The sequence below is a fragment of the Phyllobates terribilis genome, unplaced genomic scaffold (genome assembly GCF_046119375.1).
Source record: "Phyllobates terribilis strain yellow unplaced genomic scaffold, ASM4611937v1 Scaffold_2__4_contigs__length_985480577, whole genome shotgun sequence".
Taxonomy (NCBI): domain Eukaryota; kingdom Metazoa; phylum Chordata; class Amphibia; order Anura; family Dendrobatidae; genus Phyllobates; species Phyllobates terribilis.
Window position 1 is genome coordinate 533,930,171 of NW_027362762.1, and position 58,345 is coordinate 533,988,515.

General features: G+C 45.7%; 2 protein-coding genes across 3 annotated transcripts; one reads left to right on the forward strand and one right to left on the reverse strand.

Moving 5' to 3' along the window:
* Positions 1-13,632: 13,632 nt before the first annotated feature.
* PIGV (phosphatidylinositol glycan anchor biosynthesis class V) lies at positions 13,633-16,295 on the forward strand. Of its 2 annotated transcripts, XM_073666167.1 has the most exons (4): positions 13,633-13,877; positions 14,218-14,333; positions 14,413-15,504; positions 15,855-16,295. In XM_073666167.1, the coding sequence occupies exons 2-4, from the start codon at positions 14,226-14,228 to the stop codon at positions 16,095-16,097; spliced, it is 1,443 nt and encodes a 480-aa protein (XP_073522268.1). In that variant the 5' UTR covers positions 13,633-13,877; positions 14,218-14,225; the 3' UTR covers positions 16,098-16,295. The 2 variants fall into 2 exon arrangements, with proteins under 2 accessions (XP_073522268.1, XP_073522269.1); XM_073666168.1 differs by lacking the exon at positions 13,633-13,877 and having other exon boundaries at positions 13,914-14,333.
* A 5,334-nt stretch (positions 16,296-21,629) lies between these two features.
* Positions 21,630-40,772, reverse strand: GPN2 (GPN-loop GTPase 2). Its single transcript, XM_073670616.1, has 5 exons — positions 40,293-40,772; positions 39,510-39,666; positions 28,550-28,710; positions 23,926-24,050; positions 21,630-22,310 (listed from the first exon to the last, which is right to left on the reverse strand). The coding sequence occupies exons 1-5, from the start codon at positions 40,713-40,715 to the stop codon at positions 22,238-22,240; spliced, it is 939 nt and encodes a 312-aa protein (XP_073526717.1). The 5' UTR covers positions 40,716-40,772; the 3' UTR covers positions 21,630-22,237.
* Positions 40,773-58,345: the final 17,573 nt, after the last annotated feature.

Below are 58,345 nucleotides of genomic sequence, written 5' to 3' on the forward strand. Positions count from 1 at the left end.
AATCATTATCTCAGTAAATTAGAATAGTTTATAACAACAGCTTAAAAAATGTTTTTAAAATCTGAAATGTTGGCCTACTGAAATGTATGTTCAGTAAATGCACTCAATACTTGGTCGGGGCTCCTTTTGCATCAATTACTGCATCAATGCGGCGTGGCATGGAGGCGATCAGCCTGTGGCACTGCTGAGGTGTTATGGAAACCCAGGTTGCTTTGATAGCAGCCTTCAGCTCGTCTGCATTGTTGGGTCTGGTGTCTCTCATCTTCCTCTTGACAATACCCCATAGATTCTCTATGAGGTTAAGGTCAGGAGAGTTTGCTGGCCAATCAAGCACAGTGATACTGTTGTTTGTAAACCAGGTATTGTATTTTTAGCAGTGTGGACAGGTGCCAAGTCCTGCTGGAGAATAAAATTTCCATTTCCAAAAAGCTTGTCGGCAGAGGGAAGCATGAAGTGCTCTAAAATTTCCTGGTAGATGACTGCGCTGACTTTGGTCTTGATAAAACACAGTGAACCTACACCAGCAGATGACCTGGCTCCCCAAACCGTCGATTGTGGAAACTTCATACTAGACCTCAAGAAGCTTGGATTGTGTGCCTCTCCACTCTTCCTCCAGACTCTGGGACCTTGATTTCCAAATGAAAATTGGAACTCTGGGACCTTGTGGAATATGTCAATGACTACCTTCTGGACATCTGTCAAGTCAGCAGTCTTCCTCATGATTGTGGAGCCTACTGAAACAGACTAAGGGACCTTTTATAAACGCTTAGGAAGCCTTCGCAGGTGTTTTTTGTTAATTATTTTAATTTATTGAGAATGACTTGTGTTTTCATTGGCTTTCATCAACATTAACAGAAATAAACACTTGAAACAGATCACTCTGTAATGACGCTCTATAATATGAGTTTAACTTTTTGTATTGAAGAACTGAAATAAATTAACTTTTTGATGATATTCTAATATAGTGAGATGCACCTGTATATAAAACATTCACATTTATTTAGGGCAAATTGGTTCACACACAGGTTGGTTGCTTTTTTTTAATGGTAGTGTGGCATCTACTGTAATTGCTAATAAATAGCAATGGAAAAATGTCCATGGAATTTTTTTCTAATACAATGTTTTGCATCCGTCCAGAGAAGAGAGCAAATGACTGGAGCCTTATCACAGTTTCCTGCACTGCGAGTGGACTGGAACTGTGTACTGCTAGGAGAAAAGAAATAAGTGTAAAGGTAAGGTAGCTCTGTTTGTGAGACACCAGAGAGAAAAGTTATGTCATAAGGGGGCTACCCATGTGAGAACTTACATCTGCTGTGAGGCAGTGAGAGGGATCATATGCGAGGGACAGTATGTGTCTCCTAGGATGTGCATAGAGGCATATTGAACTCGCTGGCGTGCATTGCTATCACAGACACTGCTGTGATTGCAGTGTAGAATAAAAGTAAGTTTAGACTTGGGCAAGCTATGTTGCGAAGTTGGATTTAAGAAAACCTGGCATGGGCTTTTATTCTTGGAGTGGACTACAGGTTCGCAGTGGGGTGGTCCACCCCGGGTCTTACAAGTGTCTCATGGCCACAGATTCCTTTTTAAAAACCTGTAGCAAAGGTTTGGGTGTATCAGTGTTGGGATTGCTAGTGTAGTGCCCCTACGGGTCCAGTTGCCACAGAGGTACTGCATCTCATTCAGAGGTGTGGTACCCCACTCTCAGGTAAGGAGGGAGCACTACCGTGGATCCACCCATCTACATCCAACACTACAACACTCCAGACCAGCAGGTGAGGCAAGATGCACTTGGTCCCTGCTGAGCCCTGTCCCTGGCTGGAAGGGGGGGAACCAGAAGAGAGGGGACCATGCAGTGGGTGTGGGTGGAGGAAGAAGTTCAGGGAAGCACTGAAGTGGGAGTATAAAAGGAAGGTAGAAAGTTCTAGAAGAGGCCAGTCTCCTGTTCCAGTGCTTGGAGCAGGTCAGTTCTGCTCAGGAGAGCAGTGCAGAAGGGCTCAGTGAGGAGAGAGTGAGGAGAGAAGACAGGAGCAGGGACGAGGGCTCCAGAGAGACAGAAGGGATCCCAGGGGCACGGCGAGTGCAGGATGCCACCCGTGCGCCCGAATTCATGCTGATGTGGAGGGATCAGGCCACAGTAGGGGACCGGCCCCAGCCTAGTGGAGTACTTTAGAGCTCAGCTAGCAAAGCGGAGGTTGCAGCATTTCAGGTGACCACACTTCACACTTAATCGCCGAAAAGGTGGCCATATAGGGCCAAGGGGACAGTCTGGACGTCGCCTGACAAGGCCCGCGGCCACTGGCTTGGGACACTGGGTGTGAGGTGCAGGGCAGGAGGGCGAGAGCCAGCGCATTGAGACGACCTGGAGAGGTACATAAGAAAAGGGTCCTATTCAAGTGCTCCTGAGATACCTGAGTTTTCTGGATCACTTCCCCGGAGGACACAGGACGACATGGACGGTTACACACCGGTAACTGTAATTTGGAGAACTTAAAAACTGTGAGTAAAACCTGAAGACTGCACCCCCTGTGTCCTTGGCTAATTACTGTGTCACCTGCCCTGCACTACAATGCACCGACAACATCTACCTCATAAACTCATCTACACTGCCCTGGGGCCTGTGTAGAGCTGAACCAACTCTGCCGGGTCACCATCAGCCCTAATGGACCTGCGCCACAGCGGCGGCCCCACCTAGCCATATATCACGGGTGGCGTCACAAACATTATCCCAAAAACTTTATTCCCCTTACTTTTTGGGTCACTGCCACCGTGAATGCCCCGAAAAGGACTGGCCCGGTTACCGAGTACCCCACGGCCCCAGGGGGGGGCGCGTAAACTTGGCTTCACAAACAGGATGAACCGACCTGTTACCACGGGTCCCATGCGCCTATAGACTGTTTTTAATACTGAATGTGGCACCCGCCCCAGAAGAACGGGCGCCATTATGTGTGTGCTAAAGGACGAAAAGAAGCCTCCCATCGTGGGCCGGATTCCGGAATGGCGCCAAAAGCGGAGCCCACCCCATGCACCTGCGGCCATATACCTAGACTTGTCCATCAGCCTGGGGGCGAAGCCCCCTGGTGTGGCCGACAGCAAGCTGCAGTAGAACCGCCCCAGAAAGGGGAGAGGAAAATAAAAACCTTGGCGACAGGGCGGGGCCACAGGCAGTGGAGTCAGAACACACCCGGCAGGCGCCCTGGAAGGAGGTAAACACCAGACTCCAGCCCGTGACTTGCAGCCAACAGATTCACTCCTTAACCTGGAGGGGGTCCTGGGCAAGCTACCCCTAGAGGATATGGGGTTCCTGCGCGCCGAGGTACAGGCGCTGGGCCGGCGGATGGAGGAAGCCCAGCAGGCCGCTGTCGCGCAATGGAAAGATGAGCTGCTGTTAACCTGGCAGCGGTCCACGCTTGGTCCTACCACCAGCACCCCAGCCCCGGCGGAGCCTGTCCTGAACCCGGAAGCGCCGCGCAGTACCGAAGCAGCCGCAAGAGCATGTAATGACAACACCCCTGCCCCGGGCGCCGACACCCTCCTAGGCCCCCTTGAGGAACCACCTGCCCCTACACTCGGCTGGGGGTACGGGCGTGCCACATGGGACTGGTCTGCGAAGGTTGAGGATCAGCAGAGTGCCCCTTTACTGCCCACGCCAGCGCCCCCGTTTGCCTGCAAAGGAGAAGGAGAGGAGTTTAGGTGGGACAACCCGAAGGGCGACCTTATGGGACTCCCGCGGGAGACCCAAACAGAGGCCCTCAGGATGGAGGAGTACTGCCAGCGGGAGCTCCGAAAACTGGCAGCGGAGCGGCGGGAGCATCAGGAGCGGTGGAAGGCGATGGAGGCCCGTAACATGCAGGCTAAAACTCGGGCCCGCAAAGTCAAGCCTGCCAAACCTAGTCCCTGCGCCGAGGGAACCGTGGTCAAGTTTGACCAGGAAGGAGGATGGGGCTTCATTCGGGAGCCTCAACTAGCCACGGATCTCATTGTGAACTGGCGAGATGTGGAGTCCCACCTACAACAGGGACACCCAGGATGGGATCTTTACCCTGGCGACAGGGTCACTTATGCCCGGCACCGCGGAGAACGGGGGTGGTAAGCCCTACATGTTCATAGGGTGGTGGAGGAGGAGAGCGTACCCCTGCCGTCAGAGGCTGATGACCCGGCTGGGCCATCCAGTGGTGGACCAATGTTCCCCAGGAGGGAGCACCACTACTAAACTGGACTAATTAAAAGTTAAGATCTGTAAATAGTTACCCGGAAGGGTATTAGCATAATCCTTGTGTGGAAAGTTTTGTGTGAAAAAAAAAAAAAAAAGTGTTCAAAAAACGTTTCTTTTTATAGTTACCCGGTTAAGAAAAAGACTTATAGGTTGTGGACAGTGAGCAGCCAAAAACTTTAATTGTAAAAAGTTATCACTTCTTAAGGTGCTTCTTGTTGGTTTTATTAGGCTATGTGTGCAAGATGCAGAAATGCTCCGGATTTTTTCCTGAGCGTTTCTGCATCTCCCTGGCAGAAAAAACGCATACATGCGTTTTTCCTGCCAGGGACAAGCGGATGTGACGCGTTCTTCACATGCATTTCCGCATGCGGGTTGTCAAGCGCTTTCCAAGCGATTTTAGCATCACTTGGAAAGTGCTTGACAACTTGGTCACACTATATAAATCCATGCAAACGGCATGGATTTATATAGTGTGACCGAAAGAATGTTAAAAAATAAATATTATACTTACCTTCTGATGGCCCCCGGAGTCTTTATTCAATGCGTCCTGGCTTGCCGGCAGCTCACGGTACACTGAAGGACCTGCTGACGTCAGCGGCGCGTGACCCGTCACATGACTAAATGACGTCAGCGCAGGTCCTTCAGTCCGCCGCGATCTCCGGCAAGCCAAGACAAGCACACCGGGGGCCATCAGAAGGTAAGTATAATGTTTATTTTTTATTTAATTCATTTTTTTACAGGTACTATGGTACCCAGGTCCGGAGGAGAGTCTCCTCCTCTCCAGACCCGGGTACCATCCGCACATTGAAAAGCATGGAATGCGCATCTACATATACAGTGATGCGGATTCCATGAGTTCCAATGCAAGTCAATGGCGGCGAAAACGCAGTGCTTCCGCAAAATAATTGGTAGTGCTGCGTTTTTTCCCGCAATGATAATCCGCAGCAGAAATTTCCGCAGCATGTGCACAGCACATGCGGATTATCATTGGGGAACATGGCAGGCCTTCTACCAAGCATTTTTTAAGCGTTTCTGCAGTGGAATTGCCGCTGTGGAAACGCTTAAAAAATGCATTGTGGGCACACAGCCTTAGACTACTGAACTAAAACCTGTTTGGCGTGGCCCAAGAAATGGTCCAATGAGTGCATCAGCTATGCCCTGCAGCCACGCCCAGGGCCTACATTGGGGATTTGTGGTGGACGGGTCCCCCCCACTTTGCACTTACACCAATGAGATGGACACCCTGATCGGGATCTCACTACCGCCTACTGAACTTGTTGACAGAATGTTATTAAAAATAGTTTTATCTTGTTTTATATACTGATAGTAATATGAAACGTTCAAGAAAAGTGCCTCCCATAAAGGGAAGAAAAGTTATATATTTGTTGTTCTTCTATGTGATTCATCCTAAAATTTTGCATCATGTCTTAAAATACCTGTATTTTTACTCTGTTCCAGCCCACGGATGTACTGTGTTTAACGGGGAGGGGGGAATGTGGCGCCCCTGCGGGTCCAGTTGCCACAGAGGTACTGCATCTCATCCAGAGGTGTGGTTCCCCACTCCCCACTCTCAGGTAAGGAGGGAGCACTACCCGGGATCCACCCACCTACATCCAACACTAGTCATGCCCAAAAGTATTGAGAATGAGACAAATAGTAATTTTTCCAAAGTTTACTGCTTCATTTTTTGTAATGGCAATTTGCATATACTCCTGAATGTTAAAGAGTGATCAGCTTAACAGCAATTACTGTACTTGCAAAGTCAATATTTGCCCAGAAAATGAACTTTAACCCCCAAAACACATTTCAACATCATTGCAGTCCTGCCTTAAAAGGAGCAACTAACATCGTTTTAGTGATTGATCCATTAACACAGGTGTGGGTGTTGATGAGGACAGGGCTGGCGACCAATCAGTCATGATTAAGTAAGAATGACATCACTGGACACTTTAAAAGGAGGCTGGTTCTTGGTATCATTGTTTCTCTTCAGTTAACCATGGTTATCTCTAAAGAAACACGTGCAGCCATCATTGCACTGCACAAAAATGGCCTAACAGGGAAGAGTATCGCAGCTACAAAGATTGCACCTCAGTCAACAATCTATCGCATCATCAAGAACTTCAAGGAGAGAGCTTCCATTGTTGTCAAAAGGCTCCAGGGCGCCCAAGAAAGACCAGCAAGCGCCAGGACTGTATCTTAAAACTGTTTCAGCTGCGGGATCGGACTACCAGCAGTGCCGAGCTTGCTCAGGAATGGCAGCAGGCTGGTGTGAGTGCTTCTGCACGCACTGTGAGGTGGAGACTCTTTGAGCAAGGGCTGGTTTCAAGGAGGGCAGCAAAGAAGCCACTTCTCTCCAGAAAAAACATCAGGGACCGACTGATATTCTGCAAAAGGTACAGGGAGTGGACTGCTGAGGACTGGGGCAAAGTCATTTTCTCCGATGAATCCCCTTTTCGATTGTTTGGGACATCTGGAAAACAGCTTATTCGGAGAAGAAGAGGTGAGCGCTACCACCAGTCTTGTCTCATGCAAACTGTAAAGCATCCTGAAACCATTCATGTGTGGGGTTGCTTCTCAGCCAAGGGAATCGGCTCACTCACAGTCTTGCCTAAAAACACAGCCATGAATAAAGAATGGTACCAGAATGTCCTCCAAGAGCAACTTCTCCCAACAGTCCAAGAGCAGTTTGGCGCCCAACAATGCCTTTTCCAGCATGATGGAGCACCTTGCCATAAAGCAAAGGTGATAACAAAATGGCTCATGGAACAAAACATAGAGATTTTGGGTCCATGGCCTGGAAACTCCCCAGATCTTAATCCCATTGAGAACTTGTGGTCAATCATCAAGAGACAGGTGGACAAACAAAAACCAACAAATTCTGGCAAAATGCAAGCATTGATTATGCAAGAATGGACTGCTATCAGTCAGGATTTGGTCCAAAAGTTGATTGAGAGCATGCCAGGGAGAATTACAGAGGTCTTGAAGAAGAAGGGGCAACACTGCAAATATTGACTTGCTGCATTAACTCATTCTAACTGTCGATATAACCTATTGGTACTCATAATATGATTGCAATTATATTTCTGTATGTGATATAAACATCAGACAAACACTAATAAAAACCAGAGGCCAGCAGATCATGTGAAAATATAATTTTGGTGTCATTCTCAAAACTTTTGGCCATGACTGCACCCCACTCCAGACCAGCAGGCGGGGCAAGATGCACTTGGTCACTCCTGAGCCCTGTCTCTGGCTGGAAGGGGGGGAACCATGTAGTGGGTGTGGGTGGAGGAAGAAGTTCAGGGGAGCACTGAAGTGGGAGTATAAAAGGAACGTAGAAAGTTCTAAAAGAGGCCAGTCTCCTGTTCCAGTGCTTGGAGCAGGAGGTCAGTTCTGCTCAGGAGAGCAGTGCAGAAGGGCCCAGTGAGGAGAGAGTGAGGAGAGAAGACAGGAGCAGGGAGGAGGGCTCCAGAGAGACAGAAGGGATCCCAGGGGCACGGCGAGTGCAGGATGCCACCCGTGCGCCCGAATTCACGCTGACGTGGAGGGATCAGGCCGCAGTAGGGGACCGGTCCCAGCCTAGTGGAGTACTTTAGAGCTCAGCTAGCAAACCGGAGGTTGCAGCATTTCAAGTGACCACACTTCACACCCACTGGCTTGGGACACTGGGTGTGAGGCGCAGGGCAGGAGGGCGAGAGCTAGCGCAGTGAGACAACCTGGAGAGGTACATAAGAAAGGGTCCCATTCAAGTGCTCCTGAGATACCTGAGAGTTTGCTGGATCACTTCCCCGGAGGACACAGGACGACATGGATGGTTACACACTGGTACCTGTAACTTGGAGAACTTAAGAACTGTGAGTAAAACCTGAAGACTGCACCCCACTGTGTCCTTGGCTAATTACTGTGTCACCTGCCCTGCCCTGCACTACACTACACTGCACCGACAACATCTACCTCATAAACTCATCTACACTGCCCTGGGGCTTAGCTCTGCCTGTGGAGAGCTGAACCAACTCTGCTGCGTCACCATCAGCCCTAGAGGACCTGCACCGCACCGGCGGCCGCACCTAGCTGCATACCATGGGTGGCGTCACGAACATTATCCCAAAAACTTTATTCCCCTTACTTTTCCTTTATTTGACCGCCTGGGGCCACGATCCGGGTCACTGCCACTGTGAATATCCCGAAAAGGACCGGCCCGGCTACCAAGTACTCCACGACCCCAGGGGGTGCGTCACTAGCAGCATAGCAGGAAGCTCTGCAAGCTTGTGTGAAGCGGAACACAGGCCTGTGAAGGCAACATATCTGAGGCACCCTAAGTGACACAGTGTGGCCGCCTCCCACGGCAACAGGTTTACACAGACTGTATGAATATCCCGGCTGCGATCTGGTGGACAGCTTTTGCTTTTTGAGTTGAGTGTTTGCCAAATAAAGCCGTTTAAGTTGGACTTTCCTTGGGTCACTGCCTCATTACCGCACAGTGTGAACACCGCTGCACTACAATATGGTGGTGAATGCAGGCAATGTGAATTGAGGGATACCCCAACGCCACATTTCAGCCCAGGCCCGCAGGCAAAATGGAGGAACTGCTAAGGCAATTGGTCCTCACTCAGCGGCAACAGCAGGAGCAGTTCCGGCAGCAGCAGCAGCAGCACACTAATGAACTGATTGTGCAGCAGATTGCGGCTCTGCGAGAGACGCCACCATCACTGACCCCGGAACGTCGTGAGGCCTGGGACAAGGTCCGTTCCACACCGAGCCCAGTGGGCTGAAGTGGTGGCTCCACTCCTGATGGGTGACGCACAGAAGGCCTATTTGGTCCTCAGTCGGGAGGATGCCCAGGACTATGGGAAGCTGAAAGGTGAGATTCTTGCAAGACTGGAGGTTAATACCTATGTGAGAGCCCAACGGGTGTTTTCATGGACCTTTGTTGAGGCCCGACTCGCCAGGTCTCAGGCATATGACTTGCTGCAGCTAGTTAAAAGGTGGCTCCAGCCTGAGACCTTGCCTCCGTCCCAGATGGTAGAGAGGGTGGTGGTCGACCGGCTTGTGAGAACTCTGCTTGCCACTATACAGCGTTGGGTGGGGCAAAGGGACTTGGGCACTCTAGATCATGTGGTTGGCCTGATCGAGTGGTCCTTTTATATTACTGGATCAATAAAGCAATTATTTTAAGATGTGAGTGCTGGCTATAGTTTGGACTGTAACTCCTAGAGTGCTAGGGATCTGACTGCTGGGACCTGCATCGATTGATAGACTTAGGGCATAGACCAGGGGTCTCAAACACGCGGCCCCTCCGGCAGCTTCTTGCGGCCCGCATGCACAGACCCTGTAACGATCGCGGCTCTCTCCAGCAGCTGCCGACATCAGTGCTGTAGTCCAGTGTATTGCCGCAGAGACCGGCTCTCTGCACAGCAATACCAGTGTCAGCAACCGGCCTATCAGAGGCCAGCAGTTGACATCTGCGTCCCAGCGCAGCGGCGTATGACGTCACGGCCATGCGCAGATGTCAGTTGCTGGCCTCTGATAGGCCGGCGGCTGACACTGGTATTGCTGTGCAGAGAGCCGGTCTCTGCGCGGCAATACACTGGACTACAGCGCTGATGTCGGCGGCTGCTGGAGAGAGCCGCGATCGTTACGGGGTCAGTGCCTGCAGGCCACAGGTGCATAAAGGACGCCAAGGGAACGGAGGACAGGTGAGAATCTTTTTTTTTTTTTTTTTCTCTGTCATGTGAAATACAGCACAGAGGGGCACTGTGCACAGTATGGGGGGACGGGGACCCTGACTGCAGTATGGGGGGAACCTGGATGGGGGACATGTCTGCAAGATAAGGACCAGGATGGGGGACCATGTCTGTAATATGGGGGACCTGGATGGGGGACCATGTCTGTAATATTGGGGACCTGGATGGGGGACCATGTCAGTAATATATGGGGGACCATGTTTGCAATATGAGGGACCATGTCTGCAATATGGGGCACCATGTCTGCAATATGGGGGACCTGGATGGGGGACCATGTCTGCAATATGGGGAACCTGGATGGGAGACCATGTCTGCAATATGGGGGACCTGGATGGGGGACCATGTCTGCAATATGGGGTACCATGTCTATAATATGGGGGACCTGGATGGGGGACCATGTCTGCAATATGGGGGACCTGGATGGGGGACCATGTCTGCAATATGGGGGACCATGTCTGCAATATGGAGGACCTGGATGGGAGACCATGTCTGCATTATGGGGAACCTGGATGGGAGACCATGTCTGCAATATGGGGGACCTGGATGGGAGACCATATCTGTAATATGGGGGACCTGGATGGGGGACCATGTCTGTAATATGGGGGACGTGGATGGGGGACCATGTCTGCAATATGAGGGACCATGTCTGTAATATGGGGGACCTGGATGGGGGACCATGTCTGCAATACGAGGGACCATGTCTGCAATATGGGGGACATGGATGGGGTACCATGTCTGTAATATGGGGGACCTGGATGGGGGACCATGTCTGCAATATGAGGGACCATGTCTGCAATATGGGGGACATGGATGGGGGACCATGTCTGTAATATGGGGGACCTGGATGGGGGACCATGTCTGCAATATGAGGGACCATGTCTGTAATATGGGGGACCTGGATGGGGGACCATGTCTGCAATATGAGGGACCATGTCTGCAATATGGGGGACCTGGATGGGGGACCATGTCTGCAATATGGGGTACCATGTCTATAATATGGGGGACCTGGATGGGGGACCATGTCTGCAATATGGGGGACCTGGATGGGGGACCATGTCTGCAATATGGGGGACCATGTCTGCAATATCGAGGACCTGGATGGGAGACCATGTCTGCATTATGGGGAACCTGGATGGGAGACCATGTCTGCAATATGGGGGACCTGGATGGGAGACCATGTCTGCAATATGGGGGACCTGGATGGGAGACCATGTCTGCAATATGGGGGACCTGGATGGGGGACCATGTCTGTAATATGGGGGACGTGGATGGGGGACCATGTCTGCAATATGAGGGACCATGTCTGTAATATGGGGGACCTGGATGGGGGACCATGTCTGCAATACGAGGGACCATGTCTGCAATATGGGGGACATGGATGGGGGACCATGTCTGTAATATGGGGGACCTGGATGGGGGACCATGTCTGCAATATGAGGAGCCATGTCTGTAATATGGGGGACCTGGATGGGGGACCATGTCTGCAATATGGGGGACATGGATGGGGGACCATGTCTGCAATATGGGGGACCATGTCGGCAATATGGGGAACCTGGATGGGAGACCATGTCTGCAATATGGGGGACCTGGATGGGAGACCATGTCTGCAATATGGGGGACCTGGAGGGGAGACCATGTCTGCAATATGGGGGACCTGGAGGGGAGACCATGTCTGCAATATGGGGGACCTGGATGGGGGACCATGTCTGCAATATGGGGGACCATGTCTGCAATATGGGGGACCATGTCTGCAATATGGGAGACCATGTCGGCAATATGGGGAACCTGGATGGGAGACCATGTCTGCAAGATGAGGACCAGTTCAAAAAGTGTATAGAAAATAAAATGGTATCACTAAAAATGTCACTTTGTCATGCAAATAATGCGGCCCCCAAAATTAAATGTTTTTCCGTGTGCAGCCCATATGCCCAGCTGAGTTTGAGACCCCTGGCATAGACACACTGCCGTATAACTCGTGCGATGCTAGCATCGCACTGAACTAACTGGCCAGCACCTCTCCTGACCTGAGTGTGATGTATTTCTATGCAGCTGTCAAACTCAGGTCAGGCGAGCCGACGGTCAGTACGAGGTTTATGATGTGATCCTTGCACGAGAAATACGGCCGTCTGTCTCTGCCCTTAGAATGTAGCAGCAGAGCACATGTGACCACTCCCCCATTCATTCCCTATGGAGCTTCTGAGTGCTGCACTCAGCTTTTTCTAGGAGCCCCATAGAGAATGAATGGGGCAGTGCTTGTCCAGACAACATTCCACTATGTTTTGTAACTGGGATAGAAAATTACCCATCCTACCTACTGCTCAGTGGGGTTCACATTGTTTGGACACCCACCAATCAGGGTATTTTCTCTGCAAAGTCCCTTTTAAAGCGCATCTGTCAGCAGGTTGGGCTCAGTAAACCACGTACACTGTCAGGTCGGCGACATTACACTGATTAAAATGATACCTTGGTTGATGAAATCCATAATAATAATAATTTTTATTTTTTATAGCGCCAACATATTCTGCAGCACTTTACAATTTTAGGGGGGACTTATACAAACAATACAGCATAAGCATTTCTCAAATCAAAAGGAGAGAGGGCCCTGCTCACAAGCTTACAGTCTATGAGGAAATGGGGGAGACACAAAAGGTAAAATGTACATATATTGTATAATGCAGCCTTGATATACTAAATAGGATAAATAATACATGGACTGGTCGCCAGCCAGTATGTGTGCACAGTCCTGACCGAGGCTATTAAGTACATGAATGGTGTGAACCTGAAATTGAAAAAAAATTTAATATGGGGGAAAACTGGGACGGACAAATAGTGTTGGGGGCGATACACTGTCCTGTGGTTCTTGTGTATTCTTTACTTTCAGTTTGTAGATAAGGATATGCTCGTGCTTCGGGGCGGCCTGTGGGGGGCGCTCTATCTGGTGCTCTGCTTACATATTCATCTGTATGCTCTTATGACAGCTCACTATGCCTTCACTGACCTGCCTCCTATTTTCCATAATGCATATACTATGTGGGGTTAGGAAAAAAAATCTACATCCAGCAAAATGGCGCCCGCGCAGTAGCAGCTGTCGCTTGCTGATGGATGCTACTGCGCTGGGGTTAAAAAATGTTTTTCCTAACCCCACATAATGCATATACTATGTAAAATAGGAGGCAATCAGTGTACGATCATTGAGCTGTTGTAAGAAGATATAGCTGAATATGCAGACATGATTCCTCCTGAAACGCGTTGGTTGGGTTTGATAGATTTTCCATGGTGGCCATTGCACTCAAGCGATTTTTACCGTTGGAACAATAAATATGCTTTTTTAATTTTTCAATAGATTTATAAAGTTAACTTTTTCCCATCGCTGGAGAATTTTCCTTCTTGAACATACGTCCTGGACTGGGACGGCTCCGCGCGGGGACCCTAACGTGCTAGTGCTAACTTTCCCATACCCACACTCCCTCTGTTGTCTGGCATTTAGGTGGGTACAAGCTGGCACTAATGACACTTGTACAGCCGGCAGGAAGAGGTCAGGGTCCCGGTATTTAGTGGGACTAGTCGTCCTCAGAGCAAGCAGCTAGTCCCTGTTCCCATGCAGCAGATTAGTGTCACTCCTAATGGCCTCCCTCCACCCTCTGCTCTCGCCCCTCCCACCCTAATCGCCTCTTGTAAAGCCACGCTTTCTGCACTGTTCAGAGACCGGTCTGTGATGCCGGCGGGCGGATGTGACGTACCGGGAAGTACGCTACACCGCGGGTGAGGCTCGGTAATGTGCCATGTAGCAGCACAGCCCTAAAGAAGCGGCAGCTGGGTCTCTTTTGTTTCGGCCGGGACTACATTGATATTCCTACTCTCTGAGTAAAGGGTTTTCCGCTCATATGTCTGGAGCTCCCTCCAGTGGTGATCAGACGGTAAGGACGCAGCATCCCAGCCGCAGACGCATTGCTGTGACGTCACCCCGCCAGAGCCTGCGCAGTGTAGAAAGCGCTCTGCCCACTCTTTTCCATAAGGCGGCTTTGTACCACCATCATTCTGTACTGTGTGACATTATCGCAAACACATGTGAACGGACTGCAATAACAGTAGTCTCCAGAAAGGAGCAGTGCTAGGTCATGCCTGTGTGATGGGCGGGAACCAGCATTTAGGACCCCCATTGATCCTAAACATGAAGGGCGCACATGGCTGGCTTAGCAGGATTAATAAGGCGATGGCAGTGTGATCCCTGAATACCCTGACTGTTTCCGTCCATAGGTCCTGTCATGGGGTGGCCCTGGAGCAGGCGCACTATGTGGTGGAGCCAGGACCCTTTCTTCCAGGAGGTTCTGCGCTTCTCTCTGTGGTGTCGGGGCCTAACGTTTCTAATGCAGGCGAGTAGATTTAGGGAGTGGGCTTGATGGCATAGAAGTGGCAGAAGCCGAATTCTAAATGCTTGTTTTTCTTCACAAGGTGGCGTTCAATCTCCTGCTGCCCGATCACAACGCTGACGCCTTTTCTCCACCAAGACTCGGACGTAGTTCTCTGGCTGACCGCGTGGTAGAACTGTTTTGTGCTGGTCTGGGACGATGGGATGCAGAACACTTCCTGTTTATAGCGGAGCATGGCTATGTGTATGAGCACAATATGGCTTTCTTCCCGCTCCTTCCACTGATTATCGGAGGCCTAGCCCGAGGACCACTTCTGCCACTAGCGGGGCTGCTGCGACTGCGGAGCCGGTTGCTGATTTCTTCTGCCTTTCTAACCTGTGCATGTTCTACCCTGGCAGCAGTGTCGTTGTACCTACTTGGCTGTGTGACTTTGCAGTCCCGTCGTTCAGCGTTCCTTGCTGCACTTCTTTTTTGTATGAGCCCAGTTTCCATCTTCATGACTACTACCTACTCGGAAAGTCTCTATGCACTGGCTACATTTACTGGGCTGTGGCAACTGCACAAGTCACGGACTTTCTGTGCCTCTGCTTTCCTCTCTTTTGCCACTGCTGCTCGTTCCAATGGCCTGGTTAATGCAGGCTTCTTGATACATTCCACAGTAAAGGCAGTGGTACAGAGGAAAGGGAATTGCAGGCAGTTGATGAAGACAGGATATGGCATTATTTTAGTTATTTTACCTTTTGTGCTGTTCCAAGGTTTTTGTTATGTCAAATCTTGCCTTGAATCCAATGGAAATGACCAAATACCTCAAGCACTAGTAACACTAGCGATGGAAAAGGGATACCGCATGCACAAGAAGTCAGTTCCTGCCTGGTGCTCATTTAGGCTTCCGCTAGCATATTCACATATACAAAGTGAATATTGGGATGTTGGATTGTTTCGATACTTCAAGCTCCAGCAGCTGCCCAACTTCCTGCTGGCTCTACCTGTTCTAATTCTGAGTGTATCTACAATATTGCAATATACATCGTCCAATCTGGAGCTATGCAGAACACTGGGCCTGTGCAAAGTGCAGGGTAAACCTGCAAGTGGTTTCTGTGGGCCTCAAGTGTTTGTCTATGTGACACATCTTGCAGTATTAACAGGGTTTGGCTTCCTGTGTATGCATGTGCAGGTAAATGTGCCCATAATAATCTATGAAATATTAATGACATATGGTTACATTAATACTATACAGAAATATCTACAGATTTTAGTCCTAAAGCTGTCCAACATGAAATCTGTATGAGATGGAGAAAAATGGGTCCAGATAATCTTCTAGTTTCACCATATTATAACCAATCTCAAGTGGTTACTGATGAACGTAACCTCGATGGGTATCCACAGAGCTAAGCAACATGGAGTTGTTTGGTAGATTAGTATATGGATACTATTTATATCCTGTACTCATTAAATGAAATTAGAGAATGTAATGGTAGAACAAGGTGATGATGGTAATGTATGTTTTTTATTTTGTATTTTCAGGTGCTAACGAGGCTCCTATTTTCATCTTGCCCTGTGCTATATTGGTTCTGTTCACATATGCTGCACAAGAATGAACCATGGATTTGGGGTCTCAAGAAAAGTAAAACTATCTCCAACCCAGTCCTTCAATTACTTTTGGGCTGGACTTCACTTCAACGAAGGACAAAAATTATTCTTGGTTATTTCTTGGGGTACTGGGTGATTGGAACAGCCTTACATGTGAACTTCCTCCCTTGGACATAATGGGCACAGTTTGGGAACGGGGGTTTGGAATATTTTATTACACGGACAATGAACTAATAAAGGAGTATATCTTTGTGCTAAATTATCACTGTGTGGCTTTAGCTGTGCTTGGCTACAACTGTCACAAATACAATTCACTTTATTATGGTAAATCCAGATCTGGGTTTATGGGCTCAATAAAACCGCTTTTAAACGTGAGCGCTGCTTCTTTAGTCCAGTGAGTAACAATGAATGATGTCCCCAGTTCCATGATGCAGTATGTTTGGAGAGATCCACAGTACTACAGATAAGTTTTAGGCAGGTGTGGGAAAAGTGTTGCAAAGTAAGAATGCTTTCAAAAGAAGAAATGTTAATAGTTTGAATTTTGAGTGATAAAGTGAAAAAAAAAAGAATCAATTTTTCTAGATACAATTGCATAACTCACAGGGAGGTTTTTGCAAATATCTTGGAAAACTAGGCAGAGAGAGATCTGTAGATCGAGGCTTAAACAGATCCTTTTTTTGTCTTCATGTAATCCCAGACTCCATGTTGAGATCAGGGCTCTGTAGGGGTCATATAACTTCCAGGACTCCTTGTTCTTCTTTACGCAGAAGATGGTTCTTAACAACATTGACTCTACATTTATTCTGCAGTAGCACAATGACCCCAATCATAGCCTACGATTGTATGTTCGCATGTCCAGTAATAATCCATTAGAACAGATCCAGCAGCAACCCAAAGATATGCAGACAAAAAAAACAACCCTTTCAACTTGATCCGGTTTTTTCAACATTGATTTCTATGCAAAACGGATCGTTAAATAGCCATCTGGTTTTCTCCCGTTTGAAACTGATCCAGTAAGCAAAAAACATCCTTTTCAAACAAATGAGAAATGGATGGCTAATTAATGGATCCGTGTTCCATAGACTTCAATGTTAAAGGGATCCAGTAGAATTTTTTTTTTTTTGACGAAGTTGTCTCCACAACTTTTTTTGTCAACGGATTGATGCTGGATCCGTTCTAATGAATGACTACTGAACATGTAAACATAGCCTTAGTGAACCAATTGGGTGTATTACATGATTAATATGTATCTGCCCGTATTTCTCAGCATTGAGGACACCATGAAATGGGCAAAGTTGAGGACAGCAGATGCAGTGGTCAGCCAAGGAAAGCTAGTTCAGCAGATTAAAGACCCCTTCCCTTTGAAATCGTAAGAAGTCTAGCAATGCAACCAGCTTAGAACTGGCAGCAACCAGCAGAACCCAGCTACACCTATTTAGTGTTAGAAGTTTGACCAGAAGTGGTTTTCTTGGAAGAATTGCGGCCAAAAAACATACCTTCGACATGGAAACAAGGGCAAGTGTCTCAACTACACTGCTCAAAAAAAAATAAAGGGAATACTAAAATACCACATCCTAGAATCACTGAATGAAATATTGCAGTTGCAAATCTTTATTCATTACAGTGGAATATGTTGAGAACAATAAAACAATTTTGATCTACATTGATCATTTTTAATATCCCATGGAGGTCTGGATTTGGAATGATACTCCAAATCAAAGTGTAAGATCAAATTACAGGCTGATCCAACTTCGGTGGAAATGCCTCAAGACAAGGAAATGATGCTCAGTGTGTGTGGCCTGTATGACCTCCCTACAATGCCTGGGCATGCTTCTGATGAGGCGGTGGATGTTCTCCTGAGGAATCTCCAGACCTGGATTAAAGCATCACTCAACTGCTGGACAGTCTTTGGTGAAATGTGGTGTTGGTGGATGGAATGAGACATGATGTCCCAGATGCTTTCGATTGGCTTTAGGCCTGGGGAACGGGTAGACCAGTCCAAATCATCAATGCCTTCATCATGCAGGAACTACTGACATACTTCAGCCACATGAGGCCTAGCATTGTCATGCATCAGAAGAAACCCAGGGCCCACTGCACCTGCATATGGTCTCACAATGGGTCTGAGGATCTCATCCCGGTATCTAATGTCAGTCAGGCTACCTCTGCTAGCACATGGAGGGCTGTGCGGCCCTCCAAAGAAATGCCCCACACCATTACTGACACACTGCCAAACTGGTCATGCTGGAGGATGTTGCAGGCAGCAGAACGTTCTCCACGGTGTCTCCAGACTTTGTCACATGTGCTCAGTCTGAACCTGCTCTCATTAGTGAAGAGCACAGGGCGCTAATGTCGAATCTGCCAATCTTGGTGTTTTCTGGCAAATGCCAATCGTCCTGCACGTTGTTGGGCTGTAAGCACAACACCCACTTGAGGATGTTGGGCCCTCATACCACCCTCAAGGAGTCTGTTTCTGACAGTTTGAGCAGACACATGTAATGACGCATGGCGGTCATTACATCTTCAATAAATGACCAAGTTTACATCGATATTTTGGACAGTTTTTTTATACTATCAATAGGAAGGATGTTTGGGGATGATGACATCATCTTTCAAGATGATAATGCGTCCTGCCATAGAGCAAAAACTGTGAAAACATTCCTTGAAAGAAGACACATAAGGTCAATTTCATGGCCTGTAAATAGTCCGGATCTCAATCTAATTGAAGATCTTTGGTGGAAGTTGAAGAAAATGGTCCACGACAAGGCTCCAACCTGCAAAGCTGATCTGGCAACAGCAATCAGAGAAAGTTGGAGTCAGATTGATGAAGAGTACTGTTTGTCACTCATTAAGTCCATGCCTCAGAGACTGCAAGCTGTTATTAAAGCCAGAGGTGGTGCAACAAAATTCTAGTGATGTATTGGAGTGTTCTTTTGTGTTTTTCATGATTCCATAATTTTTTCCACTGAATTGAGTGATGCCATAATTTTTTTCCCTCTGCTTGGTCTAAAAAAAAATTACCCTTACTGAGTACCACATTTTTAATCTTGATTTCTTTTAGTGTTTCTTAAAGCCCTAAAGTTGCCATTTGAAATGACTTTAGTTTTGTGCCATGTCTGTGATCTGCTTTTTTTCAACAACTAAATGAACATCCACCAAGCCCGGTGATTCCATAATTTTTGTCAGGGGTTGTACTGTATATACAGAAATCTAGAAACTGACATGTAGAAAAATGGCAACAGGTTCATAGACTCCAACCTTGATTCTGCAGCAGGACAATAACCCCAAATATACAGCCAATATCGTCCAAGGGAACCTGTTATGTCCCTTTTGTGTTTTAAACTGCCCCAGTGTGTTGTTAGTGATGCAATGTGCATCACTAACATTGTTTTCTCGAAGAAAAGCGTCCAGTATACTTTATATCATTAGTAGAGTGAATCACATACCTTTAGTTTGTCGTAGGGGTAGCGCTTTTTACCGGTTCAGTCACGGTCAGTCATAGTCCTGTTCAAAATTATTCACGCCCACAACACTGATTCTTTTCACATGTGTGCATGCTCCACGGCGGTGAGCAGGAAGACAGTGGCGCGCATAGCATGCATGCATGCTCACAAACTATCATGTGGCCACTGACTCACGGAGGTTCCCGAGCATGCGCAAATGTGAAAAGAAGCGGATGATGTACACCCAGATTCAGTGCGCATGCCCGGGGAGTTGATGGACAGTGTGCAAGCACAGGATTTCTATGACATCAGGCCAGTCACAGCAAGCAATTACAATGCGGTGGGCGTGAATAATTTTAAACAGGACAGTGACTGAACCGGTGAAAAGCACCACCCAAATGACTGAAATTAAAGGTATGTGATGAAATCTACTAATGCTTTAAAGTGCTTTTACACATATCTACTGGAAGCTTTTTTTTTTGAGAAAATGTTAGTAATGTACAAGGCATCACTAACAACACACTGGGGGGCAGTTTAAAACACAAACGGACAAGGCTGGTTCCCTTTAAGAACTATCTTGAGTGCAAAGAATAACAAGCAGTCATGGAAGTGATATGACCCCCACAGAGCCCTGATCTCAACATCATAGAGTCTGTGTGGGATTACAGGAAGAGCGAGAAGGTTTTTCATAAACGTACATCCACATTTTGTAGACTTGTGGTTAGTTCTACAAGAGGTTTGGAACAAACCTCCCTGCTGAGTTCCTTCAAGAACTGTACAAGTGTATAGAGGAGAACTGATGCTGGTGGTCATGCTAAATAAGGATTTGATTTAGATTTCTCTTTTCTTCATTGATAAAAATAAACTATTAACAGCATTTTCAAAAATAGAAGTGTTAACTTGAAGCATTTTATTTTTTCCCTACCGCTGCCTAAAACTTTGGAACAGTACTATATGCATGTGTGTATAAACATATAAATAAAATTCCCCACAATTCGCTGTTCACTAGACTTATTTCTATTTGTAAGAAAGCATAATTAAAGTAGTACTTCAGTGATCGTCTCCATCTTTTAACAAATAGTAACGTGTATGCAGAGTTTATTGCAATACTCCACCCGTCTTGTATTTGGCAGTTTCCAGCATCACATCACTGCATTTATAATCTGCTGAAGCAGTGGCTGTTGTGTGGAGCGCAGAGGTCACTTTCTCAACAAGACTAGATTCATATTAAACTCGTACTTTAAAAATTAATCAGATTTTACGTGCCAGCAAATACATGACGTGTGAACCTACTCTAATTTTTTTTTTTTTTTTTTTTTTTATGCTGAGGTTTTGCGACGTCATTCAAAATCTGCACAGCAACAAACTGCTGCTTTAGTTTATGATAATGCAATGTGGCAAATCTGATGTTTCAGCTTGAGAAACCAGACTCCATAGGTGATATATGGTACATCTGACAATATTCAGTACTAGGCCTTGTTAAGATGGCCATATTTACCAAGTTGGACTTAAAATCATGATGCTGGTACAGTAATATGTTAGTAATGAAGAGTCCAAGTGGAAAAGAGATTCTGAAGCAGACACAGAACAACTTTATAAGGGGCTGGATACCAGGTATTTCAGGATCAGTTATCCAGTGCCAGGCATTCAAAAAGTCTGCCAGTATGTGTTTGCGATGAATAAAAAAAATGCCATATGGATTGCATACAAATGAAAATCAGACGATTGGTGGGTTGCGGCGGCGGAGCTGGGCACACACAGTAGCCGCTGCTGCAGCTACCACTTGTGCCCGCTGCTAAAGGAAAATGAATATTCACTCTTCTCCACACCCATGGGAGTGGAGAGGGGTGAATATTAATTTCTTTAATAGCAAGTGCAGTGTCAGCAGCACCGCAGCTACTGCTGCAGCTCAGTGATCCTCTGTGCCCACTGCTAAAGAGAATACATATTCACCCTTCTCCACGCCCATGGGCGTGGAGAAGGGTTAATATGCATTCTCTTTAGTAGCGGGCACAAAAGATAGCTGAGCCGCAGCGGGAGATGCGGTGCTGCTGGCACTGTGCGCACGCCTTTAAAGAACAGGGATATTCACTCTTCTCCACGCACATAGTCCCGGCGTGGAGAGGAGTGAATATCCCCGCACCTCACCTCAGCGTCTGAGGGCACATGGCAGTGACATCATAGGCTGCTCAGATGCGGAGGTGAGCTGCTGCTGGCAGAACAGGATGCAGCGCAGGAGTAGAAGAAAGGAAGGCGAGTATGAGTGTTTATTTTTTTTTTAATGTGTGCAGTGATAGGTGGCCATGCAAACCAGGATTGGGGATGAGGGGTGTCTCCACACCAAAGAATCCTGACAGATTGCGGTGCGAGTAATGAGAATTCAGAAGGCTGCAGTCACAAAGACTGTGGACTTTCATCCCAAACCTGCTCAACCTCTTTAAGACTAGTGGAGACAGAAGATATCCTATTAAGAATTTTTCATGAACGTTTCAGAAAGTGTCACACAACATATCTGGTAATAAATGTTTCTTTTCTTCATAAAAAAAATAATTTACAACATTAATCTTAAGCTTGTTCTGAAGAGTTCAGAAATTTTAACATCAATCATTCGAAATACAATGTAGAACATACTAGAACCTACTAGAAAACCGCCATCCAAAACTCTAGGCATGTTCACTGTGATATTTCAGTGGAGTTGTAGTTACATAAAGGTTGTGTTGCCGGTTTTAATGACATTGCTGGACTACAACTCTGCGCAAGAGGTGTAATATTAGTGCAGAAAATTAAATTGAATCCAGTAAGGCTTTGCTTCCATTCCAATAGTATTTTTGGTGGCTCAGTGACTCACAAATATGAAAGCTTTAGGACTGGTGATCATAAGTCTAAAGTTTCTTCTTCTATGTTTTTTTTTGCTTCTTCAACATATTTCTCCTGAAAAGCCAGTGTTCTGGAGTGTGGGTTAAGGATTTAGTAGACACAAAAATTATTAAAGAGATTCTGTCAGTAGGATCAACCCTCTTAAGCCATTTATATGGGCATGTAGGTAACAGGAAGCTGAATAAAATGATACCTTGATATCTGCGATCTGATGTCTTATTCCAGAGAAATCCACGTTTTGCTTATATGTAAATGAGCTGTTCAGAGCTACGGTCTGTATGAGACTTTGCCTTCAGAGCTTATTATAAATGAAAGGGGGAGTTACCAATGCGAGTCATGTAACTAACACAGAACAGTAGAACTGAACTTTGTCTGACAGCAAATACCTTAGCAGCTGCAGCTCTTACAGCTCTGCTGTACTGCAACAGTGTTGCAACCCTGGCTGCCTGTGAGATAGAAGGAGAAGCACTTAGAGGAACCTGCAGAGGTGTCAGTTATAACCACACAAGCTCTGCACTGAGATCAGCCATTACACTGACAAAGAACCCCTTTACCACATTGGACGTATGAGTACGTCCAAGTTGGTATGCCTGCACTCCATTCGGGCTCCGGCGATGAGCCCACATGTTACCGGGCATGTGACAGCTGATCTCATCAGTTGGCATGTGCCCCTAACAGCTGCGGGTGGAATTGCGATCCACCCACGGCTGTTAACATGTTAAATGCCGCTGTCAATCTCGGATCGTGGCATTTAACATTGCCACGCCAGAAGCACGACACTAGTCCCGCCCTTCGACGCCCGTGTCATATTACCGCGGGTCACCGATGGGTTGCCATGACAACCCAGGAGGGTCTGCAGGAGACCCCTGAAGTTGTCATTGCCAGGATGCTATGAGCGCCACCCAGCGGTCAGCGCTCATAGCAAGTGAGCATTTTAGTTACACACAGCAGGGCTTAGTAAGCTAAGTCCACATTGTACACAGTCATTACAGTACAACTCAACAGGCTCTATATTATCACACTGAACAAATTAGAGGTTATTGAAACAGTGCCATAGAATATCTGGCATTTATGGACATAAACAAACCCACCACAATATATGCAATACTTAGGGATATCCAGAAATTATATCTGATCTCTCCAAGATTACTGTTCCCAAAGCCAAAAGGAAAGAAAAAAAATTGGGCAATATACTGTAACATAAAAGCAAGTATACTCTCCTTAACTTGTGGTAGATGATTTTATAATGCTTCAAATCAGTGCCTAACAAAAAAATATAATGAAAGAAAAAAGCCAAATCTGCTAATAATAGGCAGATTGTAAGAGTATTTAATAGAGGTGAGCAGATCACTCCACACAACCATGGTCCAGGTCAGTACTCTCTAGCTGTAGGCAGGAACTGCTTGAATTTCCCGATCTTCCAAGTTCAACAGCGCAGCATTGTAAATGCCAGCCCGGAGTGACGTCATCTGTGTGGTGTACAGGTGACGTCTGGTCAATCTGGCTAATCATAAGCCGAGCCTGGAATCCCAGAGGGTAAGTAAATTTGCACAGCTCCTATCCACAGCCAGAGAGCACTGACCTGGACCATGGTTATGCAAAGCGATCTGCTCATCTCTAGTATTTAGTCCTTCCCTTTTCTAAAATTATGCCCATGGCCATACTTACTTGTAAGAAAAGGATACGAAGTGAAATGGAAATCTGCTCCCATCGCTACAGACATAAGATTTCCAAGTGATTGATCTTTCCCAAAGCAAAAGCCACTGGCTTTGTCTACAGCAGCCAAGACGCACTGCATACTTTCTTCATCCTAAGAAAACACATAGCAAAAAAGTTGTTAACAATAAAATGATAGTCCCTGTAAGCTTGGCTATGTTCAGTGTTCAAATGTAGTAATTTCTGCAGCGATCCTGTATAAATTTGTACCAAATATATATATACATACACACACACACACACACACACACACACAGGGTGGTTCAAGAGTAGGTGGACAGAAAGTGTAATAAGGTTATGAAGGGGGAGATTTATCAAATATGGTGTAAAGTGATAAGGTGAAACTGGCTCAGTTGCCATTAGCAACCAATCAGATTCCACTTTTCATTCCTCACAGACTCTTTGGAAAATGAAAGGTGGTATCTGATTGGTTGCTAAGGGCAACTGAGCCAGTTTCACAGATCTAGCTTTCACAGATAGATCTCCCCCAAATCTGTTTTCTTTTCAGATAATTCAGATAACAAATAATGGCAAATCATTTAAATACAGATCAAAGAAAATGGATTTTAACAGAGTATTGAAAATCTCAAAATGCGGAAACCGTTAGAGCAAATTGGGTTGAAACATTTGGTACTCAAACCCCAAAGAGACAAACCATTTACGGCATTCGTGACAAATTCAATGCCACTGGCTCAATCCTTAATGCTCCAAAAACTGGTCGACCCAAAGCAGTCTGTACAGAAGATAATAAACAACTTGTTGCTGAAACATTTGTTCAGAGTCCAAAAAAGTCCACCACAAGAGCCTCTTTGGAATTGGGAATTTCATGAGCTTCTATCATGCGAATCCTGAAATCTATTGGGTGGAAAGCTTATCGTCCACGTCTAATTCACGGTTTATTGGAGGATGATCCAGATCGGCGGCTGCAATTTAGTGAGATTATGCTTAACGAAATTGAAGAAAATCCAGTAATTTTAGATAACATTATGTGGAGTGATGAAGCTTCTTTCAAATTATCCGGCCATATTAACAGACATAATTATATTTACTAGTATGAGAACATGCATTTAACATTTGAGCAATAACTAAATGAGCCTGGTGTCAATGTTTGGGGCGCTATTTCAAGTTTTGGTGTTTTAGGACCAATATTTTTTGATGGAACAGTCACAGGAGATAAGTATCTCGAAATTCTAATGAATCAAGTTGTTCCCCAGTTACAGCAACAGCCTAATTCAGATGACCTTTATTTCCAACAAGATGGGGCCCCTCCACATTATTCAAGAGTAGTCCGCGAGTATCTTGAGGAAACATTTCCTAATAAATGGATTGGCCGAAGAGGCCCATTTGATTGGCCAGCACATTCACCAGACTTGACCCCAATGGATTTTTTCTTTTGGGGAGTACACAAGGACAAAGTTTATAGTCGAAAACCAAAAAGTGTCATTGATTTGAAAAATTACATAAGAGATGCATTTCAAGAAATTAATACCCAAAGAGACTTGTGCAAAAAAGTTTGTCGAAGCGTAAGAGGCAGACTTCAAAGCTGTGCAAATTGTAATGGAAAACAGCAAGGGCTTTTGTAATATTGTTCAGAATAAAATTTAATTGTGAATGTTATGCTTGTGTTAGTAAATATAATTTTATATATAAATCAAAATAAATGTTATTTTCTGGCCACCTACTTTTGGACCACCCTGTGTGTATGTAATAAATATATATATATATATATATATATATATATATATATATATATATATATAATCACACATACACACTCTGTGGTGAAGGGTGTGGGGGGAGCTGCAGCGGCAGAGGAGCGGGGCACAGGAGGCAGTAGCCCGCTGCTGCATCCTACACTGTGCCCGCTGCTAAAGAAAATGAATATTCACTGCTCCCCACGCCTATGGGCATGGGGAGCAGTGAATATTCATTTTCCTTAATAGCGTGCACACTGTACTTGCTGCGCGGCTCCTGGTATGTATGACACCCTTCATCCCTCAACCTGCTTATGTATGGCCCCCCTCATCCCTTTTCCTGGTACGCTTGGCATCCCCTGATCCCCATCACGCTGCACATACAAAAAATAAAAAAAATAAACAATTATGCTCACCTCCTCTCTCCTCCAGCGCTGCGTCCTGCTCTGCTGCCGACAGGGATCTCACAGTGTGAGCCAAGTCGTGCACTTAGTGTGCACACTGTGAGATGTTGTGCCAGAATAGTCACTGCTCCCACGCCGGAACTGTGTGTGCGTGGGGAGCAGCGACCATTCACTCTCCTTAATAGCGCGCACACTGTAGCCGCAGGTAGATCATTTTAAGTGATAGCCAAGCCCCGGCTGTCACAGCCAGGCAAGGTGCCTGCACTGCCCCAGCTGTTTTACCCTCTAAATGCCGCAATCAATAGAGATTGCAGCATTTTGAAGGCTAGGAGAGGAAGCTCGCTCTCCCACATGACTGGCACTCCCACAACTTAAACAAATAATGACCTTGTCGTTGTCAGCTATGGTGGCCTGTTAGAATGCCTTTTAGAGCATGGTCTGTCAGTCTTAACACTGACCGGTATAATGCATTTCAGTTCTGGTGCATTGCAACACATTAGATCAGTGATCAGAGTAATAAAAGTTAAAGTCCCATAGAGGGAAAAAAAAGTAAAAAAAAGGCTTTAAACAATTGTAAAATATTAAGGAAAAAAAAAAATACCAATAAATATGTATATTTATGTGAAAACAAAAATGTACACATTTGGTATACAGGGTTGTGGAGTCTGAGTCCATTTTGGTGGAGTTGGTATAATATATATAATAAATTGGGTACAGTAGTTCAATGCAGTTTGTGGGGAATCTTTTTTCATAAGAATTTGGGAAAGTTATGAAATGTCCTATAAATGTCTGTCCTATTCCTGATCTAAGGGTCTAGACTTTTAGCGGAGATGAATCTGTTCTACAGTAAATTTATCACTTAAATATGAGCCATGTATGAGGGAGTCGTGGAGTCGGTGTCATGAGTAGGAGGTTTGGCTTGCTGACTCCACAGCCCTGTTGGTATCGCCACATCCAGAACGACCTGATCTACAAAACTGGCACTAGTTAACCCCTTTAGTGAACATTACAAAAACAGAAGCTTTTTCATCATACAGCCATACAAAAAGTGCACACCCCCAGCCGCTGCAGGCCCTCACCATGCACACCCGCATGGCCGCTGCAGGTCCTCATTATATCCTGTAACCAAGAGTCTACTACAAAATGATGTCACTGATTGCATGTTCTCTCATATAACCCTGTCTATCAGTGCACTCTGCACTGTTCTGTTCCCTTCGTTTTACTCCTACCAATCACTTTCGTGCAGAGCACTGACTAGACTTTTTTATCCACCAATGTTACGGTTTTGATGTTTTCATCTCGTTAATGGCTCTGCAATTCTGTGTAACGTATAGTGAGGGCTTATTTAGACTGCACCGCACATTCAGATTGGCAGAATAACCTGTGGTCATAAGGCCTTGATGACATCATGACAGGTCTTTCTGCACTTCTACCCATGGAGACTGCACAGATAATGCAGTGCAAGTATTATCAGTGCAGTCTGTACTTTGTGTCCGCGGGTGGCCCCTGACCCAGGAGTTTGGTGCAGGCAACCCTTCCCCTCTGACGCAAACTGAGGAGCTGACTGGAGATTTATCAGGAGCACAGGGGGAGGGGAGAAGCTGCTGCCCCCTAGACCTCAATGCTTTAAAGTGCACCTGTCAGCAGGATTGTGCTCAGTAAACTACAGATAGTGTCAGGTGGGCGACATTACACTATACATGTTTGGTATTTACAAACTCTTAATGACCTGGGGAATCATAATTAGTTTTGGCAATTAGTGAACATGGTAAAAAAAAAAAAAAAAAATTGTGGCATTGAATTTTTTTTTGCAATTTCACAGCAATTTTTTTTCACGTTTTCCAGTAAGCAATATGGTAAAATCAATGGTGTCTTTAAAAGTACAACTTGTCCCGCAAAAAACCAGGCCCTCACACGGCCATATTGATGGAAAAATAAAAGTTATGGCTGTGGGAAGAAGGGGAGCAAAGAAATGAAAATGTAAAAACCCAGGGTGGTAAAGGGGTTAAAGTGGACCTGTCAAATGTGGCCAGATTTCGCTTATATTTTATTCCCTCTGCTGAAATTAGTATTCAGGTTTGTTGGATTTTAAAAATAACACAACAACCACCATATGGTTCCACAGATATGGACCTCTTTAATTAATGCTAATTTTTATGGTCTTTACCAAGGCGGCAGGGCAGACAGGAGACTCTGGGACTTGTCTTTAAGCAGATCTGCATTATTACCCTTTAAGCCATGACGTCTTGGTAAGGACCATAAAAATTAGCAGTCATAAAAAGCCATATCTCGAACCATATGCAGATTTCAAAATGTAAAAAAAAAAAAAAAAAAAAAAAAAAAAGACTACTCAGGGAAACAGTGGGAATAAAATAAGAGCAAAAACTGGCCACTTTTGACCAGGTGACAGGTTCTCTAAGTTAAAATGGAGTTTCTTACAAATGGATTTACTCCAAGTTATTTACTACACAGAAATCGGTCCAATCTTGCTTCACCTTGACGCTAAGTGGCATGAATGACACCAGCCCATAATCCTGAATGACCTCGGCCAGCTTCTCATGGAGTCTTCGGTGGCGTCGGAAAAATGGATCAGAGGTCAAATGTTCCACTAAGTAAGAAAGATCCATAACTTCAGTGTAGTAGTCAATGTTAAAAGCTGCAATGGAAGGAGACAGCCATTACTCAGATACCCAATAAACCATGAGTGTCCAACTTTTAGTTTAGAATGAGTCACAATACCAAGTAGAGTTGAGTAATACAAATATTAAGGGGTAGAATATTGTTAGGATATCCAACTTTACGATTGGTGGTTGTCCGGCCTCTGCTACGCCCATCAAACGTGAGAATGAAGAGTGTGGTGCAAGTGTAGCACTAGGTCACTTTTCTTTTTTTTTTTAACGGAAAAGTAATATTAACCCCTTTACCCCCCGAGGGTGGTTTGCACGTTAATGACCGGGCCAATTTTTACAATTCTGACCACTGTCACTTTATGAGGTAATTACTCTGGAACGCTTCAATGGATCCCCCTGATTCTGAGACTGTTTTTTTCATGACATTGTACTTCATGACTGTGATAACATTTCTTGGATATCACTTGCGTTTATTTGTGAAAAAAAAACGAAATTTGGCGAAAATTTTGAAAACTTTGAATTTTTATGCCCTTAAATCAGAGAGATATGTCACATAAAATAGTTAATAAATAACATTTCCCACATGTCTACTTTACATTAGCAGAATTTTGGAACCAAATTTTTTTTTTTTATTAGGGAGCTATAAGGGTTAAAAGTTGACCAGCGATTTCTCATTTTTCCAACAAAATTTACAAAGCCAATTTTATGACAGAAAATACCCAAAAGTGACACCATTCTAAAAACTGCACCCCTCAAGGTGCTCAAAACCACATTCAAGAACTTTATTAACCCTTCAGGTGCTTCACAGGAATTTTTGGAATGTGGAAGAAAAAAAATGAACATTTAACTTTTTTCACAAAAATGTTACTTTAGACCCAATTTTTTTTATTTTTGCAGGGGTAACAGGAAAAAATGGACCCCAAAATCTGTTGTGCAATTTCCCCTGAGCACGCAGATACCTCATAAGTGGGGAAAAAAACACTGTTTGGGCGCACGGCAGGGTTCGGAAGGGAAGGAGCAACATTTGACTTTTTGATTGTAAAATTTGCTTGAATAATTAGCAGACATCATGTTGCGTTTGGAGAGCCCATGATGTGCCTAAACAGTGGAAACCCCCAACAAGTGACACCATTTTGGAAACTAGACCCCTCAGGGAACTTATCTAGATGTGTGGTGAGCACCTTGAACCCCCAGGTACTTCACAGAAGTTTAAAACATTGAGCCGTAAAAATAAAATTTTCACATTTTTGCAACAAAAATGTTTTTCAGCCTCCAATACTGCATTTTCATGAGGGTAACAGGAAAAATTGCACTATGCAGTTTGTTGTGCAATTTCTCCTGAGTAAGCCGATACCCCATGTGGGGGAAAACCACTGTTTGGGTGCATGGCAGGGCTCAGAAGAGAAGGAGCACCATTTGACTTTTTGAATGTAAAATTTGCTTGAATAATTAGCGGATATGCCCCTGATGTGCCTTAACAGTGGAAAACCCCCACAAGTGACACCATTTTGGAAACTAGACCCCTCAGGGAACTTGTCTAGATGTGTGGTGAGCACCCTGAACACCCAAGTGCTTTACATGAGTTTATAACATCGAGCCGTGAAAATAAAAAAATCTAACTTTTTCCACAAAAATGATGTTTTAGCCCCAATTTTTTTTATTTTCACAAGGGTAAGAGGAGAAAATGGACCCCAAAAACTGTTGTGCAATTTCTCCGGAGTACGCCAATACCCCATATATGTGTAAAATTCAGTGTTTGGGCGCACGGCAGAGTTCAGAAGGGAAGGAGCACTGTGTGACTTTTTGAACGCAAAATTGGCTGGAATTGAGAGCGGACGCCATGTCGCGTTTGGAGAGCCCCTGATGTGCCTAAATAGTGGAAACCCCCCACATGTGACCCCATTTTGGAAACTACACCCCTCAAGGATTTTATCAAGGGGAATAGTGAACATTTTGAATTCAGAAGTACGACACAGAATTTGATAACATTAGGTCATCATATTGAATAAGTTGTCATTAGTCTTGAGCGCAAGTGCTCGCTACTTGAGTTTGCATCAGGTATTTGGGTATGCACCATGTATCGCGGGTGCTCAAGTGACATGCTTGAGTTTGCACTCGCATGTTTCACGGTTATTAGACACCCCAAAAAAAAAAAAAACATGCGGGGATCACTCGTGCATGGCAGGCAATCCCCGTGAGGTTTTTTTGGCCACAAAGTATATGGGGCGGAGACTTGAGCATGTCACTCGAGCAATCACGATGCTCAGTGCATACCAGAACACCCGATGCAAACTCAAGTAGCGAGCACTTGCGCTCAACACTAGTCACCATATTGTCATCTTTTTTTTCTTCACTTTTAAAAAAAAAAAAAATCCAAATCCTAACCCCAACGCTAACCCTAGCCCAACCCTTACCCTAGAGTTTATTTTTTACGCTGTTCCTCGTGCGGTATAAGTGATTAGACGACTTTATTCTTTGGGTTGGTGCGATTACAGCAATACCAGAATCATATCGGGTTTTAATTATTGACAGCTGTCACACACAAAAAAAATATATTTTTCTATAAAATAACTTTTATTGTGTAAAAGCGCCAAAACATAGAAAAACGATATAAATGTGGTACCGCTTTAAACGTACTGACCCGAAGAATAAAGCTACCTTATCAATTTTACCAGACGCGGAACAGCATAAAAAAAACCCATAAAAACAATTCCGGAATTGGTGGTTTTTGTTTATTCTGCCTCCCAAAAATCAGAATAGAAAGCGATCAAAAAAGGTCAAGTGCTTGAAATGTTACCAATAAAAACGTCAACACATCCCACAAAAATCAAGCAGTCACATGACTGTCGGCCAAAATATGGAAAAATTATAGCTCTCAAAATATGGCGATGCAAAAACTAGATTTTACAAAAAAAATGCGTCTTTTTGCATCGCTTTATTCTGAGAGCGATAACTTTTTTATTTTTTGGCTGATGGAGCTGTATGGTGGCTTGTTTTTTGCAGGACAAGATGACGTTTTCAGCGGTACCATGTTTACTTATAGTCTTTTTGATCATGTGTCATTCCATTTTTTGTTTGGCGGTATGATGATAAAGCATTGTTTTTTGCTTCGTTTTTTTTTTTTTTTTTTACCGTGTTCACTAAAAGGGTTAACTAGTGGGACAGTTTTATAGGTCAGGTCGTTCCGGACGCGGTGATACCAAATATGTGTACTTTTATTGTTTTTTTTTTTTTTTCATATTTATTGATACATGGTACATTATATTTTTATTTTTGGTGGATTTTTTTTTATTTTTTTAATATTTTTACACTTTTTTTTTTTTCATTTAACACTATTTGGACTTTTATTCTGTGTCCCACTATGGGACTTTCACTTTTTTTATTCTGATCGCCTGTATAGCATAGGGATGGAGCACTGTCAGCGCTGCAGATGCAGAAGATACTTTGGTCATGCACTGTGCATGAACAAAATATCTTCCTGCTGTCTGGTGACCCGGATGTTGTCATGATGATTTTTTTCATGTCACAATCTGTATTTAAAATGAAAAGCTAGAAATCTTACAATTTTCACATTAGCAACTGAGATTATTTTAGACTCGTGTCCAGCCTAAGAGCAGAAAAATACCAGAACCTATGCACCATTCATAGCCCTTGCAGCATACCAGTATATCTGTGGGATTCTATTTCACACCTCCTCCAAGTTTTAACCGGGTGCTACTGTTAAGAAAGTCTATGGTAAAGTTCTTGCAAGAGAAAAAAAAAAAAAAGAGTAGCACTCACAAGTAAATGTAAAAAAAACAATCCTTTATTCTTGATTCGTAGTAAAAACAGACGGGCAGAGGAGCACGTGGTGCACTGTTAGGACAAACAGTGCACCACATGCTCCCCTGCCCGTCTGTTTTTACCATAGATCAAGAATAAAGGATTGTTTTTTACATTTACTGGTGAGTGCTACTCTTTTTTTTTTTCTCTTGCAAGGACTTTATTTTAGACTCATAGTCCCAGTTTCAGGGAATCCATTTGTGCATTAGCAGCAATACACTGACTCTAAACCTATACTTTGTATTAAAGAATCTAATGAACGTGTGCTAGAGCAATTGTGAAGGAAGAGCTGTGAAATCATCAATTGTGTTATCAGCTGTGTATGGAGGGGTAAGAATGAATAATGAATGAATGCCTTGGATAATAATGAAACAGATGAATACTCTTCCGGACAGGAAGTATGAGCATGATTCATCATTTACGGCTTTATTTTAATTTTTCTGATTTAAACAAATAGTTTAACCGATTCCCGACCGCCCACTGTAGATAAACGTCGGCGCTTGCTGGGCTCTGTGCAGCGCCGACGTTTAAAAACGGTGGGTGGCCTCGCAGCACTCCGGACCCCCAGGGTCCTGCAAGCGCTGCGATTCCGGTGCAGAGCGTTAGCCCTGACAGGGGACATCATCGGGACCTGATTGGATCAGGTCCCAGTGATGTTAACCCTTTGCTATTTTCTATATGCCGTGATCTATAGTGATCGCGGCATATAGAAGATAGACAGAGGAGAGGGGGTCGTCTTACTTACCTCTCCGACGACCCCTGATACCTTCCAGGACCTGGGGTTGCTATGGCAGCTGGAGGTCACATGACCGCCTCCAGATCTGCCATATATGGTGTCCTGCCTGGCTCAGCCTGCAGCTGAAGCCAGGCAGGAGACTCTGACTGTGAAACATTCAGCGAAGATCTCATGTAATGTAATACATGTCTATTACATTACATGAGATCAGTGATCAGAAAAATAAAAATGAATGCCCCATACAGGGACTAAGTAAAAATGTAAAAAAAAGTAAAAAAAAATGTTTTTAAACTGTTAAAAAAAAAAAAAAATAAATAAAAAAAAAAAAATCACAAAATAAATAAAATATTAAACCAATAAATCCGTATATTTTTACAAAACCAAAAAAAAGTACACATATTTGGTATCGCCGCGTCCGAAACAACCCGAGCTATAAAACTGTCACACTAATTAACTCCTTCTGTGCACACTGAAATAAAAATAAATAAAAAACGGAGCAAAAAATATGCTTTTTCATCATATCGCCAAACAAAAAGTGGAAAAAAATGCGATCAAAAAGCAAAATAGAAATAAAAATGGTACCGCTGAAAACGTCATCTTGTTCCGCAAAAAAAAAGCCGCCATACAGCTCCATCAGCCGAAAAATAAAGTTATAGCGCTCAGAATAAAGCAATGCAAAAAAAATATTTTTTTCTATAAAATTGTTTTATTGTATAAAAGCGCCAAAACATAAAAAAAAATACACTAAGTGTAGTATCGCTGTAAACGTACTGACCCGAAGAATAACGCTGCCTGATCACTTTTACCACACGCAGAACGGCATAAAAAAAAAAACTCAAAAAACAATTCCTGAATTGTTGGTTTTTGTTAATTTTAACTCCCAAAAAACTGAATAGAAAGCGATCAAAAAATGGCACGTACCCAAAAATGGTACCAATAAAAATGTCAACTCGTCCCGCAAAAAACAAGCCATCACATGACTCTGTCGGCCGAAATATGGAAAAATTATAGCTCTAAAATATGGTGATGCAAAAACTAGATTCTGCAAAAAAAAGCGTCTCTTTAGTGTGTGACAGCTGTCAGTCATAAAAACCCGATATAAATCTGGTATCTCTGTAATCGCACCGACCCAAAGAAAAAAGTAATCTCATCACTTATACCGCACGAGGAACGGCGTAAAAAATGAAACCAATTCTTCACCTGCTACTGATTTGTTTATTAGGTCTCCCAAAGATCGCAGTAAGGCTCTGCCCACATTTATCCTGCGCTCTGCGCTGAGCGCTTACACCAGAGTTTCCGTGTAAATCTCTGAAATACGTGATTCAGCCGGAACCCATGACGGAAGATTCCCTGTAATGAGGCAGATATAGGCCACTGTGGACGCCGTCTAGCCTGGGATCCCACGGTGTCATTTGTTTTAGGCGTGCATAAAAGTGCGGTTGGCCACAGTTTTGTGCACTTCTGAAAAAAAGGACACCGCTAAACAGAGGCCAGACGGAGTCCAGAGTAACTCTGCTGCCTCATTACAGTGAATGGATCCCGCAGGGGTTTCATCTGAATTATATCGCTTGGAAATTTAGATGGAAACCCCGATGTAAGTGCTCAGCCTAGAGCGCCGGATAAATGTTACGTAAAATGTTCCCAATAAAAGCTTCAACTCAGTCCTCAAAAAAAGCTAGTCCCCACTCAGGTAAGTCATCTGTTAAAAATATTCAAAGTTACTGGTAGCAGAAAGGCTCTGGAAAAGCGAAATGGCCCTTGCCCCCCAAAAGAAATTCAGAAAATTTTGTGCTCCCAAATCCAAATGCCTATTCTACAATAATTTGTTCTCCAATTGTCCAATAGCACTCCGTCCCCCCCAGATCTCGCCGTATGGCTGAGCGGTACGATACAGCCACATTTGGGGTATTGCCACTTTTAGAAGAAATTGTGTGACACATTTTGGCACCATTTTTACCCATTGCCCTGTGTGAAAATGTAAAATCTGATTGTAAAACATTTTTTTGTGGTAAAAATATAATTATGCTTTTTTCACTGCCCAATGGTATAAATTTAAAAATTAAAAAATACTCACTACTTCCCTAGATGAATTCCTTGAGAGGTGTAGTTTACAAAATGGGGTCACTTGTGGGGGTTTCTGCTGTTTCAGCATGTCAGCGACTCTTCAAATGTGACATGGTGTCTGCCACCTATCCCAGCCAACATAGCGCTCCTTTCTCTTCCGAACCCTGCAGTGCGCCCAAACAGTGGTTTTCCCTCACATATGGGGTATCGGCGTACTCAGGAGAAATTGCACAACAAATTTCATGGTGCAATTTCTCCTGTTACCCTTATGATAATACAAAATTAGGGAATGAAAAACGTTTTTTTGGGAAAAATGTGAAAATTTTATTTTTACAGCTCAATATTATAAACTTCTGTGAAGCACCTTGGGGTTCAATGTGCTCACCACACATCTAGATAAGTTCCCTAAGGGGTCTAGTTTCCAAAATGGTGTCACTTGTGGGGGGTTTCCACTGTTTAGGGACATCAGGGGCTCCCCAAATGCAACATGGCGTCCGCTAATTATTCAAACAAATTTTACATTCAAAAAGTCAAATGGCGCTCCTTCCCTTCCAAACCCTGCCGTGCGCCCAAACAGTGGTTTGCCTCCACATATGGGGTATCAGCACGCTCAAGAGAAATTGCACAAAAAAATTTGGGGTCCATTTTTTCCTGTTACCCCTGCAAAAATAAAAAAAATTGGGTCTAAAGTAACATTTTTGTGAAAAAAGTTAGTTAATTTTTTTCTTCCACATTCCAAAAATTCCTGTGAAGCACCTGAAGGGTCAATAAAGTTCTTGAATGTGGTTTTGAGCACCTTGAGGGGTGCAGTTTTTAGAATGGTGTCACTTTTGAGTATTTTCAGTCATAAAGACCCCTCAAAGTGACTTCAAATATGATGTGGTCCCTAAAAAATGTTTTTGTAAATTTTGTTGGAAAAATGAGAAATCGCTGGTCAACTTTTAACCCTTATAGCTCCCTAACAAAAAAAAAATTTTGGTTCCAAAATTGTGCTGATGTAAAGTAGACATGTGGGAAATGTTATTTATTAACTCTTTTGTGTGACATATCTCTGATTTAAGGGCATGAAAATTCAAAGTTTGAAAATTGCAAAATTTTCTAAATTTTCGCCAAATTTCCGATTTTTTCACAAATAAACGCAAGTTATATCGAAGAAATTTTACCACTATCATGAAGTACAATATGTCACGAAAAAACAATCTCAGAATCAGGGGAATACGTTGAAGCGTTCCAGAGTAATTACCTCATAAAGTGACAGTGGTCAGAATTGAAAAAATTGGCCCAGTCACGAAGGCAAAAACAGGCTCTGGTGCGAAGTGGTTAAAGGGGTTGTCCAGCCTTATGATACAAGTTTTGTGAATACTCACATTGCACACGCTTTAAGAATTCTCTGGTACTGGCAGGCGTGTGACCGTAAGTATGTGATTTGTATACATGCGGACACGTGCTGACGAAATGTGCGCGGCTTCACTCAATACAAGTGAACTGAACGCGGCCGAACACGTCTAGTGGGATTGTGTCTGGAAATATACAAATCACATACTTGTGGTCATGCGCCTGCTGCCAGTACCGGAAAATCCTCACAGCGCGCAATGTGAGGATTCACAAGTCTGCAGTCACATGGAGTGACTGCAGACTTGTAGCCTAAAGTCCAACAACCCCTTTAAATAAATGAAGGAAAAATTTAGTAGCAGACTTTTGCGCCACATCAATGTTGTATAGTCTTCATTCTCAGGAATGGTGAGGGTTCCAGACAACTTCCACAATTTTTAAAAAGGATGTTCATCGTCACTAAAGTGGTCCAAAATGTGTGTAAAGTACATAAAATGGACTAATCAGGTACTCACCCCTCCCTGGGTCTAGTGCCAACTCCCCGCCACTGCTGTCCAGGTGTTGTGACGTCACGTCAGCAGCGTCTCACTTCTCTAGCCAGACTGAGCTCAGTGAATGGCTAGAGCGGTGATGTGTGCTGTTACTCTTCTTGGTCCCAACACCGGGCCTGCAGCAGCTGTGGATAGCTACTTATCACCTGGATCAACGCAGCATCTCCATCAGTCTCATGACTTAAACTATGTCCCAGATCCTATTGGTGCTTTTCAGTCTCCACCTTAGGCATGGATAATGAACTCCAGCCCTATCTGGCTGTTCCACTATTTATCTAGAGATTTAGGCTACATTTTCACCTTTTTGTATCTCTTACCTATAAGCTACAAAGGGGGCTTTATAATATAGTGAAATGATCATTTTACCCTACTTTCTAAATCGTGCATCATATCATGTATTAGACTGATCAGCTTGGGTATATTATTTCTTATACCAAACATACCAGGAGGTCCTTGCAATATGCATGACATATGTGGTTGTGTCGGGGTGCAGGTTTCTTTTGCGTATGTCTTTATACTACCATCATGTTTCTAGATACTATTGAGAGAGATATATTACTCTACATTAGTTTTGATGGTTCTAAACATTTGTTAATCACAGTATAACATAGGTAAACTGGTCATTATATGTGCATGCACACGTGTCTGTATTTTTTGGGGCTTATATCTGGCATATCATTGTTCATTAGGCTTCTAGAAATAATATATACATATCTATATATTTTCTTACTGTATAGTCACACACCCATCATGTCTACAGTTTTGCACTATCATTTACTGTTCTAGAAATTGGTATTTATATCACATTATATATCTATGTACCATACTTACCTGTGCATATTGTAGAGCTTACATTTGGAATATTATCGCCTAAGGGGGGTGCTAAATGATAATTATCAGGTTTTATATGTTGTACATGTTTCTCAAACTTTTGTACATGTTGTTGATATTTAGGCGTGTTTAACGATATGTGGTGTCTTTGCCTTGTTTCTAGATAAACTGTCATGTGACTTGTGCAGCCCATCAGTGGGCGCTGATCAGCTGCAGCCTTTACAATGTTGTCTGAGCTGAAGGTTTCACAATGGGACAATTTCCCGTTACAGCTCACCTGTCAGCAGGATTGTGCTTAGTAAACTACATACACTGTCAGGTTGGCAACATTACACGGAGTAAAATGATACTTTGGATGATGAAACCCATCTAGTGGTTCTTTTATAATCTTGATTTTCATTTCTGCCATAATGATATGCATGTGCTCTGATTATGTATTCATGTATTCCTATCTGTGCCTTGTGACAGGTCACTGTGCTTTCAGTGACCTGCCTACTATTTTACATACTGAATTTGTAATTTCTGTCACATTGAAATTTACATTCCCCAAAATGTCCGCCAGCACATGTGCAGTAGCATCTCTCGTTTGCCAAGAGATGCTAATGCGTAAGCGGCATTTTGCTAGAGGAAAAAGAAATTTGCCTGCAGCAATATGGCTCCCGCCGCCCACCATTTTGCTTTTAGAAAAATAATTTGGGTGCAGAAATATGGCGCCACGCATGAGCAGTAGCATCTCTCGGCAACCGAGAAATGCTACTGCGTGGGCGGCGGGGGCCATATTGCTGCAGGCAAATTTCTTTTTCCTCTAGCAAAATGGCGTCCGCGTGTGCTTTAAAGCGCACCTGTCAGTAGGATTGTGCTCAGTAAACTACATACACTGTCAGATGGGGGGACGTTACACTGATTAATATGATACCGTGGTTGATGAAATCCATCCAGTGGTTCTTGTGTAATCTTTACTTTCAGTTTGGAGATAATGATATGCTTGTGCTCTGGGGCGGCTCTATCTGGTGCTCTGCTTACGTATTCCTATGTCTGCCTTCTGACAGGTCACTGTACCTTCATTGACCTGCCTCCTATTTTACCTAGCCCACAATAGTAGATGCATTATGTAAAATAGGAGGCAGGTCAGTGAAAGATCAGTGAGCTGTCATAAGAGCATATAGATGAATATGTAAGCAGAGCACCAGATAGAGCCCACCCCACAGGCTGCCCAGAATCACGAACATATCATTGTCTCCAAACTGAAAGTAAAGAATACACAAGAACCACGGGACGGATTTCATCAACCCAGGTATCATTTTAATCAGTGTAATGTCGCCCACCTGACAGTGTATGTAGTTTACTGAGCACAATACTGCTGACAGGTGCGCTTTAAGTTAAGGGAAAACCCATTAAAGTAACAGGACTATCAATTATGTTGTTGTGTATTACAGCATAATGTAACAAAAATGCTATAAACTAGCCGTAAAAATAACTCCATGCTCACCTAGTCTACCATACTGCTCAATGAGGTCCACCTTGGAGAGGATGTTGATGTGGGGTAGCTCTATGTGAAGCATAGTGCTCAGTGATGTACACAGAACGGAGATGAACTTAGCTGGGTCTGCGCAATAATGGGAATCCACAAGGTGCACAGCGCACAACTAAAGAGAGACAATAGAAATATATGTCTAAAAGGATATCTGAAACCCAAAAATCATGTCAACCTACAAAACACTTCTGAAAATATGGGGTGCCAGTAATAGTCTCAGTCCGGCTGCCGGGCTTTACAGTAAAGGATAAGAAACAAAAAGGGTTGGGAGAAAGTCTGCGGTCACTTGATCTGACTGCACAATCATTACAGCGTGTGGTGTACATGTTCCCACGATTCCCTGGTACTGCCGTGGGCACACGTGACCACATACTTGTGGTAACCCGCCGACTAGTAGGGTCCAGTTTCTCAATTCACTTCTTTGGAGACAAGCTGAGCGCATCTAGTTGCAAGAATGCAAAATGCATACATGGCGCACATAAAGGAGCGCCCACTCCCCCAGCTAATACCGGGAAAGCAGCACAATTTAGCCTTCTACAACAACCTCGGTAAAGGCTATTAGCATCGAATAAGTCATGTGGACGGTCTATAAGCACACAGACATGGAGACCAGACGTAACCCCTTCTATACCATTAGCTGGTGACATCACTGGGGGAACCACCTCCATGTATCATGGTGACAGATGTGATAGCCCACCAATGTAACTGCTGTGCCCCTCTGTGCTGCCCTCTGCTCACCCTCAGCCCCCAGCTCTGCAGCTGCCTCAGGATGGTGGGCAGAGCAGGGTGGTGGGTGTAGAGCTCCACCTGTCCAGGGCAGTCAAACAGCAGGTAGGTCCCCCGGAGACTGAGCAGCCGGTCTCGTAACCAGTCCAGGTTCCCCTGTAAATACTCCATGCAGTATAGCAGGGCGCCGTTCGGCCCCAGGCGCAGCTCCGCCATCACCTCTGGTAGAGCCAGAAGCTCCTGCAGAGTGACCGCTGCCCCTGGCTCGTCCTCCCCGGCAGGGTCCAGATTAATAATGGAAGCCCGGCGCCCCATGCTGGTGAGAAGGGCATGCATGGCACGGACATAGGTTGTCTTCCCGGACCCGGGGGGTCCAATCACCGCCTGCCCAAAGCCTACAAGCGGCAGAGCTTTGCCGTCGCTCGCTGTCTCCATGTTCTCAGCTTGTCGGAGCTACTTCCGCCAGCACTCGGCGCCCATGGATGACGTCACACTGAGCAGGCGGCTAATGACGCAAGGCCGTGATTCAGCGGGAGAATTACGTGCACCAAGGTTTAGCTGATGCTATATGTCCCCGCCATGAGAGAGTACCTGTGTCATGTAGTTCTACCTGCACAGGAGCGGCGTACATCCTGCAGCAGGCTCCCAGAAGGTCTCTCCACAACTAGGTCCCTTAATACAAGCCATGTCCCTTTTACCGGTCCCTAGAGCACGTTCCCACCTCCCGCAGCTGTACATCCCGCTGGAGTATGTAATCGTACTGCTAAAGCTGGGTGTACAGGAGCGCAATATACTGTCCATATAGGGACCACAAGGACCGGCCGGTCCCCTAATCCGGACTGTAAGGTCAGGTGAGGAGACCTGTGACCAGTCCGGGCAATGTACATGATATATGGACCACAAGGCCAGTCTGCTAACCCGGACTGCTTCATATATGACTACAAGTTCAGGTGAGGAGACCTGTGACCAGTCCGGGCAATGTACATCATATATGGACCACAAGGCCAGTCTCCTAACCCGGACTGCTTCATATATGACTGCAAGTTCAGGTGAGGAGACCTGTGACCAGTCCGGGCAATGTACATCATATATGGACCACAAGGCCAGTCTGCTAACCCGGACTGCTTCATATATGACTACAAGTTCAGGTGAGGAGACCTGTGACCAGTCCGGGCAATGTACATCATATATGGACCACAAGGCCAGTCTCCTAACCCGGACTGCTTCATATATGACTGCAAGTTCAGGTGAGGAGACCTGTGACCAGTCCGGGCAATGTACGTCATATATGGACCATAAGGCCAGTCTGCTAACCCGGACTGCTTCATATATGACTACAAGTTCAGGTGAGGAGACCTGTGACCAGTCCAGGCAATGTACATCATATATGGACCACAAGGCCAGTCTGCTAACCCGGACTGCTTCATATATGACTGCAAGTTCAGGTGAGGAGACCTGTGACCAGTCCGGGCAATGTACGTCATATATGGACCACAAGGCCAGTCTCCTAATCCGGACTGCTTCATATATGACTGTAAGGTCAGGTGAGGAGACCTGTGACCAGTCCGGGCAATGTACATCATATATGGACCACAAGGCCAGTCTCCTAACCCGGACTGCTTCATATATGACTGCAAGTTCAGGTGAGGAGACCTGTGACCAGTCCGGGCAATGTACGTGATATATGGACCACAAGGCCAGTCTCCTAACCCGGACTGCTTCATATATGACTGTAAGGTCAGGTGAGGAGACCTGTGACCAGTCTGGGCAATGTACGTCAAATATGGACCACAAGGCCAGTCTCCTAACCCGGTCTGCTTTATATATGACTGTAAGGTCAGGTGAGGAGACCTGTGACCAGTCCGGGCAATGTACGTCATATATGGACCACAAGGCCAGTCTCCTAACCCGGACTGCTTCATATATGACTGCAAGTTCAGGTGAGGAGACCTGTGACCAGTCCGGGCAATGTACGTCATATATGGACCACAAGGCCAGTCTCTTAACCCGGACTGCTTCATATATGACTGCAAGTTCAGATGAGGAGACTTGTGACCAGTCCGGGCAATGTACGTCATATATGGACCACAAGGCCAGTCTCCTAATCCGGACTGCTTCATATATGACTGTAAGGTCAGGTGAGGAGACCTGTGACCAGTCCGGGCAATGTACATCATATATGGACCACAAGGCCAGTCTCCTAACCCGGACTGCTTCATATATGACTGCAAGTTCAGGTGAGGAGACCTGTGACCAGTCCGGGCAATGTACGTCATATATGGACCACAAGGCCAGTCTCCTAATCCGGACTGCTTCATATATGACTGTAAGGTCAGGTGAGGAGACCTGTGACCAGTCCGGGCAATGTACGTGATATATGGACCACAAGGCCAGTCTCCTAACCCGGACTGCTTCATATATGACTGTAAGGTCAGGTGAGGAGACCTGTGACCAGTCCGGGCAATGTACGTCAAATATGGACCACAAGGCCAGTCTCCTAACCCGGTCTGCTTCATATATGACTGTAAGGTCAGGTGAGGAGACCTGTGACCAGTCCGGGCAATGTACGTCATATATGGACCACAAGGCCAGTCTCCTAACCCGGACTGCTTCATATATGACTGCAAGTTCAGGTGAGGAGACCTGTGACCAGTCCGGGCAATGTACGTCATATATGGACCACAAGGCCAGTCTCCTAACCCGGACTGCTTCATATATGACTGCAAGTTCAGGTGAGGAGACCTGTGACCAGTCCGGGCAATGTACGTCATATATGGACCACAAGGCCAGTCTCCTAATCCGGACTGCTTCATATATGACTGTAAGGTCAGGTGAGGAGACCTGTGACCAGTCCGGGCAATGTACATCATATATGGACCACAAGGCCAGTCTCCTAACCCGGACTGCTTCATATATGACTGCAAGTTCAGGTGAGGAGACCTGTGACCAGTCCGGGCAATGTACGTGATATATGGACCACAAGGCCAGTCTCCTAACCCGGACTGCTTCATATATGACTGTAAGGTCAGGTGAGGAGACCTGTGACCAGTCTGGGCAATGTACGTCAAATATGGACCACAAGGCCAGTCTCCTAACCCGGTCTGCTTTATATATGACTGTAAGGTCAGGTGAGGAGACCTGTGACCAGTCCGGGCAATGTACGTCATATATGGACCACAAGGCCAGTCTCCTAACCCGGACTGCTTCATATATGACTGCAAGTTCAGGTGAGGAGACCTGTGACCAGTCCGGGCAATGTACGTCATATATGGACCACAAGGCCAGTCTCTTAACCCGGACTGCTTCATATATGACTGCAAGTTCAGATGAGGAGACTTGTGACCAGTCCGGGCAATGTACGTCATATATGGACCACAAGGCCAGTCTCCTAATCCGGACTGCTTCATATATGACTGTAAGGTCAGGTGAGGAGACCTGTGACCAGTCCGGGCAATGTACATCATATATGGACCACAAGGCCAGTCTCCTAACCCGGACTGCTTCATATATGACTGCAAGTTCAGGTGAGGAGACCTGTGACCAGTCCGGGCAATGTACGTCATATATGGACCACAAGGCCAGTCTCCTAATCCGGACTGCTTCATATATGACTGTAAGGTCAGGTGAGGAGACCTGTGACCAGTCCGGGCAATGTACGTGATATATGGACCACAAGGCCAGTCTCCTAACCCGGACTGCTTCATATATGACTGTAAGGTCAGGTGAGGAGACCTGTGACCAGTCCGGGCAATGTACGTCAAATATGGACCACAAGGCCAGTCTCCTAACCCGGTCTGCTTCATATATGACTGTAAGGTCAGGTGAGGAGACCTGTGACCAGTCCGGGCAATGTACGTCATATATGGACCACAAGGCCAGTCTCCTAACCCGGACTGCTTCATATATGACTGCAAGTTCAGGTGAGGAGACCTGTGACCAGTCCGGGCAATGTACGTCATATATGGACCACAAGGCCAGTCTCCTAACCCGGACTGCTTCATATATGACTGCAAGTTCAGGTGAGGAGACCTGTGACCAGTCCAGGCAATGTACGTCATATATGGACCACAAGGCCAGTCTCCTAATCCGGACTGCTTCATATATGACTGTAAGGTCAGGTGAGGAGACCTGTGACCAGTCCAGGCAATTTACGTCAAATATGGACCACAAGGCCAGTCTCCTAACCCGGTCTGCTTCATATATGACTGTAAGGTCAGGTGAGGAGACCTGTGACCAGTCCGGGCAATGTACGTCATATATGGACCACAAGGCCAGTCTCCTAACCCGGACTGCTTCATATATGACTGCAAGTTCAGGTGAGGAGACCTGTGACCAGTCCGGGCAATGTACATCATATATGGACCACAAGGCCAGTCTCCTAATCTGGACTGCTTCATATGTGGCTGTAAATTCACGGCAGGAGACCTGCGTCCAGTCCGGGCAACGTACTTTGTATATGGACCACAAGGCCAGTCTCCTAATCTGGACTGATTCATATGTGGCTGTAAATTCACGGCAGGAGACCTGCGTCCAGTCTGGGCAACGTACTTTGTGTATGAACCACAAGGCCAGTTTCCTAATCCGGACGGCTTCATATGTGGCTGTAAGTTCATGGCAGGAGACCTGCGACCAGTCCAGGCAATGTATTTGTTTATGGACGATGATTTATGCTACTGTAAACCCAGCCTAAAGCTTAGGTTCTTACGGCACCTGTCCGGCAGCTGATGACGACATGGCCAATGGACCGGTCATGCAAATTGATCCACGCCAACTGTAGTTTCCAGACTGCACATGTTATGTACCCCTTCTGGACTGGGCAGTTCAGTGCATCTTCCCACCTACACGTTTTCCATCCTGCTACACCCTCCTCTTCTTTGATCAACAAGTCTGACTTTACATGAGCCAGAGAAGGACATTGATAGGTGGAAAAGTGCACTTAAAGGGTTATTCCCATCTCCAAGATCCTATCCTAATATGTAGTAGGTGTAATATTAATAATGTTACCAAATAAGTTCAATTAGAAATGTATAATTTTTCTGATTGGCTATGTCCATTTCCTCATGTGCAGGCATTGCAGGACCTTAGGTATCCATGGTTACGTCCACTGATAAAGTGACAGCTAGTTCCTAGTGGTTGTAACCATGGATACCTAAGGCCCTGCAATGCCTGCACATGAGGAAATGGACACAGCCAATCAGAAAAATTATACTACATTTCTAATTGGACTTATTTGGTAATATTATTAATATTACACCTACTACATATTAGGATAGGATCTTGGAGATGGGAATACCCCTTTAATTGTTTTGCCATGCCAAGGCTGCACCAAGCGCCTGTGTTAGGCTTAAACAGTCATTTTGTGCTGACAGCATCCCTGTAAAGTGTATCTGTCAGCATTCCTGAATGCTAGTTAACAAAATTTTATCAGTATAGAAAAAAGCAGCAATGGAATGTAACATAAAACTAAATTTCCAGTTGAAATAATTTTTTTTTTTAAATGGACAAAAAAGTTCTCCGTACAACTTTTTTTGGCAACAGATTGCTGCTTCACATGTGAACATAGCCTTGCACAATTATTTCACTACGTTGGGCCTTACTCAGACACCAGTGTTGCACATACGTGTTCCATCACATATCCATTACAGTCTATGGGGCTGTACACTTTTCCATGTTTTTTTCATGGACCATGTGTCCGTGCAAACCTCACAGAGATATGTGTTTTTTTTTTCCAGTATCACAGATGAAAATTGCTAATACAAGTCTATTTGTCCGTGAACAACACTTACATCACATGGATGGCAACATTTAGGTGGTAAAAATACATTTTTTTCATTCCTGTAATGTCACTTTGCATTAATTCCTGAAAAGCACCTAAAGGGTTAATAAGCTACCTGAAAGCCATTTTGAATACATTGAGGGGTACTGTTTTTAAATGGTATCACTTTTTGGGATTTCCAATATATAGGACCCCCAAAATCATTTTAAAACTGAATAGGTCCAGAAAAAAATAAGTTTTGTAAATTTCCTTAAAAAAAATGAAAAATTACTGCTACATTTTTAAACCTTCTAAAATCTTAACAAAATAAAACAACATATTACAAATGGTGCTGATGTAAAGCAGACATGAGGGAAATGTTATTTATTAAAGGGGTTTTCCCACGAGCATAAGTTCATTTTAAAAATTGGTTGTGTCTGACCTTGTGTGGATCATACCACAGATCCTGGGCCGGGGAGGAAGCAAAAGACAATACAGACATTACAGCCTGGGATTGCAAAGGATTCATTTTGTGAGGTAAAATATTGTTTAAAAATAGGCAGTGAAATGATTTACCTCACAAAATGAATCCTCTGTGATCCTCTGCTGTTATGTCTGTATTGTCTTTTGCTTCCTCCCCCGCCCAGGATCTGTGGCATGATCCGTACACGGTCAGACACAACCAATTTTTACAATTAACTTATGTTCATGGGAAAACCCCTTTAATGTTTTTGTGTGGTATGACTGTCTGGATTAAAGAGATAATCATTCAAAGTTTGAAAATTGCAAATGTTTTTAAATGTTTGTCAAATTTCTGATATTTTTAACCCCTTAAGGACCAGAGCTTTTTCCGTTTTTGCTTTTTCGTTTTTTGCTCCCCTTGTTCCCAGAGCCATAGCGTTTTTATTTTTTGGTCAATATGGCCATGTGAGGGCTTATTTTTTGCAGGACGAGTTGTACTTTTCAACGCCATTACTAGTTTTACCATATCGTGTACGGGAAAACGGGAAAAAAAATCCAAGTGCGGTAAAATTGCAAAAAAAGTGCAATACCACAGTTGTTTTTTATTTATTTTTTTACCACATTCACTGAATGCTAAAACTGACTTGCCATTCTTATTCTCCAGGTCATTACGAGTTCGTAGACACCAAACATGTATAGGTTCATTTATATTTAAGTGGTGAAAAAAAATTCCAAAATTTGGTACAAAAAAAAAAAAATAGCGCCATTTTCCGAGACCTGTAGCGTCTCCATTTTTCGTGATCTGGGGCTGGGTGAGGGCTTATTTTTTGCGCGCCAGGCTGACGTTTTTATTGATAACATTTTGGGGTAGATCCGATGTTTTGATCGCCCGTTATTGCATTTTATTGCAATTTTGTGGCGACAATAAAATGTAATTCTGGCGTTTAGAATTTTTTTCTCGTTACGCCGTTTACCAATCAGATTAATTCTTTTTTTACATTGATAGATCGGGCGATTCTGAACGCGGCGATACCAAATATGTCTATGTAGGTTTTTTTTTTATTATTTTATTTTGAATGGGGCGAAAGGGGGGTGATTTAAACTTTTATATTTTTTTAATTTTTTTATATTTTTAAAAACTTTTTTTTTTTTCACTTTTTGCTTGCTTCTATAGTCTCCATAGGAGACTAGAAGCAGCAACTGTCCGATCGCCTCTGCTACATACAGGGGATCAGCATATAGGGATGAGGGGTGCCATCCATACCAGGATAAGGATGAGGGGGCCATGCATACCAGGATAAGGATGAGGGGTGCCATGCATACCAGGATATGGATGAGGGGTGCCATGCATACCAGGATATGGATGAGGGGGCCATACATACCAGGATACGGATGAGGGGGCCATACATACCAGGATAAGGATGAGGGGGCCATACATACCAGGATAAGGATGAGGAGGCCATACATACCAGGATAAGGATGAGGGGGCCATACATACCAGGATAAGGATGAGGGGTATCATACATACCAGGATAAGGATGAGGGGGATCATACATACCAGGATAAGGATGAGGGGGATCATACATACCAGGATAAGGATGAGGGGGATCATACATACCAGCATAAGGATGAGGGGGATCATACATACCAGCATAAGGATGAGGGGGATCATACATGCCAGTATAAGGATGAGGGGTGCCATGCATACCAGGATAAGGATGAGGGGTGCCATGCATACCAGGATAAGGATGAGGGGGCCATGCATGCCAGGATATGGATGAGGGGCGCCATGCATGCCAGGATATGGATGAGGGGTGCCATGCATACCAGGATAGGGTTGAGGAGTGCCATACATACCAGGATAGGAATGATGGGGGCCATGCATACCAGGATAGGGATGAGGAGTGCCATGCATACCAGGATAGGGATGAGGGGTGCCATTCATACTAGGATAAGGATGAGGGGTGCCAGGTATACCAGGATAAGGATGATGGATGCCATGCATATCAGGATAGAGGGGTGCCATGCATACCAGGATGGGGATGGGGGCCATGTATAATAAGAATGGGGGGCATATCTACCAGGATGGGGGATATTATCAGAATTGGGGGACATTACCCCAATACCAGCAGACCCGCTCCCCCTTAATAGTGGATCATGACCACATTTTGTGCTTACATTTTTTTCTATTTTCCTCCTCTAAAACCTAGGTGCGCCTTATTGTCCGGTGCGTCTTATAGTCCGAAAAATACGGTACTTGTGGTCAAGAGCCTGCTGCTCCCGGCACCAACACCAGAGAATCCTCACAGCACTGGAGAATCCTCCGGTGCCGGCATGCTGTGCACGTCTGAGTCGCATATTTGCGGTCACACACCCTCTGCTCCCAGTACCAGCACTGGAGAATCCTCACAGCATGCAATGTGAGGATTCACAAATCTGCAGTCACTTATTTGACTGCAGACTTGTACACTAAGGTTGGAGAACCACTTTAACCCCCTATTTAAAGCAGCTCCTGGGTCTTTGAGGAGAACCTCTTGGTTGTGGAGCTATAACCCATATCCAGCACACCTTTTCAAAGATCTTCTATTCTTATATATAAAGTTCTCATATGAAAGCACTGTGTTCATTATTTTTATCCATATGGATCGATTGGGAGGCCATCTATCCATCCACCTCATAGCTATCGTTTTCCTAGCTAGGAATAGTGACTCACTTAAAGATACACGAAAGTGATGAGTCCACATTTCCTCATCCAAAATATTAAACATAACAAAGGTTCTTTGGAAATATTAATATTTAGAATTAAAGATAACAATTCTAGTATTTCTTCCCAAAAGAAACAAATAATTGTACATTCCCATATCATGTGCCAAAAATCCACATTTTGGGTACCACACTTTGGGCACATGGCATCCTTATATCTTCCCAATTTAACTTATTATTTATAGTGGGGACCCATATAAGTGGGATTCAAGTAAATGCACAGCTAACTCATCATTCAGTGATGGAATTTTGGATTTCCATATATCCAGTACTGTCAGTGGAGCACTCAGTGCTTACCCATGCATGAGCAAGGAGTATAGCCTAGAAAACAATCCACCTGGACCATGAGCTTTGACAATACAAATTAAAGGAAAAGAAGAAAATCTCTACCAGAAAACTGTGAATGAAATGCATGTGTTATCTGTAGATACAGTTGAAACCAGAAGTTTACATACACTATATAAAAAGACACATAGGGTATGTGCAGACCATCCATACAGGCAGCGTTTTGAACGCAGCATACTTTATGCGGCGTCCAAAGCGCTGCACGCAGGTGAATCCGCATTTGTTCATTGAACCATGCGGATTCACCGCAATCAATACACTGTATTGATCTAATTTGACATGCTGCGGTCTAGAAAGACGCGCCATGTGTCCGCGGGTGCACGGGAACGCATAGTGAGCATGGTATTTCTTGAAATCCCATCCACTATGCTGTAACATCTGGCCGCTGCGGATTGCACGCAGCGCAAGTGTGCTGCGTCCAATCCGCAGCAATTACACTCTATTGCTACCGCAGCAATTTTCCTCTCTAATTCCCTTAACCTTCGGGCTATTAAAGAAACCTGTATCCAGTAGTCAGACACCACCACTGCTGCTCCTTTCCTCACAATGTATGTTTCCTTCCTTTTGAAGTCCGCACCGTCAGACTCTTTAAACCCTTCTCCCTGCGAGTGGTGGTCGTGTATCGCCCTCCAGGCTCCTCCCGCCAGTTCTTGGATCACTTTGCCACCTGGCTTCCTCACTTTCTATCCTGTGACATTCCTACCCTCATCATGGGAGACTTTAACATCCTCATCAATGATCCCATCTCCCAATCTTCCTCTTATCTAGTTTCTCTAACTTCTTCATTCGGCCTCTCACAGTTTACTAATTCTCCTACCCGTGGAGACGGGAATACTCTGGACCTGTTTTTCTCCCGTCTCTGCTCGCTGCAGGACTTTACTAACTCCCCTCTCCCGCTCTCGGACTACAACCTTCTTTCCTTCTCTGTCAAGAATTGTCTCCTCACCCGGGACACTCCCACTTACCACACTTATAGGAATACACGTACCATTAATACCCAACAGCTTATGGACAATCTCCACACATCTTTAGCTCCCATCTCCTCCCTCTCCTGTCCAGACTTAGCATTGTCACACTACAATAATACACTGAAGAGTGCCCTAGATGACGCAGCACCTTCTACATGCAGAAAGACCCGACACAGACAATGGCAGCCCTGGTACACGATGCAAACACGCTTTCTTCAGCGTTGCTTAAGGTGTGCTGAGCGTCAGTGGAGAAAATCTCTTTTAGCATAAGACTTCATCCATTATAAGATCATGCTCAAAACCTATAACTCTGCCCTTCATCTGGCCAAACAATCCTACTTCACCACCCTCATCACTTTACTGTCCAACAATCCAAAACGACTTTTTGAAACCTTAAACTCCCTCCTGAAACTTAAAACACAGGCTCCCATCACCAACCTCAGCGGTGAAGATCTGGCCACTTATTTCCTAGAAAAAATCAACCACATCCATCAGGACATCTCAGCCCAATCTCCTCAGTGCCTGGATCCCCTTTCCTGACGCACTTCAAGCTCACTAGCCATCTTGGAGCCTGTTACAGAAGAAGAAGTTACCCAGCTCCTCACTTCTTCTCGGCCTACAACCTGCAACAGTGACCCCATTCCCTCACATCTCCTGCAGTCTCTCTCACCGGTGGTCACCACACACCTGAGTAAAATAGTTAGCCTCTCTCTTTCTTCAGGTATCTTTTCCTCCTCATTTAAACATGCCATCATAACCCCTTTACTTAAAAAGCCATCCCTGGACCAGAACTGCACTGCTAACTACAGACCAGTCTCTAATCTTTCTTTCATCTCTAAACTCCTGGAACGCTTGGTCCACTCCCATCTAATCCGCTATCTCTCAGATAACTCTCTTCTTGACCTTCTACAATCTGGTTTCCGCTCTTTACACTCCACTGAAACTGCCCTCACTAAAGTGTCTAATGATCTACTAACAGCTAAATCCAAAGGTCATTGCTCCCTGCTGATTCTCCTGGATCTCTCTGCCACATTTGCCACTGGATCACCAGCTCCTCCTCACTATGCTCTGCTCTATAGGCCTCAAGGAAACCGTTCTCTCCTGGTTCTCCTCCTACCTCTCTGACCGCTCCTTCACTGTATCTTTTGCTGGCTCCTCTTCCTCTCCTCGTCCCCTTACTATCAGGGTTCCGCAGGGCTCAGTCCTACGCCCTCTTCTCTTCTCTCTATACACTGCCCCTATTGGACAAACAATCAGCAGATTTGGGTTCCAGTGTCATCTGTATGCTGACGACTAGTGATGAGCGAGCACTAAAATGCTCGGGTGCTCGATACTCGGGTCGAGCACATTGGAATACTCGGGTGCTCGACCCGAGAAACGAGCCCAATGTAAGTCTATGGGAAACTCGAACATTTTTCAGGCGGCTCTCCCCGGCGGTCTGCCTAAAAATTGCCCAAATCGATGGGAACAGTGCTCAAATGACATGGGACAGCATGGGGAGGACCCCTGGAAGCATTTCTGACTCCCAGGTCACTTCTGTCAACAACGTTGTCAGAGGTATTACACCACTCTTATAGACTCACAATAAAACATGCAAAAACGAAACCAAAATGGATTTTCCTGGGAAATATGTTAAGGAACATCAACAAGGCTGTCGGTAATGACTTGTATATAAAGCAAAATAAATAACCAAAAACAAAAATGCTCCTCCACACCTTGGGCTATGTTCACACGTAGCGTTTCTGATGCGTTTTTTCACTTTTGCATTGCTTTCAACCGTGACAAATGCATTCACCAGGAAATGTCATTTTAACATTTTACAACCTTATCTGGCCATGTGGTGTGTGAGATATCATCAGATACATCGTGTTTCATTTATGAAGGAGGGACTCTGAAAGTCACAAAGCCTATTTTTATAGGGCCATCAAGCGGCCTTTACTATTCTTAAAGGGCCAGCAGTCGGCCCTCACTATTCTTAGAGAGCCATCAGCCGGCTATGTTTTATTGTTCCCATTACTAAAGAGTGGGTCTCCTATACTGTTATTGCGTATGCAGTGAGTGGCAGGGCTGCCCAAAATTTGGACGCACCCCAATACCACTTTGAAAATTTGGATGCACCCCAATACCCCTTTGAAGCTACTTAGAGGAGGTCCTCCTGAAAACAATGTTACCATTATTAGGAAGTGGGTCTCCCATTGTGTTTGCCTATGTAGTGAATGCAAGGGCTGCACTCCAATGCCCCTTGGAAGAGATGTGGAGGAGGGCCGTGGGGCACTCGGATCCGGGCAGCAGGGCAATGATGGGGGTAGTAGTGGCAACCCGGTCCGTGGCTCAGGGTGGTCAGACCAATGGCAGTCTTATATATGTTTTGCAATGTCCGACTACGCCACCCGTGGATTGCATTCAGGGCTAACCGCCGCTGCAGTGCAGACCGCTGGGGCTGATATAAATGTGCAGCACTGAATAGTAGAACTCCCCACGGGAGGAGTATGGCCCCAGGGCAGTATATAATGGATGATGGAGGGGATGATTCCGACAGCAATAGCCAGGAAACGGAGGCCTCTTAAACAGTTCAGGGTCTTTATTAGAACAGGTGAAACGACCCAAAAACAGGCCCGGCTAGGAGGGGGCCTGGATGTCTGAGAACAAGTGGGAAGCTGGCCCTGATCAGGGTGAGGGTGTAGGCCTACCGCGCTCTCTCTGGCTATTTCCCTCCTCGTGGTGTAATAGCCCACGTTCCTGAGCTCACCGTGTCTTCTCGCCCGTATGGCTGGCGACTTGGGTCCCTTTTTACTCTTGGCCTGGTACGGCTTTGCTGGTCCCTTCTGCTGTGGCGGAACCTCCGGGCTTCTTAGGCCAGGGAACATACAATCCCCTGCGGACTGGTTATTTGCTGTAGGACTTGGAATCCTCACAGCCTCAGACACCAAAGTCTGGTAGATTAGTTTCTCTATCTGCCAGGACAGGCTTGCTTCGCCTCTTGTCCCTGGCTCGTGGCTCTCCTACTGCCACACGGCCTCTTAGGCTGCAACACAACTGTCTGTCCCTGCTCTGGGACACCTCTCAATCCAGAGACAGGTTGTCCAGTTCTCACTAACCCTGCCCCCAGCTCCAGCTTTTATAGGGGCAGCCTGCTCCCCCTACTGGCCTGGGACAGGAGGTATTGCATGCTAATGGTCCTTGACCACAGAACCTCCCCCTTGCTCTCAGAAACAGCTTTATTATACATTTGTGGCATCCAGGCCAGGGTGACACAGGGCCTCATAAAAAAATGTTCCTATTAGAACGGAGCTGGCCTCCTATACTTGTAAAGCCCATGCACTAAGTGTATGGGCTGACAAGCATTTACCCCTGGGGGGTATACATGAACATACTGTATAAAATTTTTTTTTACGGGCATCATAAACACCCTTTAAAAAAATTATGTGGGTGTTGCATCACGGACCACGTTCGCCCTGGTGATATGGTGGTGGAGTGTAGCATCGGCGTCTCCGCCTCCTGCCGGGCAGAGACGCCGTTCCCCTCACTGCCGCGGTCCAGGTCCGGTGTCTTCCCGCTCCCCTGCTGCTGTGGCGCTCACTGCGCGCAGCTTCCCAGGCACTGTTCTTAGGGCGCGCTCCCCCCTTCTTAAAGGGGCCGCGCGTGCCGTCCTATTGAGTCCCCGGAGGACTTCTCCTATTTAAGGCACCTCCTCCAAAATGGAGGTGCCTGTGCACGGTTGTTGTTCCGTGTGCTAACACTTGCTCCAGCCCTCAGGTCCCGCTGCCTGTCAGTCCTGCCTGCCAGTCTGTCTGTCAGTCCAGCCCGCCAGCCTGTCTAACAGTTCTGTCCACCAGTCTGTCTACAGTTGTGTCCGCCAGCCTGCTTACCTGGAGCACCTGTCTGTTACCTGTTGTGCCCGCCAGCCAGCCTACCTGGAGCACCTGCCTGTAACCTGCCGTGCCCGCCAGCCAGCTTACCTGGATCACCTGTCTGTTACCTGTAGTGCCCGCCAGCCAGCCTACCTGGAGCACCAGCCTGTACACCTGCCATGCCCGCCAGCCAGCCTACCTGGAGCACCTGCCTGTAACCTACCATGCCCGCCAGCCTGCCTACCCGGAGCACCCGTCGGGCTACCTGGTCCACCTGCCCGGTCCCTCCGGTTCACGGAGACGACTAAGCCGCCGTGTGACCTTGGTCGGTCCGAGTAGGCACTTAGTCACGCCCCTCTGGTCCCTCCTTGCACCGAAGCACAGAGGTTCCACCACCTGGATCTGTAACATGGAGGATGAGGAGAAGGAGGAGGACAAGAGCAAATAGCCAAAATCAGGAAGCATATACCCATGTGTGGGTGTGAGGAGGTGCATGTAAATACACCTCCCAAAAAAAGACACTGGATTTGAGTTTATGTTACGCTGCTATCATTCGGTGGTGTTGAGAAGTCTGGCCCAATCCTGCCCTTGTTCATTTTTATAAGAGTCAGCATTTTCAGTTGACAGGCGGATGCGCTTATCAGTTATAATTCCACCACCGGCACTAAAACCCGCTCTGATAAAACGCTGGCGGCAGGGCAGGCCAGGACCTCCAAGGCGCAAAGAGGCAGTTCATTCCACGTATCCAGCTTGGATACCCAATAATTATAAGGCAAGGAGGAATCACGGAGGACGTTGGTACGGTCGGCAAGGTACTCCCTCAGCATCTTCCCAAACTTTGCACTCCTTGTGAGAGTACCCCGCGCCTCAGGGCCTGTGCGATGGGAGGGGCTGAGAAAATTCTCCCAGAACTTTAACAGTGTTCCCCTGCCTCTGCTGGATTGAAGTTGTGTCTCTCTCACCTGTACTCCTTGGTTGTCCAACGAACTGTGACCTCTGCCGACAGCGTTTTCAGATGGGAATTTTTTTAATAGTTCCGCAACAAGGGCCTTCTGGTACAGCCCCATTTTTGTAGACCTGTCCGCCTCAGGAATAAGAGATATAAAGTTCTCCTTGTAGCGTGGGTCTAGAAGTGTCACCAACCAGCAATGACTGTCACCCAAAATTTTGAGAATGCGAGGGTCATGGGAAAGGCAGCGTAACAAAAACTCAGCCATTTGTGCCAGACTGCTAACAGGCAAGACTTCCGTGTCCTCACCAAGAGGATGACTGACCATGGTCTCCTCCTCCTCCTCTCTGTCCTCTGGCCATCCACGCTGAACAGACTGTATGACAGCTGTGCAGGTAGTACCGTCTATAGCGCATGAAACTAGCTCCTGTTCTTCCTCCTTCTCCACTTCCTCATTGTCACCCAATCCACGTTGGGATGAGATGAGGCTGGGCTGTGTGTAATCACCCTGTATGGTTCTTTGCTCCATCTCATCGTGCTCCGCCTGCAATGCATCCTCTTTGATTGTGAGCTGAGAGCATTTCAGAAGACAGAGAAGCGGGATGGTGACGCTAATTATGGCATCATCGCAACTCACCATCTTGGTGGAGTCCTCAAAGTTTTGGAGGATGGTACATATGTCTGACATCCATGTCCACTCCTGAGGTTTTATGTGTGGAGCCTGAACTGAATACCGATGGCCTTGTTGATGCTGGTAGTCAACAACTGCCCTCTTCTGCTCACAAATCCTTCCCAACATCTGCAGTGTAGAGTTCCAATGCGTGGGGACATCACACACCAGTCTGTGAGCCGGAAGCTGCAAACGCTGCTGAAACACGGCAAGGGTGGCGGAAGCTGTTTGTGACTTTCTAAAATGGGCACATAGGCGGCGTAGATCCAGCAGCTCCGGGTAGGATTTAAGAAACCGCTGAACCACGAGGTTAAGCACATGGGCCAGGCATGGTACGTGTGTGAGCTCGCCTCGCCTCAGAGCCGCCACCAGGTTCCGGCCATTGTCACACACAACCATGCCTGGGTATAGGTTCAGTGGTGTGAGCCACAGATCCGCCTGCTCTTTCAGAGCTGTCCACAACTCTTCAGCATTGTTTGGTTTGTCACCTAAGCATATTAGCTTCAGCACAGCCTGTTGCCGCTTGGCCGAGGCAGTGCTGCAGTGCTTCTAGCTTGTGACTGATGTGGTCATTTCGAAGATGGAGGCTGAAGAGGAGGAGGAGGATGAGGTGCAGGAGCTGTAGACCGTGGGGGCAACCCTGATTGACCTAGGGCCCGGGAGGACGTATTCTGTCCCAAGGTCCGACTGGGTCCCGGCTTCCACTATGTTAACCCAGTGTGATGTCAGCGAGATGTACCGTCCCTGCCCACAAGCACTTGTCCACGTGTCCGTGGTTAGATGGACTTTCCCGGTAACTGCGTTGTTGAGGGCACGGCTAATGTTTTGGGACACGTGCTTGTGTAATGCGGGGACGGCACACCAGAAGAAATAGTGGCGGCTGGGGACCGAGTACCGAGGGACGGCCGCCTCCATCAGGTTGCGGAATGCTTCCATCTCCACGAGCCTAAAAGGCAACATTTCGAGCGCAAGCAGTCGTAAAATGTGAGAATTTAGTAGTGTGGCCTGTGGGGCGTTGGCTGCGTGTTTACACTTGCATTCCAATGACTGGGGTATGGACAACTGAACGCTGCGCTGGGACAATGATGTGGTCGTGCTTCCTGATGCTGCTACTTGAGAGTGTGCAACGACAGGTGCAGGGCAGGAGGCATCTTCGCATGCACCATGGACAGAGGTTTGGCGTGTATGCACAACAGTGGAAGAAGCAATAGTGCCACCCGCAGACACTGTTCTTGGACCCTGGGGTTCGGCCCACAAAGTCGGGTGCTTTGCTGCCATGTGCCTGATCATGCTGATGGTGGTCAGGCTGCTAGTTTTGCCACCCCTGCTAATGCTGGCCTGGCAGGTGGTGCAAATGGCCTTTTTGGGGTTATCAGCAGAGTCTTTAAAAAACAACCAGACTCGGGAAGACCTAATAGTTGTACTGGCAACTTCCTTCTTGTTGGTGTTACGGGGAACGGTTGCCTGCCTTCTCTGCGGCCACCACACTGCTTGTTCCTGCCTATTGGGGTGCTCTGCCTCCCTCCCCTTGTGTGCTGCTGTCCTCGCTCTGCATGTCCTCCTGCCAGGTTGGGTCAGTTACTATATCATCCACCACCTCGTCTTCCACTTCCGCACCCTGGTCCTCCTCCTGACTTTCTGGCAATTGTGTCTCATCATCGTCCACCTCTTGTGACACTTTCCCACCGTCGCCTTTGTGTGACCGTTGCTACTCAAATATTTGGGCATCACTACATGCAATCTCCTCTTGCCCCGCTTCAAGTGGACCGGGCGAGAGGCCCTAATCTATAAATTGAAAAGTGAACAGCTCTTTAGAGTGTCCAAGTGTGGGAACATTTGTCTCCGGGCACTCGGCATGGTGGGAGGAAGGAGGATCAGGGTGAGGAATATGTGGTCCAGACTCACGGCTACTGAGACTTGACCTTGTGGAAGACAGGGTGGTGGTGGTGGTGGCTAAGTGACTGGAAGCATTATCCGCTATCCAACCAACAACCTTTTGACACTGCTCTGGGTTCAATAGTAGTGTGCTGCGGTCCCCTAGGAATTGGGACAGGAAGGTCGGTCGAGAAGATGTGGGTGTTTGTTGTGGCACAATTTCAGCTTGCCCACGGCCTTGGCCTCGGCCTCTGTATGCACCATCGCCATCACGTCCAGTTCCCTGTCCCTTGGCACGCGCCTTGCCCATTTTAAATGGAGGACAATATCTTCCACACTCGCTACAAATGGCTGAATTTGTAGCGAAGTTATATGTAATCCGTGTGATGGAGAAACCACAGTTTTAAATACCTGGCCTGTAGGTAAC

Excerpts from the sequence above, each read along its gene's own strand:
- GPN2 (XM_073670616.1), bottom strand. The coding sequence starts at position 40,715 with ATGGAGACAGCGAGCGACGGCAAAGCTCTGCCGCTTGTAGGCTTTGGG. Across the intron at positions 24,051-28,549 it reads TCATGCCACTTAGCGTCAAG|GATGAAGAAAGTATGCAGTG; the intron begins GTGAAGCAAGAT and ends GTGTTTTCTTAG. Across the intron at positions 22,311-23,925 it reads GCAGATTTCCATTTCACTTC|AACACTGGCTTTTCAGGAGA; the intron begins GTATCCTTTTCT and ends CCCACACTCCAG.
- PIGV (XM_073666167.1), top strand. The coding sequence starts at position 14,226 with ATGGGGTGGCCCTGGAGCAGGCGCACTATGTGGTGGAGCCAGGACCCT. Across the intron at positions 14,334-14,412 it reads GCCTAACGTTTCTAATGCAG|GTGGCGTTCAATCTCCTGCT; the intron begins GCGAGTAGATTT and ends TTTCTTCACAAG. Across the intron at positions 15,505-15,854 it reads TCCTGTGTATGCATGTGCAG|GTGCTAACGAGGCTCCTATT; the intron begins GTAAATGTGCCC and ends TTGTATTTTCAG.